Source organism: Lonchura striata, chromosome Z, assembly GCF_050655825.1.
Source record: "Lonchura striata isolate lonStrDom1 chromosome Z, ASM5065582v1, whole genome shotgun sequence".
Taxonomy (NCBI): domain Eukaryota; kingdom Metazoa; phylum Chordata; class Aves; order Passeriformes; family Estrildidae; genus Lonchura; species Lonchura striata.
In genome coordinates this window covers 3,986,478-4,057,165 of record NC_140740.1, presented here as the reverse complement: position 1 = coordinate 4,057,165, position 70,688 = coordinate 3,986,478, and the positions used below count along the sequence as shown (strand labels likewise).

Here is a 70,688-nt window from a genome sequence, read left to right as displayed (position 1 = left end):
ATGTCCTGGAAGTGCACTGCCTACCTGCCCCTGTCGCCGAGCACCTTTTTGGCAATCCAGGGGTTGGTATTATTTGCTACTGCAACTAATGGAATAAATTTGCTTTGGAAGTCCAGTTGTATTTTAGATTATTTTGTGCATGGGTCTCCTCTTGAACCTGTGGCAACGACCACCAGGGACCTACAGGATACTCCTACTCCTACTCTGATGTCAATAAATTCTGAGCAATTATTTACATATGTCAAATACTTTGGAGTAATGTTTAGCCTGTGAATTTCAGCAAAGTATTGAATATGTCTTAGTTCCATGGATACAAACTAGTAAGTGAAATTGCTGGGTGTGCAGGTGTTAGTGGAGTGATTCCCTATGCACCGAGTACTGAAATAAATGAATGCCTCCTTTCCAAGCCTGAGCTGGCAGCAGGGATCAGACCCTGCTCTGTAACTTTCATTTTGGCAACTTCTGTGAGCAGGTTTCCCAGCTATTTCCCTCTGCTTTATCTTTTTATGCGCCAGAACTCTGTGCCACAGATGGCCTGGGTGTGTGCCGAGCAATGCAGCCCCCACAAAGCCCTTGGTGTCCCCACAAGTTGCCATGCCTTGTTCCCAGGTGTGCCCAGCTCTGGCAGGAGAAAGAGCCTGCAGCGCCGTGCCCTGCCCAGCCGGGGCTCTCTGGCACAGAGCAGCAGCAGCGCCAGCACCTTTCAATCTGCTCCTTCCTTATCTTCTCCTGGGACACAGAAGCCTCTGGAAATCAGCACCACCAGGCGTGTTCCCAGCTTGGAGCAGCTGCTGCTGGTGGGCAGACACTGCCAGTTTGACTGCTTCCAAAGGGGAATAAAGTCAGAGATGTACGTCCTCAGGAGCCCTGGGCATATCCAATAAACATGCAAATATGTGGGAGATTTGTTAGGAATTGTTTCAGCTGTTATGCCAACAGTGCCTTCTCTCCTGGTTGTGTATGTTATAGATGAGTCATGTAATAGTTGGCTCTCACAATTAGGAGGTAGATATTATGTGGATGTAAAAATTTATAGTGATGTTATTGTAATATATCCTCCCATAGTCCTATTTCCCCTCTCCCTTGCAATGGTCTTGGTAGTCAGGGCTTTTGGGGAGGGCCGGCTTGTGACCAGGAGGTGTGGCATAACAACACCTGACCTCCAGTCAAGATGTGTGGAGTTGTGTGATTTATATGTTTTAATATTTCTGTATCATCCATTGGTTTGTCCCTGTACACCCCTATTACCACTTGGTTTGTTCCCTGTTTTCCATCCTGGTCCTCCCTTCCCGCCTTTCCAGTATCTGTCCATCATCCTGGAAAGTGTAAAGTCATTCCCCTGTCTCCTCCCAGGTGCCTTGTCTGTCACTCGGTGTTCCTTCCCCTCCATCTAGAAGCTTCTGCTCAGGGCACCGAGTGATTGGACGAGGGCCTGGGGCCCCTCCCATATCCTTCCCCCATTGGACCAGGTCAGATCACCCCATCCCGGAGCCACTCTCTTCCCCTCTCCTCATTGGCTCACCAATATCCCTCCCTAAAGGTTTACCCCTCCCCAAAGGCTTATAACCCAGTGTCAGACCCCTCTCGGGGTTCCAGTTGGCTGGCACTGTTCCTGCACGTTTGGCCCGTTGGCCTGAATAAAGTGGACTTAGCCCCCAGCTGGATCCGCCTTTCTTTTACTGCGACGAGGCTTGCCTGCGCCACCCAGGGACCCACGAAGGCACCCTCTAAACCCCATCTGGGAGCAGCGGGGGGTGCCTCCACTGCCCACTCTCGCCCCAGGAAGAGCTAGCCGGGGCTAGAGAGACAAGGGATCTGGGGCAGGAGCACGGCAAAGATGTAAGAAAGGAATCTCCAGCAGTGGATGGCAAAACTTTGACAAAACTTTGGCGGGATCAAGGGTATAAAAGGCAGAGCATCCATTTTATAGCTGAGCTGTTCTATGTAATGGTCACAGACAGTCCCAGTGCTGCAAGTTTTCCTTATTCAGTCCTTTGTTAAGATTTAATAAACCTTTAAATTTTTAAAAGTGAGGGTTGTTTCTCAGAAGTGCAATGATTTGGGCCATTTTCTTGGTCTGGTTTCCTTAGCTTGGTTCCCATCTGAGTGCTCAGTTGGGGCACAGGCTGTAGATGCTTGGTGCACTCCTGGAGTTACTCTTGGATCCCTTGAACGACAGGGTTTGGCCCACAAGGGGAATTTGTGCTGCTTTCTGACAGAGGAGACCTTCCCCAGCTATTTTGCATTTGCTGTACGGAAGGTTGGTTATTGCTCTGCCTGAATTCACAGACCAATATAGAGTGCTTGCATTGTGATGTCAGGGCATGGTTGCCATGTGGTCATGGTGACAGCAGAAGGTTGTCTTGGTGCACGGAAGGCCTCAGTGTCAGAGCAGCCCTAGGGCTCGCTCAGGGCAGGCGCATCCTCCTGTTTGAGGCTTTTGTCAGTGGGAGCTGCCCACTGGCAAGAGCCTTGATTTTACAATGATTGAGAAAGTTGCTGCTGCAGCTATTGCAGTTTATGGCGTTTGTTATTCTGGCTATTACCTCACTAACCTGGCACGTAAGTAGAGGTTTTCCCTGGGTGTACCCGAACCTGGCTTTTGTATGTCTTCCTGCTCTTTCTTAGTGCCTGAGTTGTTTTGAAACAGAAAGAGCACTAGGGTGCCACTGGTTTGGTAAAGCTCCTGTCAAGGAGTTCAGCTACAAGGGGATTTCTGCAGCCACAGGGGCAGCATTTGCAAGGGGACCTGCAGGGTTCTGTTTCCTCCACGGGAGAGTCTGAGGCAGCGGAGTCTGTCATTTCCTCAGTTTGCTGTGACAAGCAAGACAGCTTTGAAAATGTAAACTGGAGACCTTCTTGGAAGGCCTTCTAACAACTCTGCAGTTGTTCCCAGAATTCAGGGAAAGCTTCTTTCTTTCTACAATTTGTCATGAAAGGATTTGACTGTCTAACTTGACCCTTGACTGAGTGTTAAATAGTGATTTCCTTTGCAAGGAAGAGCAAATTCCAAAGCAGGGAGTGTCTGCTCCTGGACCCTGGAGCTGCTGCTGTGTTGTGTCATAATAGAGCTGCCACATCATAGTGGAATTTTGGGGAAGCTTTTCTGGGCAACTGTTTCCAGCAAGCTAATGGGAAGTTGTGCATGCATCTGATTTAAAAAAAAAGGTACCGGAAGGATTTTAAAAAGAGGTGTTATGTGTTTGGTAGAACAGGAGCACTGAGTGTTAGAGAACAATTTGCATTTTCTTCATCATGTTTGTATTCATTTAATGGCTGAACAGGCCAAAGGGTAGGCACACCCAAGAATATTATCCGGATCTCTTGCTGGTTGCGTGAATGAAATGTGTCTGCTGGAGGGATGTTGTGAAAGGGAAAACTCTCAGTTCGTGGTGCTTGTTCTGTGGGTTTCACCAGCCCAGGCAATTTTCTCACAGAGTCTGGTTCATTTTCCCTTGCCCACTACAGGTCACCTGAAGCATGCATTCAGCGGTGCTGTTCCTAAGGTGAGTGAGAAAGGAACATTTCATGTTTGTGCTGTTTAGCAATTGTAGAGTAAGCTGTGTGCTTAGCCGGAACCAGTAGGCTGTAGAGGGCCAGCCACGCAGGCTGAAAGAAAATCCATTTTCAGGCATTCCACAACAAATACAAAGGCATAGCTGGATATTTCCTAATTTCCAACTCAGAGCCTTGAAGACCTACAAACTCAGTTTTGCAGAGAGAACATTGCTTGATGACACCAGACAGGGATGAATACTTAAGAGAGATCAACTTCCTGCAGAGTTGAATAAGCCCATTTTAATGAAGTCACAGCAACTTAGATTCTATCCCTATCAAACTTCATGATACTTCCTTAGAAGATGTGGTTGTAGAATTAGAAGGACAATTTAATGCGGTATTTGCAGTCAAATGGGCAATTTTGTGGCTGGGCAGCTGTGTGGGCCGAAGGACCCCGGGGTGCCGGTCAAGAGCAGCTGAAGGTGGGCCAGCGCCTGGCCAGGTAGCCAAGAAGGCCGAGGGCATGGTGGCCTGTGTCAGCAGCAGTGGGGCAGCAGGAGCAGGGCAGTGACGGTCCCCCTGGGCTGGGCAGCGCTGCGGCCAGAGCTGGGAGTGCTGTGTCCACTTTCTGCCCGGTCGCTCTGCGTCTCACAAAACAGGATGGGACCCGGACTGGTTGCAGACTTGGCATTTATTATGTCTGTATCATACAAGCAAAAGGCCAGAGACACAGAGAAATGAACATCCATGCAAATCTAGATCAAAGGCAAGATGGCATTTTCTGCAAAGCCTTTTTCTACATATTCTTTGAACCAATAGCATAAAAGAAAAGGTGCAGAGTCATTATACCCTAACAAATAAGAACAGGACCCATGTGGGTTTAACATTAACAGAAGGACTTCTATGAACCTCAAACGATATACAGTAATTCATTATATAAGATTGAAACTTTTTCTATTTTTGCAAAGCATATATCTAGGACTTTTGACATCTCAAACTATCACTAAGTTCTTGTTCTTTCTTGCTCCTTATGATAAATATAAATGTATTTTCCTAGCTTCCCATGAGAAGGTTTTGAAATTTCCCAGCCTTTTTCAGCTTTATGTCTACTTTCTGGGGCCTTTTTGAACTTCCTAAAGTTTTTTTACCTTTTATATATTCCTACAATTCCCCCTCTCTTTTAAAATAAACTATTTTTGACTCATCACTTATTTATTACTTTGTGTTACATAGCTTTACTTCTGCATGTATTTATTCATGTAGGAAAAAAGTTATAAACTTTTTATATGAAGGTACTTTTGTTTTTGTTTGTTTTAAGCTCTATAATTCTAAGTTAAACCATTCTTAATGATGGGTAAAGTTAGGTTTAGTATCTGCATTAGGTTCTGATAAATTGTGACTTTTTTAAGGTCTCAATTTAAAGGTTAAATATGTGACTGATTTTAATTGTTTTTGGTGAGGTTTTGTGAATTATTTGTAATATTTTTCCTCTGTATTTTTCTTTTGGACAATAAAAATTTTTTTTATGAGTTTGTAATTTGTTGTGAATATTGAAGTGTATACGGTATTAATATGAATATTAATATTCTAATTACAAGATTTTACTTAACTTGTAAAGTTGTTTTGATTAAGGAGTTAAGCTCTACTTACTGAATAAATTGTTTAACTATGTTTCTTTATTTTTAATTGTAGATTGTAAAGTTTTTCAGTTTTTGTATGTTTTTGTGAATGGATTTCGAATGATTAGACAAATTTATGTAGCACATTCTTTTGAAATCTTTACAACTCTGTTTATCTCTTACAAAAGAAAATCAATCGTTTGATTTTGGAGTTTGTTGGACACTGCTGACATCAGTCTGCATGTTACTGAGCGCACTGGATGTGGTATTTGTTTGTTTAGTTAATATTTAATCTTGTCTATTTGTCTTAATGTTGTTTCTGAAGCAATTGTAGGTAAAAAGCTTGTTGAAATATTTTGTGTTTTTTTTTAACAGACTGAAATTACTGTTGTAATTTTTTGGGTACATATGAATAGATCTTTTGTCTTTTGTCTTTTTTGAAACTGTTTTAGTACTAGGTGTTATTACAGTGAGTGTGCTAATGTTACATGGTTTGTCTTTAGGGTATGATGGAATGTTTTGCTATGTTTTATTTCTACAAATGAACTAATAACATTTTGGTAATTTCTGTGGATATTTGTTCACTTTAGATTTTTATCTACAGTGTATGAGTAATTGCACTAAAACCTTAAATTTTTATATTCATAGTAAGAGTGAATAACATTGTATTTTGGAGAATTATTTTATTTCTAATTGTTTCTTGAAAATGTGACACAGAAATGTATAGTTAATGAACTAAGGATCTATAATTCTTGGGGTTCTGAACTTGTTTTGAGGAGTTGTTTGGTCTAGAGGCTTTAATCCCCTGTGTGATTGTTTCTATTAGTAATTTCACTTAGTTTTTTGTTAAATCACTTTTTTGTTAAAGGATCATGTTATATAGGTATTGCCTAATTTTTAGTGGTACACTAAACAGGTTTAAAAAGGCTTTTTTGGATTTGAGTGAGACATACATATATGGTATCTGATCTTGTAGCTTTGGTTAATGTGACTTAGACATTTGGTTTTGGTGTTGTATAGGAAAATTTGCATGATAAAAAGTAAGCAAAGTTAGAAAACATAAAGTGAACTGATTTTCTTTCATATCTTTTTTGCTGAGTTACTCTTTGTTAAAAGAATTGTAGACTTTATAAATTTTGTGGATGAACAGTTCTTGTAGAAACAGGGGTTTGCACAAGCTGACAATCAGGGTAACTGTTAATGACAGCTTTAGCTTGGGATTTAGAGATACGAAACGTCTGTACAAGTGCTTGTGTATATTGATGGAAAAGGTATGACTCAATTTTGCGTGCTCAAAAATGTTTGCTAATGTGTTTGAGATAACTATGGTCAGTTTTTTGTTCTTGTATTTCTTTTTGCTAAACATCTTGGTAAAGATGAATGAGTTTTAATATGAGAAATAAAATATAGATTAGTTCTGTGTTGTAAATTTTTATGAAGATATGAAAGCTAGCAATATAAATTATTATTACTAGTATCTTTTAAAACTATATTTTTACCTACATTAGTAACAGAGGTAGAATGTGTAATTAAATTGAAAGGCTTTGAAAATAGCTGAAAAGCTTTAACAACAGCAGCTAGTTTAACTACTTGAGGAGAACTTTTGACTATTTGAATATTTGATTTCTAATTTTTTGTTGTTTGATTTAAATTACTGATTTGTGTTTTTCTTGACGAAGAGCGTTGTATTACTTAAAGGTCCTTCCTTAGCAAGGGCTTTTTTTTGAAACTCAATTTTGTTGTAATAATTTGTGACTTGGATAATGAATAGCACAAACACTTGAAAAATTTAAGAATGCATTTTGTAAATCATCTGAATTTTGTCATGCCTAATCGAAATAATCTTTATTTAAAGGTACGTATAGAACTGTAAAACCTTTGCCTGTTAAGGTTAATATTCTTGCTTTGGCCTTAATTACAATTTGTGCTATTATCTCTAGGGTTGTAGAAATTGTTTTTGGAGACTTGTAGGGAAGAAAAACTTATTCTACTATTAGTAATGGATCTTTCTCAGATGGAGCTCATTGAAAAATGAGGCTATAAAGTTGTAGCTTCTGTCTCAAAGCAGTCAAGAAGAAAGGTTTCTTGGGAGCATAATGATGGGCTTGTCTTCTTTGGAAAGTTTTTGTGACTGTTTATGGTGAGTTGAGCTTCAGGTGTTAAAACCTTGGGAGATTTAATGTCACAGTTTTCTCTCAGTAGATCAAAAAGTGGAGCAAGTTTGTTGTTGGTAATTTTCAAAATAGGTTTGATCTAGTTAATTTCTCTTAAAAGTTGCTGTAAATCTTGCAAAGTGTTGATGTTGACTTGAGGTCTATCTTTGTGGTGAAATTGTTTTGTTATCTTTTATCTTAGATATTTTTAGAGTGGGATTTCTTGTATCTTAGATGTAGAAATTCTAGTTCAGTCTTTTGGATTTCAGTGACAGCACTGTCACGAGTTTGTTTCATCTTTGTCTGTGTCAGTGCTGCAATGAGTAGATCATCTATGTAGTGTAGAATCGTGGATTGTGGATGCTTCTGTCAAGTTGGGCACAGTACTTGTGTGACAAAATATTGTTAAATTGTTAGAGAAGTCTTCATCCCTTGTGGTAAAGATTTCTAGTGATGTCTTTGCATTGGCTTTCTTTGATTGATGACTGGAACTGAGCAGGCAAATCTTGGGGCATCTTCAGGATGAAGTGGCATGTTGAAGAAACAGTCTTTTATAGCGATGATGACGAGAGGCCAGTTTCTAGGAATTCTTGATAGAAAGGCACGTACAGCAGCTGTCTTCCTTTCAGGACTTGTAATAGTAATCATGGATTCACTTTGTAAACAAACAGTAGTTCTTCTGACCCTTGTGAGTGTTCTCATAGGTGATATTAAGTGTTAGCTACTGGGCTAAAACACGAGAGAAATTACAGAGTCATTTGCATGGTATCTGGTATGCCTGTAACATAAATTGGTCTACCACGATGAGTTAGGCCACAAGTCAGTTCTGGTTGGTTTAGAACATACTTCTAAGTATGTTCTACTTAGAAGACATCTAGCATTGGAGTAGAAATCACATCTGGAACACCTTGGTACACCGTTTGATTGGTTAACAAAGCCTTTTGTTGAGATACATTTTGTTTGAGTATGTGTATAGGTAAAGCAATTGTAAAAGCAAGAGGTGTCTTAGGTTGAATTACTGTTGGGGCTTTGAGGGGAAGAGCTAAAACTAATAGCTCTTCATTGTAGTTCACTGAAATGATAACTGGAAAAATTAATAGTCTAAGACTTGTATTGTTGTCTTAACTTATAATAATTAAAAATTTTTGTCTTTGTTGTGATTTCTTAATCAGACCTGTAGGTATACATTCATAACAGAAATTTTTTAAAAACCATGTTAATTTTGAGTTTGCTAACTCCAGTTTTGTCCTTGGAGGTAATAAGAAGGAACATCTTGTGGTACTGGTGGTAAAGGTAGATCTTGTGTTTGGCTTTGAGGTCTCCTAGTTAAGGCTAAGGGGGCAAAATTCCCTGGATTCTGGGTTGCTATTGCTTGTTTCACCGCATGGTGGGTCGCGCTTTGCTTGGAGTTTAACGGTAGGGGATTACTATCTATATCAAATTTAGAATGACAATTTCTTGCATAATGTTTCCCTTTTTGATATTGAGGCCTAGCAGAATGTATTATTCAGATTTTATTATTGGATCAGGGTAAGTCTTTATCACATGACTAGGCTTCTCACATCTGAAGCACGACTTTTTAGTAGAATTTCATTGAACAGCAGCAAGAGTTTTTTAAAAAAAGGTCTTATTTGTTCTTCAACTGCTTTTTAAACTTTGTTCTTTAGTGAATCATGAGATTCAGTAATTTGCTCTCTAAAGGCATTAGCTTATACTGTAGCAAGATACTGTGGAGTGCTAATTTTACTGTAAGTTGAAAGCATTTGAGTAACAGTTGGAGGCTGTTTGGGTAATGTAGAAATAATTTTTTTGCAATCATCATTTGCATTTACAAATGCTAGGTTTTGGAGAATATAAGAATATAAGAGCTGCTTTATCAGGGCGTTGTCTTTCAACAGCTTGTGTTAACTTCTCTAAAAATGTACCATATGATTCATTTGTTCTTTGTGTCATGGTCGAATATGCTTTAAGAGGAGTACCTGTTGATTTGACAGAAATGAAAGTTTTTCTTGCAGCTTGTTTAATATCTGTCAGCACTGACCTAGGAAAAAAGTTTCTGTGTCTGGTTTATCATATGGCAGTTTGCTAGACAATTTAGCTTCTGAAAATTTTTCATATGTACTACTGACATATTTTTCCCTTAAAACCTTAATAAGTATCTTCTGCTGGAGGTCTCATAACAGAAGTTGTGAATTAGTTAAAATCAGTCTTGCCACAATGCGACAATCAGTTGGCATGAGTTCATAAGAGTAACAAAATAATTTTTAACACATAATTTAAAATAAAGGGAGTTAATTCTGCTTTCTTTCAAAGTTTGATTTCACTCTTTAATGTTATTGTCATGGTTTGACACTGGCACAATGCCAGTGCCCCCATGAAAATACAATCTCTCAATTGAATACTGTAATGCAATTGAGAACAGAGCAAAGCAGGCCAAAGCTTAATAACAAGGAAAAAAACTTTATTAAGCTACTACTATAAAAGGGAAAAAAAAGAGAAAAAAAACCAAAATTAAAACCTTGCAAAGTATTCTTCCTCCCACCACCCAACTCCAACAAAACACAGTGAGACACAATCTGGACCCCAATCAGGTTTCCACCCTGCAGATAATCGATACTCAGTCCATCAAGGGGGACAGGAGTCTCCTCTGTGCCACAGACCCCCCAATAAACACACTGCCACATCCTGTGTTTCCATGTCACACATGGCACCGCCCGCAGAAGAAGTTTGCCATGGTGACCCTTCTCCTTTCCATGCACAGTGCTCTCACCACCAATGCATAGATGGACAGAGTGCTTTTAGGATTTTTCCTTTCAAGGATGCCTGCCAGGAGGGGGAAAAACAACAGTTCAGTTTTTCATTTTTTGGGACCACAGTCCCCCCCCATTTTCCCCTGGGGCCGAGGGTCCAAGAACAGAGATCTTCTTCTCTTCTCCTTCTTTGAGGACAGGGGACACCACCACAAACCCCCTAACTCTTCTCTGTTCGCTCCACTTCTGTCTTTTCCCAGCTGAAGCCGGTCTCTTGGCTCACTGGCATCCTCCTAAAATACAGTCTCTCTTGGAAGAGAAAAATCGGTTCAGTCTATGGCCAATAAGGAAAAGTCCAGACAAAAAAAACACTCCTCATCTCCTCCCACCTAGAATTTCTCCTTCTAACATCCCAGGGTCCAAGCTGTCTCACTTCCTCTCTTTCAAATTGAGGAGGAGTGAAATTTCACGCAGCTTTCATTTCTCAAGGAAGGGTTAAAAGTCCCGACTCCCAGGGCTGGCTCGATGCCCAGGCTCCGGCTCCCACAGGCAGCTGGGCACCTTGCGGCCCCCTCGCTCTTCTCCTTCCCTGCGGCGTACTGCTGATGCTGATAAAACCACCGCTGTCTCTTTCTCTCTCTCTCTCTCTCAAACTCGACTCTGGGGGGAATGGAGACATCCCAGATTTCTCCACCCTTCCATCTGCAGGGGCCAGCCCAGTTCCAGTCCCTCCACCCTTGAGCCCACCTCAGCCAGGCCATGGACCTTCCCCTCCCCACCCAGCCACGGCCGGGCAGGGCAGAGTCCTGCACTGCACGCTGACCGGAACCAAAGAGAGCCAGTTCTTCTGGGAATTCTGCTTTTAACCCCTCTGTGTTCTCAGAGGTGTGTCCACCTTCAATTGGTCAATATCCAAATTGACCTCTTCCTGCTGAGAAAATTCTTTTTCTGTGTGAAACAACAACAGTTATAATGTGAGAGTGATTAATACAAAGGCCTACTATTATCCCTCCCATAAGAGACTGGCATGGCTAAAATCTGTTCATTTAAAAACTTAAAATCTCTTTTTTTCCAAAAGATATAACCCTATTTTTTTTCTAATCAGATGTTGCGACATCATGTTCTGAACTAGGCAGGTTATTGTTGTAGCAACTGAGCTCTGAGAGAAATCTGTCTTGGTTTCTAGACACAGTTCTGATCTTTCTGCTCAAAGAAGTCTCAGCTTGGTTCCTTAGTAGTTTGTTACTATAGCAACTCCCAGTCTCAGCTTTATAAATTTTTAAGTTTTCTTTAATGATTTAGATCCTGATTTTATGATCCTGATTTTGCTTATTATTTTAAAATTTTCCAACATTTCTCAAAATTATGTGTACATTCTAAAGCCATCTTACACTTTAGAAAGATTTTTACCTTTTTATATGCGTAAACACTTGTGGGCCCCTGTGAAGCAGAAAGTCCTTGAGGGGCTGGAGCGTGTGCAGAGAAGGACATGGGAGCTGGGGAAGGCTGTGGAGCACAAGGCCAAGGAGGAGGTGCTGAGGGAGTTTCAGACTGGACAACGGGAACCTCCTGAGGGACCTTCAGGCACACTTCCATGGTTCCATACATGACAGTGCTCACCACCAGGGCTGTTCCCCTGCCAAACATGCTTTCACTGCATCCCAGTGCTTTAGACGCTGGTGTCAGTAACACTCCCTGCTTGTTGTTGGTTGCATTTTTGTTTTGCTGGTTTAGTAGAGGAAAATTCCTGTTGATTTTCTCATTTCCAAAAAGCAAAGATGCTTCTGCAGAACGTTTCCTGCCCTTTTCCAGCACTGGATGAGATTCAGATCCAGTTGTAGTTTTCCATGTCTGCAGCAGCAATAGCAAAGGCGTAGCTGTCTCTTTCTTTCTTTTCCATTTCAGAGCTTTCAAAAGCTAAAACTCTACATTGCAGAGACAACGTTGCTTGCTGATGGCAGCCAGGGAGGAATATCAGCTACATATCCATATGCAATTCTGTTGAATTGGCCTGTTTTAATTGGATCTGTGTGGCTTAGAATCCTTTTACTATCCTTTTACTCTGGAATTTTATGATTTGTCCTTGGACGATATGGAGGTAGGTTTGAGAAGGAAGGAGGTTATACGTGATAGGTAATGGCTTGTCCCACATGCTTCTCTCTTGTCGCAGAGCACAAAACCAGCATCGGTGTCTGCCCCAGCTCCCTCTGCTCCTGGAGAAGATGAAGAAGAGCAAATTGAGCAGTATGACCACGAGGCTCCATCAGTGGTTACACCAGAGCCTGAATCTTCTGAGCCAGTAAGTGCCAGTCATGTGTGGTGCTGTCTTTAGTGCAAGGCAGAACTGCAAGTTTTGCTTTTGCATTTCAGAGCTTTCAAGATTAAAAGATCAGTTACACAAGTAGATCATTTCTACCTGATAGTAGGCAGTGTGGAATATTTACATCAGAGCAATTTGCATTACAGATGGATCCGCCAATTTTAATACAATGAATCCCATTTGCAATCAAAGTTTCTGAATATTCCTTGGAAGATTTAGTGTTATATGTGAGAAGAAATGTTCTTATAAATGATAGGTAACGGTTCATTCCTCATGGTTCTCTCTTGCTACAGCTGACAGAGGCAACAGCAGTGTCTGCCCCATCTCCCTCTGCTCCTGGAGAAGAAGCCAAAGAGAAGCAAATTGAGCAGCATGACCGCGAGGCTTCAGCAGTGGTCACAGCAGAGCCTGACACTTCTGTAAGTTCTGGGTGGTGCTGTCTATAGTGCAACACAGAGCAGCAAGTTTTCCTCTTGCTTTTCAGAGCTTTCAAGAATTAAAAAGTCAGTTACAAAGAGATCATTGCTACCTGATAGTAGGGAGGGTGGAATATTTATTTCAGAGCAACTTGCATTACAGGTGGATTAGCCAATCTTAAAACCATGGTAGTACATTGGAATCCAATTGCAATTAAAGTTTCCCAATTTTCCTTGGAAGAAATGGTGGTAGATGTGAGAATATAGAAGGTTATAAATGATAGCTAATGGCCTGTCCCTAATAATTCTTTCTTGCCACAGATGACAGCGGGAAGAGCAGTGTCTGCCCCAGCTCCCTCTCCTCCTGGTGAAGAAGCCAAAGAGGAGCAAATTGAGGAGTATGAGCGTGAGGCTGCATCAGTGGTTACACCAGAGCCTGACACTTCTGAGCCAGTAAGTGCCAGTTGTGAGTGGTGCTGGCTTTAGAGCAAGGAAGAGATTCAAATTTCGCATTTGCATTTCAGAGATTTCAAGATTTAAAAAGTCAGTTACACAAATAGATTCATTCCTACCTGATACTAGGCAGGGTAGAATATTTAAATCCGATAATTTGATTTACAGTCGGATTAAACAATTTCAATACCTTGAGAGTGCCTTAGAATCTCATTGTAATCAAAGTTTCACAATTTTCCTTGGCTGATATGGTGGTAGATGTGAGGAGAAACACAGTTATAAATGATAGGTAATGGCCTGTCCCTCATGCTTCTCTCTTGCCACAGATGACAGAGACAGCAGCAGTGTCTGCCCCGGCTTCATCTCCTCCTGGAGAAGAAGCCAAAGAGGAGGAAATGGAGGAGTATGACCACGAGGTTCCATCAGGGGTAGCAGCAGAGCCTGAATTTTCAGAGCCAGTAAGTGCCAGTTGTGGGTGGTGCTGTGTTGTCTTTAGTGCAAGGCAGAGCTGCAAGTTTCTGACCAGCCAGCTCTTGCTGTTGCTGCCTGAGGATGCTGAGTGCTGGAGTCCTGCCAGGACCCAGCAAGTTCCTGCAGGTGGGGACCTCCAGCTACAAATTGGCCTTTGATCTGTTACATTGAGGCACCAAAGAGCTGGGGGTTCTGGCTGCTCAGATCAGGGAAGTTCTGTCTCTAGGCATCTGTACTTCTGTGGCCAACGGCACAGGATGTAGTGCTGCAGGTGGCAGGGATTGGTTTGTTTGTTTTCCCTTTGTGTAAAGGTGTGTTTGGCTTGTGGAAGTGTTCTTCAGATTTCTGGAGTAATTCTTCACTTTCACAGTCTCTTTTGACTTTTTCTAAGCTGCATGGAGATGATTGTGTTTGCCAGGAATCTGTGGGGTGCCATTCTTGTCAGGTGTGGCCCAAGAAACCAGGTGCCTCTTTGGGAAGGCTTCTTTGCGGCAAAAAGCAGAAGAAGCAAGTTCCTGTGGATGCCTTTTGCAATGAAGCCTGCAGCTTTAGAACTGGCATTAGGGCCTAGGGTGGGGGTGAAGCTGCAAGTCCTTGACTGCTGTCTTGTTTTGCTGAGAAGAGGCAGCACGTCTCTGAACCGGAGATGCTGTATTTGAAATCAAATGGGCAACTTTGTGGCTGGGCAGCTGTGTGGACCAAAAGGACCCAGGGGTACCAGTCAAGAGCAGCTGAAGGTGGGCCAGCGTCTGGCCAGGTAGCCAAGAAGGCCGAGGGCATCCTGGCCTGTGTCAGCAGCAGTGGGGCAGCAGGAGCAGGGCAGTGACCGTCCCCCTGGGCTGGGCAGCGCTGCGGCCAGAGCTGGGAGTGCTGTGTCCACTTGTGGGCCCCTGTGAAGCAGAAAGTCCTTGAGAGGGCTGGAGTGTGTGCAGAGAAGGACACGGGAGCTGGGGAAGGGTGTGGAGCACAAGGCCAAGGAGGAGGTGCTGAGGGAGTTTCAGACTGGACAACGGGAACCACCTGAGGGACCTTCAGGCACACTTCCATGGTTCCATACATGACCGTGCTCACCACCAGGGCTGTTTCCCCTGCCAAACATGTGCTCACTGCATCCCAGTTCTTTAGACGCTGGTGTCAGTAACACTCCCTGCTTGTTGTTGGTTGCATTTTTATTTTGCTTGCTTAGTACAGGAACAGCCCTGTTGATTTTCTCATTTTCCAACAAGCAAAGATGCTTCTGCACAACGTTTCCTGGCCTTTTCCAGCACTGGATGATATTCTGATCCAGTTGCAGGTTTCCATGTCTGCTGCAGTTATAGCAAAGGCATAGCTGTCTCTTTCTTACTTTTCCATTTTAGATCTTTCAGGAGATAAAAGCTCGGTCTTATAGAGACAACATTGCTTGCAGATGGCAGCCATGGAGGAATATCAGCATCATATCCATATACAGTTCTGTTGAATTGGCCCATTTTAATTTGATTGGTGTGGCTTAGAATCCTTTTACTCTGAAATTTTATTATTTGTCCTTGTACAATATGGAGGTATATGTGAGAAGAAAGGAGGTTATACATGATAGGCAACGGCTTGTCCCACATGCTTCTTCTCCAGGAGGAGATGAAGCCGGGGCAGACACTGCTGCTGTCTCTGTTATCTGTGGCAAGAGAGAAGCATGAGGGACAGGCCATTACCTATCATTTATAGGAGGAAATTGAACAGTATGACCACAAGGCTCCATCAATGGTCACACCAGAGCCTGAATCTTCTGAGCCAGTAAATGCCAGTTGTGGGTGGTGCTGTCTTTAGTGCAAGGCAGAGCTGCAAGTTTCTGACCAGCCAGCTCTTTCTGTTGCTGCCTGAGGATGCTGAGTGCTGCAGTCCTGCCAGGTCCCAGCAAGTTCTTGCAGGTAGTGACCTCCAGCTACAAACTGGCCATCGACCTGTCACCTTGAGGCACCAAAGAGCTGGGGGTTCTGGCTGAGCTTCTGGCTGCTCAGCTCATGAAAGTTCTGTCTCTGGGTTTCTGCAGTGCTGTGGCCAAAGGCACAGGAGGTAGTGCTGTAGGTGAAAGGGCTTGGTGTGTTTGTTTTCCCTTTTTTGGAAAGGTGTGTTTGGCTTTTGGAAGTGATCTGCAGTGTTCTGGAGTAGTTCTTCACTTGTACGGTCTCTTTTGACTTTTGCTAAGTTGCATGGAGATGATTGTGTTGTCCAGGAATCTTTGGTACAGATTGGACAGGTGCCATTCCTGTCGGGTGTGGTCAAATAAACCAGGTGCCTTGTTGGGAAGGCTTCTTGTGCGTTAAAAAGCAGAAGCAGCAAGTTCCTGTGGATGCCTTTCACAACGAAGCCTGCAGATTTAGAAATGGCATTTGGGCCTAGGGTGGGGGTGAAGCTGCAAGTCCTTGACTGCTGTCTTGTCTTGCTGAGAAGAGGCAGGACGTCTCTGAACTGGGGTTGCTGTACTTGAAGTCAAACAGGCAACTTTGTGACTGGGCAGCTGTGTGGGCAAAACGGACCCAGGGGTGCCGGTCAAGAGCAGCTGAAGGTGGGCCAGCGCCTGGCCAGGTAGCCAAGAAGGCCGAGGGCATCGTGGCCTGTGTCAGCAGCAGTGGGGCAGCAGGAGCAGGGCAGTGACCGTCCCCCTGGGCTGGGCAGCGCTGCGGCCAGAGCTGGGAGTGCTGTGTCCACTTGTGGGCCCCTGTGAAGCAGAAAGTCCTTGAGGGGCTGGAGCGTGTGCAGAGAAGGACAAGGGAGCTGGGGAAGGCTGTGGAGCGCAAGGCCAAGGAGGAGGTGCTGAGGAAGCTTCAACCTGGTCAATGGGATGCTCATGAGGGACCTTCAGGCACACTTCCATAGATTCATACGTGACAGTGCTCACCACCAGGGCTGTTTCCCTGCCAAAAATGTCCTCACTTCCTCCAAGTGTTTTAGCCACCAGAAGAGGGGACACTTTTGACTTGTGGCTTGTTGCTTTGCTAGGTGGTGAAGCCCTTCTTGTGTTCTCTCTTTCCAACAAGCGCAGATGCTTCTGCACAAATTTTCCTGCCCTTTTTACGCACTGGATGGGATTTTGAGTTTTCCATGTCTGCTGCAGCATTAGCAAAGGCCTTGCTGGCTATTTCCTACTTTTCCATTTCAGGGCTTTAAAGAGCCAAATGATCCTTTGTGCAGAGGAACAGTTGCTTGCTATAGCAGCCAGAAAGGACTATCAAATACATAGAGTGCATCAAATAGAGTTCTGTTGGGTTAGTCCATTTTAATCTGGTCAGAGTGCCTTAGAATCCCTTTGCTAACAAAGCTGATAATTTCTCCTTCAAAGAGGTTGTTGTGGATCCGAGGAGAAAGGAGGCTATAAATGATAGGTAATGGCTGTCCGTCATGCTTCTCTCTTGCTACAGATGGACGAAGGAACAGTGGTCTCTGCCTTGGCTCCCTCTCCTCCTGGTGAAGAAGCCAAAGAGCAGCAGCAAATTGAGGAGTATGACCACGAGGCTCCATCAGTGGTCACACCAAAGCGTGAATCTTCTGAGCCAGTAAGTGCCAGTTGTGGGTGGTGCTGTCTTTAGTGCAAGGCAGAGCTGCAACTTGCGCTTTTGTATTCCAAAGATTTCAAGATTTAAATGGTCAGTTAAAGAAATAGATCATTGTAACATGATAGTAGGCAGGGTGGAATACTTAATTCAGAGCAATTTGCTTTACAGTTGGATGAGCCAAATTCAATACCATGAGAGTGCCTTAGAATCCCATTAGAATCAAAGTTTCTCAATTTTCCTTGGAAGATATGGTGGTAGATGTGAGAAGATAGGAGGTTATAAATCATAGATAACGGCCTGACCCTCATGCTTCTCTCTTGCCACAGATGGCGGACTCTGTCCCGGCTCCCTCTGCTCCTGGAGAAGAAGTGAAAGAGGAGGAAATTGAAGAGAATGACCATGAGGCTCCATCAGTGGTCAGTCCAAAGCGTGAATCTTTAGAGCCAGTTGTGGGAACCCCAGCCTTGTTTTGGGGCCACATGTGGTGGTGAAATTCCTCCTCCAACCCGTGCTTCCAAAGAAAAACTCCGCAGGCTTAGCTGTTCGGTCTCAAGGCAGTTTATTGCTAGTTATCTAACAGATTATGTTCTTGGACTGCAGCTATTTGATCAGTGGCCTGGGTAGAGGCACACACACACCCTGACATCCTCTCTATCTGCTGTCTTCTTCGTCTCTCTCTCCGCCCAGGGTTGCTGCTATCTTTTATAAGATATATTACGTATAACATGTTTACAATTATTCCCCAATACCTATTACCTACGTTGCCAAGTGTTTTTCTACCCTAAACCAATCTGTGAGTGCCAACATCACCAAGAACATGGAGGCAAGGAAGAAGAAGGAAGAAGGATGGGATCAGCCCACTTTCCTCCATCTTAGAACTTCTGACCCCCATGTACAAAGTGAAAACCCCCCTGTACATGTGCTAAAACCCCCCTGTACAATACTAAAAAAATTTCCCCTCTACTTTGTGACTACTTATACTATACTATCTAACCTTTTGTGATTGCTTGTTCCACCTCCAAAGTTGGTAATTCATTCCATGGCTCAAACTCAAAATCACAGTTGTTTTTCAGCTGTCTGCCAGGGTCTAGAATGCTTCTGACCAAGGCCTGGAACCTCTAAAAATGTCTGAGAGACATTTTGAGTTCCCACATCTCCCCTCCCTGTTTGAACCAGAAACACCTGCTTTGCCATGTTGTTCAAGGCTCTTTGAATGCACATGAAAATGCATGGCAGAACAAGTAGAACTACAAACCCTATAAGAATATATAACACTATTTTAAAAAGTTTTTCCAGAATGGTGAAAGATTAAAAAAGCCAATGAAATCATTTCACCAGAATCCTGTAAGTTTCTTTTTTCTCAATTTGCTGATACTACTTTGCATGTTTCATATTTTCATGAATAGATTTTGAATGATCAAGCAAGTTCATGCAGCATGTCCCCTCAAATTTTTCACATCCGTGCCCATGTGACAGCAGCAAATAACCAACTGCTGCCTTGTTCTGAAGCACCGCTTGTCTTGCACTGCTGATATCTGTTAACATGTCACTCAGTGCAGATGAAATGGCACGATTATGTTTACTCAATCCAGCATGCTATGTGGTCCAATTGTGTCAAGGTCACCCCCAACGCTGTTTTTGGGGTGAGAAAATTGCAACTGCAATTCTCCGAGCCTTGTCCCAAATACAGACATCATTATCACAATTTGGCTATATTGTTCAAAGGACCTTTTCTTTTTCCTGTGTGTCTGCTCTTTTAAAGTTTCCAAATCAGGTGTTATCAATGAGAGCTCCTCAATGCTGCATGGACTGCTTTTGACTTTTGCAGGGATAGCAGGCCAAATTCTGTCCCCGCAAATGAAAAAACATTCCCTTCGGTAAAGTGGCTGGGAGTTGAAGGGATAGTTTGCTCATCACTTTGGTGTGATTGCACCAGGCATTTCTATGAAAGAACTGATTTGGAATGATATCTACTATCTGATTATCTATCTTTGCCACTCTCAATGGATTGAATTCGGTACCAAATCTCATTTTTGTCGATCCAAAAATTTCCAACTTTGGAGGTTCAAAGTGAGCCACAGGAAGGTATGGTGTCCAAACATGCCATCCCTCCATAGGATCCGAAAAGGACTTCAGAACCTTTTTGGAAGGGTGTCCCCTGGAATTGGACATTCCTTCACTGGCACACCTACCAAACATGTCAAAAATTGTTTCCCCAGTTCTGAATGGGTCAGGCAAATGCTGTCCAGACCCGCTGCCTTTGCCAAAGTCTCCCACACCTTTTCCCTTGGTTGTCTCATGGGAAAGCCTGTCCCATTGCCCAAGGCAACAAGCAAAGGAATGAAGTACATGAACACTATCTGTCTGAACCCCATGTCCATGTCCCCAACCTCTGTGAGAAACCCCGCAGTGCAGCAACATCCAAACAACACTTGATTCCCCAGAAAAACCCCAAGTCTCTGAGTTCCCAATCGTTGTCTGACGAGACGTCTGCAGCGTTGCTGTCCATCTTTGTCTGCGTGCTTGCTTCTCTGCTTCTCTGGTCCATGTTCACTGGCATCTGTACCCGATGAGGTTTCACGTGCCTTGCCGACACCCACTTCGATCCTCGTTCTATAGAAACACAAACAAAACCCTTGCCCCAAGTTATTAATGTAAATGAACTTTCAATTTGTCCTGACTCTGGGTTTTTGACCAAAACTGAAGAATTTTCCCTTAGCACTGCTCGTGCACTGTTTGTAAAATGTCTAACAATTCCCATACAAAACTTTGTTCAACTGCATGTGAGATGTTGCTCCTGTCTCCTCCTTTTCTGTTTATCCAAATGGATTTCAAGGTATGATATATTCTGTGGTTTCTCCTGTATGTCATGATCCAAAAATTGCTCCTGAAAATGTGTGAACTGAAACATAAATGTGAAAACATATCAACTGAAACACAAATGTTTTCAAGCTTCTCAAAAAATGCATATTTTGTGACATCAGTTTGCCACAGCTGAAGACTTTTTTCAAACCTCTCAAATTGGTCACTCCTGTAAATACAGGACGCTGTACAAACTGACACTCTGACAAGCGTTGATGATTTCCTTTGCCTGACCTTTAGAAAGCGAAAGGATTCCATCAATGTTTGTATACTTTTGTGAAAAAATGCATGGCTCAATTTTTCTTGCTCAAAAATGTCTGGCAGTGTTTGTGAGATGGACACTGTGAATCTGTCTACATGAACATTTACTTTTACTAAAAACCTCAGAAATGAAGAATGTATTCTGATGTGCGTAACAAAATATTTATGTTCTCTGTCTATCAGGATTATTTTCATACATAATAGATACGAATATAAAACTTCATTGTCCATATGTTTTAAAAGTGATTCCTCTAATTGTTTGGTCACATTTGCAATATACACTGAATCTGTGATCAGATTAATGGCTTCTGAAATAACTGAAAAACCCTGACTATTACTACTAATTTTACAATTTGTGGTGAGTCTTTTACCATTTTTTACATCTGATTCCCATTTTTCTATTTTTGGAATTTTCCATGTGATTTGTGAGTTTTCCTTGAACTATCAGTAAACACTGTCATTTTTTCTATTAATTCTTAACTTATTTTTGATTTTTCTCTAAAACTTATTTTTGCATTTAACGTATTGTGAGCTAAAAAATGAACTGTGCAAACTTCTGGGTATTCTAACAATGTGATTGAAAAATCTTGTGACTTTGGATTGTCCACTCAAAATATTTTTTCTTTCTTTAAATGTAAATGAATGATTAGGAAATCTCTGCCTGACATTATCAGCAATCCAGTGTTTGCCTTAACAATGATCTGAGCCATTATCTCTAAATCTATAAGAACACCTTTTGAGGGCCTGTAAGATAAAAACAAAGATCTATTTTAAACTTCATGAAAACATTACCACGATCCTTGCTCAAAGTTGTTAACTTGACTGATTTTTTTTTCAATTTGATCCGTCCAGTGTCTGGCACTCTCCTCATATTTTCCTCGACAATCAGTGAAATCAAATCTACAAAAGAACAATCTCAAAAGATTAAAATATACAAAATTTTCATTACTTATTCCAGCCTTATTTCAGGCACTTCTTCACTTCTCTTCTCTTCTCTCTTTACACCTTTTTTCTTTTTTCTCTCTTTCTCTTCTTCTCTTTTGAAACAAGAAGGTTAAAATATAAAACATAATATAGAACAAGACAAAATATCGTAATAATAAAATGCAGAAAACCTATCAAAATCAATAACAATTCAAAAGAGTTCAAAAGAAAGATTCTAAATAACATATATAAAATTGAACAAAGCATAATTATCAGAAACATTGTGCCAGTGGTTCAGAGTCTGCAAACAGCTGAAACACTTGTTTCCAGTGAGAATTGGCATTCCCTTCCCGGGCAGGGCTGACAAGTCTCACCCCAAAGCTGTGTCAGCTGTCAAATTTGTAGGATCGAATTGATGGATCAAAATGATCTATACAACATTCATTTTTGTGCAAAAACCTCTGAATTTTGCTGGCAAACTCATCCGTCCAAGTTAAAATCAGGGCCTGGCCAAAACCCAAACTTTAAATTGGAGTGATGCTCTTTATCATACTATCTTGAACAAAGCTTATACTAACATTACATATATGATACCTAAAACATAACAACTTATTATAACATTTTCATATAAAATAAACACTCAAAGTTCAAACTGATAAATTGATCAAATGACACGAGGATTCATTCTTCTTGAAACTCCTTTGAAGGAAACAGATGTGTTTTTTCAATTGAAAGAAACCATAAGATAAACATTGATAAAACATTGTCAGAATGCTTCAGGCATTTGTCTCTGAGACTTTCTGAAAAACATTCAAGAATGTTAAAAAATAGAAATGCAATGATTCCACTCACAAGAAATATAAAAACAAACCAGAGAGTTCACCTAGAAAAATGCACAACATAGTTAAAATCCAAAATGAAACTTCGGAATGACATGTAACCTGGATGAGATTACAAAAACAACAATAAAACATACGAAAATTCGCTATGAAAGAACAAAGCACAGAGCTTCACCTGATAACATGATAAAATTTCTTAACAATAACATTTATAAAACACTTAAATAGTTAAACGCAAAAGAAAGAATTTGGAAACAAACACTCTTTGTATCATTACACGAAGAAATAACAAAATAAACAAGTGATCATTAAACAATGAAATCGAGCTCAGAAAAACTCAGAATAAATTTCTTCAAGACTCTTATACACTGATAAACTTACAATAAAACAGAAAATACTAAAATAAAACCAAAAATCCGATAGACTGTTTTCCCTTTAACTTAATATTCATTATCATCTCATAAACTCTTTCAGTCAAAACCTTCTTATTCTTAAAGAAGAATAACTAAACTTTGTTAATTGAACAAACTTAACCTTTGAAAAACTTAAAATAATTTTTTTGAATTAAACACTACTTAAACTTAACATATAAAATATTGGTAAAAAATCCCTAGATTATATTAACTTTATGAAACCTATATATATATCAAATTAACAATATATAAATTCATTATCAATTAAACACTTATAAACTTAACTTTTTCAGGGCCCAAACTAAGATAAACTTAAAGTGATATACTCTAATTAAACAATACTTAAACTTAAACTTAAATTAAACTATATATAAAATTCAATTCTATTATTAATAAAATGCTAAAATACAACTTAACTTAAACCTTAACATAATAAATTACTAAAGTTTCATGCTATTCAATTCTCTATCTCAATTCTCATTATACTATCTCTTTTTCACATTATGTTCTATAAACAATATCACTTCACCACACCGGATGGGTGCATGTGCTGATCAATTCTGTCACCTAACTAAAAAATCTGGGGTTAGCATTTAGAAACATTGGAGAAGTTTGAAGAAGGAGACCCTTGATTTCAAGTGGCGACTTAGCTGTATCTTATTTTTTGGGTGAATGTTGGAATTTCATCTCATCATTGCTGTGGGACATTTGGTGTAATAGATGTGATTGCAAAAAGTTATTTACTTTGGCTGCTGTGGTTTCTGGGCTGTGCCATGTATTTGTTGTTAATGTTTTGATGTGCACTGCAGTGGAAAAAGCCTCAGCATCTGTCACACCGCAACTCTGCTGTGGAGAGGCAGTGACCAAAGAAATCCCTGCCTTGGCTCTGCCCAGTCCCCGCTTGCACGAGCCTGAGCGGTTTGGAGGGGAGCAGTTCTGGCACAGTCACACCCCGCTTCTGCCCGCATTGGGGTGACTGTGTCTCTCTCCTGCTCTCAGCCCTCGCTCACACCCAGTGTCGGCTGCGCTGGACCCATTCCTGCAATCTGTCCCTCTCTGACACTTCTGCGTTCGCTTTAACTTCTGCAAACACAGAGTGCATCCTGGATTCACCCGTCTCTGTCTGTGTCGCCATGGGAACGAGAGAAGGAACACCAGCCCCGACTGCGCCCCGCCGCGCCGGCCCCGGCCACGGCCGTGGGCTCGGGAATGTCCCCTCTCACGCCCGACTGGACCTGGCACCATTCCAGTCCCGCCCGGGTCGTCCCGCCCGGCCCCGGTGTCTGTTCCTGCTCAGCGTGGTTCGGCGCTCTGATGACGTCATCAGCGCGCGACCGCCGCTCCCCGCCGCCGCCGCGCCCCGCGCCGCGTCCCGCGCTCGGGATTCCCCCCCCGCGCGGTCACCGCGCAGCCTGTGGGCACTTGGCTGGCTGGCGGCCGCCGCCGCCGCTGACGCTGTCAGTGCCTGTGCCACGCTCGAGATACGAAAGACCCCGCGCCACGGTTCCATGCACTTCGCTCTCCAATATGTACTTCCGACAATTGATTTACATTCGCAAACCCCGTACTAATTCCTGATAAACTTTCAGTCTAACATTTCTTCTAACAACCGATCTATGTGTAACTCATTTTTGTTGCAATAACTGTTCTGTTCTGGCCGTCTGAAACTCACAGGGGTTGCTGTGGGTTTGTGCTGGCTGTTGCCATGGGAACCGCGACGGACCATGCCCTGAATCATCCTGGCCACGCTCCGTCCCTGCCTGTGTCACCCCGGGGGTGAGGACGCTCCTGCTCTGGTCCCGGCCGTGCTTTCGCCTAACTCCAGCTCGCAGCGCCCGGTTCAGAGCCACTGCCATCCCCCCCAGGCTGACGCAATCACACTCTCTGTTCCCATTCCGGCACCGATGTTTCCCATTTCGCTTTGCCCCTCTCCTGACTCTGTTCCAGCACCCACAGCCCGCGCGCACCGGCCCCGCCCCGCCTGCGCCCGTCCCACGCGTTCCAGATGCGAGAATTCCTTGCACCCGTGGCTCTCGGGCTTTGCTCGACCTTCACGCGCGTGCCCGCCGCCTGAGCTGCAGCAAGGGACGCCTCTCGCTGTCCCTCTGCTATTTCCTCAGCGGGTCTGGCTGCCGCGGTCCGGGAGCTGCCCCCCGCCTCTTGGGTGGCCGCTCTTGCGGCTTCACGGATTCTCGACACCGAACGCGCCACGGGACGCTCGGGACGCCTGGCCACTGCACCCGCGCCCCCGCTGCCCCGTGTCTGCGCTGTTCCCGCTGCCCCCTCTCGCCTGCACCGCGGGCTGTTTTGAACTCCCAGCCCGAGCAGCCACGAGAGATTTCTCCTCTCCCCTCCTCTTCCCTCTCTGCTCTGCACTCCCTCTGCACCCTCCCCCACCGGAGACGCCGCCGCCGCCGCTGCCCCTCCCGCCGCGGGTTTGGACTCGAGCAGTGCTGGTCCCTTCCCCCGCTGGGGGCTGCGGCTGTCCTTGGCTTATCTCTCTGTCTGGGGGACTTGCATTGGAGGAGCTCAGGGATTGAGGTTCGAGGGAAACTGAGGAACAGTGGGAACCCGGACACACAGGGCATGATGACAGACCATCCCCTGATTGTCCATGGAAGGCAGTCCTGCTTTCCCTGGATCTGTGGTGAGGAAAACTGCCCCGAGCTGCTGGCTGGGCGATCTTTCCCCTTTGTGCTCCCATAGAAACCCCAGCTGTCCGGCTGGACGTGCCGTGCTGTAGAGCTGGCTATAATATTGTCCTTGTTAAAAACAAAAGTTTTGCAGCAGTCTTATCTTTTTGTCCTTTTGTGGCTCAGTAATAAAGTTACTTATTGATCTTTTGCCAAAAATTCAATCCCAAGAAAAAATATAAATCTGTGTGCGAGTGACTACACCGCACCTATGATAAGAAAGCTTTCATTTCATTTGAGCTGTCTCTACCTGATGGGTAGAAGTTTCGCCCTATAGGGCTAAAAAATATCTTTGGTGTGTCCTTGGGAAAAATTCCTTCCCTCCCCATGTTCTTAATTTCAACCATTCTCACCAAAAGCTGAGTCAGCATGAAGTCAGTCCGGAGATGGCACTGTCCATTGTCCAGCAGGTCACAGGCGAGGAATCCCAGGCGCGCTTCTGGTTTCTCTCCTCCTGGCTGTCCTCCAGACGAAATGCCTTGGTGAAGGTCAAGTTCTTATCTTGAGCTTTCCGCTCCCTCTCTTCTTGAAAATGCGGAGAGTGTGTACTGCTCTTCTTTTTTTTTTTCTTCTTTCTTTTTCTGCCGATGAAGGTTGGAGGTTGTTTGATGTTTCTTTTTCTTCTTTTTGTTGATGCCCACCCAGGGACGCCAGATGTGGGAACCCCAGCCTTGTTTTGGGGCCACATGTGGTGGTGAAATTCCTCCTCCAACCCGTGCTTCCAAAGAAAAACTCCGCAGGCTTAGCTGTTCGGTCTCAAGGCAGTTTATTGCTAGTTATCTAACAGATTATGTTCTTGGACTGCAGCTATTTGATCAGTGGCCTGGGTAGAGGCACACACACACCCTGACATCCTCTCTATCTGCTGTCTTCTTCGTCTCTCTCTCCGCCCAGGGTTGCTGCTATCTTTTATAAGATATATTACGTATAACATGTTTACAATTATTCCCCAATACCTATTACCTACGTTGCCAAGTGTTTTTCTACCCTAAACCAATCTGTGAGTGCCAACATCACCAAGAACATGGAGGCAAGGAAGAAGAAGGAAGAAGGATGGGATCAGCCCACTTTCCTCCATCTTAGAACTTCTGACCCCCATGTACAAAGTGAAAACCCCCCTGTACATGTGCTAAAACCCCCCTGTACAATACTAAAAAAATTTCCCCTCTACTTTGTGACTACTTATACTATACTATCTAACCTTTTGTGATTGATTGTTCCACCTCCAAAGTTGGTAATTCATTCCATGGCTCAAACTCAAAATCACAGTTGTTTTTCAGCTGTCTGCCAGGGTCTAGAATGCTTCTGACCAAGGCCTGGAACCTCTAAAAATGTCTGAGAGACATTTTGAGTTCCCACAGCCAGTAAGTGCCAGTTGTGGGTGGTGCTGTCTTTAGTGTAAGGCAGAGCTGCAATTTTCTGAGCAGCCAGCTCTTGCTGTTGCTAGCGGAGGATGCTGAGTGCTGGAGTCCTGCAGGACGTAGCCATTTCCTTTAGGCAGTGACAGCTAGAAATTGGCCCTCAGCTCACTACAAGGGCTTTTCTCCAACCAAACAATCCCTCACTGCATCCCAGTGCTTTAGACACTGATATCAGTGACACTCCCTGCTGGTTGTTGGTTGCTTTTTTGTTTTGCTGGTTTAGTAGAAGAAATGTCCTGTTGATTTTCTTGTTTTCCAACAAGCAAAGATGCTTCTGCACAATGTTTCCTGCTCTTTTCCAGCCCTGGATGAGATTCAGATCCAGTTGTAGTTGTCCATGTCTGCAGCAGCAATAGCAAAGGCGTAGCTGTCTGTTTCCTACTTTTCCATTTCAGACCTTTCAAAAGACAAAAGCTCTGCATTGCAGAGACATCGCTGCTTGCTGATGGCAGTCAGGGTGGAATATCATCTACATATCCATATGCAGTTCTGTTGAATTGGCCTGTTTTAATTGGATCTGTGTGGCTTAGAATCTTTTACTCTGGAATTTTATGATTTTTCCTTGGAAGATATGGTTGTAGATGTGAGAAGGAAGGAGGTTATACGTGACAGGTAATGGCTTGTCCCACATGCTTCTCTCTTGCCCCAGACCACAAAACCAGCATCAGTGTCTGCCCCAGCTCCCTCTGCTCCTGGAGAAGATAAAGAGGGGCAAATTGAACAGTATGACCCTGAGTCTTCCTCAGGGGTCAGAGCAGAGCCAGAAAGTGCCAGTTGTGGCTGGTGCTGTCTTTAGTGCAACATAGAGCAGCAAGTTTTGCTTTTGCATTTCAGAGCTTTCAAGAATTAAAAAATCACTTACAAAGAGATCATTGCTACATGATAGTAAGGAGAGTGGAATATTTATTTCAGAGCAATTTGCATTACTGATGTATTAGCCAATGTAAATACCATGAGAGTGCGTTAGAATCCCATTGCAATTAGAGTTACCCAGTTTTCCTTGGGAGAAATGGTGGTATATGTGAGGAGCAACGAAGTTACAAATGAGGGATAATGACCTGTCCTTCATGCTTCTGTCTTGCCACAGATGACAGAGACAGCAGCAGTGTTTCCCCTGGCTCCCTCTCCTCCTGGTGAAGAAGCCAAAGAGGAGCAAATTGAGCAGTATGACCGTGAGGCTCCATCAGGGGTCACATCAGAGCCTGAATCTTCAGAGCCAGTAAGTGCCAGTTATGGGTGGTGCTGTCTTTAGTGCAAGACAGACCAACAAGTTTCGCTTTTGCATGCCAGAGCTTTCAAGACTGAAATGGGCAGTTAAAGAAATAGATCATTGCTACCTGATAGTAGGCAGGGTGGAATACTTTATTCAGAGCAATTTGTATTAGAGGCAGATTAGCCAGTTTCAATACCATGAGAGTGCCTTAGAATCCCATTGCAATCAAAGTTTCTCAGTTTTCCTTGGAAGATATGGTAGTAGATGTGAGAAGATAGGAGGTTATAAATCATAGATAACGGGCTGTCCCTCATGCTTCTCTCTTGCCACAGATGACAGAGGCAACAGCAGTGTCTGCCCTGGCTCCCTCTCCTCCTGGTGAAGAAGCCAAAGAGGAGCAAATTGAGGAGTATGACCACGAGTCTCCATCAGGGGTCACAGCAGAGCATGATATTTCTGAGCCAGTAAGTGCCAGATGTGGGTGGTGCTGTCTTTAGTGCAAGGCAGAGCTGCAAGTTTCTGACCAGCCAGCTCTTGCTGTGGCTGCCTGAGGATGCTGAGTGCTGGAGTCCTGCCAGGACCCAGCGAGTTCCTGCAGGCAGTGACCTCCAGCTACAAATTGGCTTTGAAACTGTCATTTTGAGGCACCAAAGAGCTGGGGGTTCTGGCTGAGCTTCTGGCTGCTCAGCTCAGGGAAGTTCTGTCTCTGGGCTTCTGCAGTGCTGTGGCCAAAGGCACAGGACATAGTGCTGCGGGTGGCAGGGCTTGGTTTGTTTGTTTTCCCTTTGTGGAAATGCGTGTTTGGCTTGTGGAAGTGATCTGAGTGTTTTGGAGTAGTTCATCACTTCTACATTCTCTATTCTAAACTGCAAGGAGATGATTGTATTGTCCAGGAATCTGTGGGGTGCCATTCTTGTAGGGTGTGGCCAAAGAAACCAAGTGCCTCATTGGGAAGGCTTCTTTGCGGCAAAAAGCAGAAGTAGGAAGCTTTAGTGGATGCCTTTTGCAATGAACCCACAGCTTTGGAACTGGCATTAGGGCCTAGGGTGGGGGTGAAGCTGCAAGTCCTTGACTGCTGTCTTGTTTTGCTGAGAAGAGGCAGGACGTCTCTGAACTGGGGTTGCTGTACTTGAAGTCAAACAGGCAACTTTGTGACTGGGCAGCTGTGTGGGCAAAAAGGACCCAGGGGTGCCGGTCAAGAGCAGATGAAGGTGGGCCAGCGCCTGGCCAGGTAGCCAAGAAGGCCGAGGGCATCGTGGCCTGTGTCAGCAGCAGTGGGGCAGCAGGAGCAGGGCAGTGACGGTCCCCCTGGGCTGGGCAGCGCTGCGGCCAGAGCTGGGAGTGCTGTGTCCACTTGTGGGCCCATGTGAAGCAGAAAGTCCTTGAGGGGCTGGAGCGTGTGCAGAGAAGGACACGGGAGCTGGGGAAGGCTGTGGAGCGCAATCCAAGGAGGAGGTGCTGAGGGAGTTTCAGCCTGGACAACGGGAACCACCTGATGGACCTTCAGGCACACTTCCATAGATCCATACGTGACAGTGCTCACCACCAGGGCTGTTTCCCTGCCAAACATGCCCTCACTGCCTTCCTGTTTTTTAGCCACCTGAGGAGGGGACACTTTTGATTTCTGGAACTGGTTTGTTGCTTTGCTAGGAGGAGAAGCCCTGCCCATTTTCTCTCTTTCCAGCAAGCAAAGCTGCTTCTGCACAAACTTTTCCTGCCCTTCTCATTCACTGGATGGGATTCTGATCCATTTTAAGTTTTCTATGTCTGCTGCAGCAATAGCAAAGGCCATGGTGTCTCTTTCCTACTTCTCCAGAGCTCTCAAGAGCCAAAAGCTCCGTTGTGCTGAGGCAATGTTGCTTGCTATAGCAGCCAGAAAGGACTATCAATTTCATAGAGATTATCAAATAGAGTTCTGTTGAGTTAGCCCATTTTAATCTTGTTGGAGTGATTAAGAATCTCAATCATAACAAAGTCGATGATTTCATCTTTGAAGAGGTGGTTGCGGATCCGAGGAGAAATTTGATTATAAATGAGAGGTAACGGCCTGTCCCTCATGCTTCTCTCTTACCATAGATGGCAGAAGAATCAGCGGTCTCTGCCCCGGCTCCATCTGCTTCTGGTGAAGAAGCCAAAGAGGAGCAGCAAATTGAGGAGTATGACCACGAGGCTCCATCAGTGGTTACACCAGAACCTGAATCTTCTGAGCCAGTATGTGCTAGTTATGGGTGGTGCTGTCTTTAGTGCAAGGCAGAGCTGCAAGTTTCACTTTTGCATTTCTGAGCTTTGAAGATTTAAATGGTCAGTTACACAAATAGATCATTGGTACCAGACACTAAGCAGAGTGGAATATTTAAGTCTACGTAATTTGATTTACAGTCGGATTATCCAATTTCAATGCCAGGAGAGTGCCTTAGAATCCCATTACAATCAAGGTTTCTCAGTTTTCCTTGGAAGATATGGTGGTAGATGTGAGAAGAAAGCAGGTTAAAAAAGATTGGTAATGGCCTGTCCCTCATGCTTCTCTCTTGCCTCAGATGATAGAGACGGCAGCAGTGTCTGCCCTGGCTCCGTCTGCTCCTGGAGGAGAAGCCAACGAGGAGGAAATCGAGGGGAATCCATGCTGCTTTCTGACAGAGGAGACCTTTCCTGGCTATTTGACACTTGCAGTACTGGAGGTTGGCTATAGCTCGGCATAAATTCACAGGCCAATAGAGAGTGCTTGCATGGTGCTGTCAGAGCATGGCTGCCATGTGGTCATGGTGACAGCAAAAGGTTGTCTTGGTGCATGGAAGTCCTCAGTGTCAGAGCAACTCGAGGGCTTGCTCAGGAAAATAGCATCCTCCTGCTTGAGGCATTTGTCAGTGGGAGCTGCCCAATGACAAAAGCCTTGTTTTTTCTAGTGTTGCAGCATAGCCTTTCAGGCTTTCAGCAGTGCTACAGTGATTGAAGGACTCACTGTTTCAGCTTTCACAGCTTACGGAGTTTGTTATTCCAGCTACTACCTGACCAACCTTGCATGTAAGTAGAGGTTTTCCCTGGGTGTACCCGAACCTGGCTTTTGTATGTCTTCCTGCTCTTTCTTAGTGCCTGAGTTGTTTTGAAACAGAAAGAGCACTAGGGTGCCACTGGTTTGGTAAAGCTCCTGTCAAGGAGTTCAGCTACAAGGGGATTTCTGCAGCCACAGGGGCAGCATTTGCAAGGGGACCTGCAGGGTTCTGTTTCCTCCACGGGAGAGTCTGAGGCAGCGGAGTCTGTCATTTCCTCAGTTTGCTGGGACAAGCAAGACAGCTTTGAAAATGTAAATTGGAGACCTCCTTGGAAGACCTTCTAACAACTCTGCAGTTGTTCCCAGAATTCAGGGAAAGCTTCTTCTGTCTTTCTACATTTTGTCATGAAAGGATTTGACTGTCTAACTTGACCCTTGACTGAGTGTTAAATAGTGATTCCCTTTGCAAGGAAGTGCAAACTCCAAAGCAGGGAGTGTCTGCTCCTGGACCCTGGAGCTGCTGCTGTGCTGTGTCACGATAGAACTGCCACAGGTCAAGGGGTGTTTGGGGAAGTTTTTCTGGGTATCTTCCAGAAAGTTAATGAGACTTAGTGCCAGCCACTGAGTTAAAGAAAGAAAAAGGATCTGAAAGAGAGGATAAAAGAAGCTGCTTTATATGTTTGGCAGAACAGGAGCACCTAATGTTAAAGAACAATTTGCATTTTCTTCATCATATTTCTATTCATTTCCTGGCAAAACAGGCCAAAGTGTAGGCACAATCAACAATATTGTCCTGATCTCTTGCTGGTTGTGTGAATTAAATGTGTTACCTGGAGGGATGCTGTGAAAGGAAAATAATCTCTGTTTGGCTTGACATGTTCTGGGGGATTCACCAGCCCACGTAGTTGTCTGACAGCATCTGGTTATTTTTCCTTGTCCACTACAGGCCAAGTGATCCATTTATTCAGAAGTACAGATCATGAGGTGAGTGAAAAAGGAACATTTCAAGATTCTGGTGTTTAAAAATTATAGAGTAAGCTGAGAGCATGGCCAGTAGCAGTAAAATGAAGAGAGCCAGCTGGTTAGGCCAAAAAGAAAATGCATGTTAATGCTTGCAGCAGCAATAACAAAAGCATCACTGGCTAATTCATAAACTTTTCCATTTCAGAGCTTTCAAGAATTAAAAAGTCAATTACACAAATAGAACATTGGTACCTGATAGTAGGCAGGGTGGAATATTAAATTGAGAGCAATTTGGAGTTTAGTTATATTAGTCAATTTTAATACCATGAGAATGCCTTAGAATCCCATTGGAATCAAAGTTTCCCAAATTTCCTTGGAAGTATGGTGGTAGATGTGAGGAGAAATGAAGTTATAAATGACAGGTAACGGCCTGTCCCTCATGCTTCTGTCCTGCCACAGATGACAGAGGCAACAGCAGTGTCTGCCCTGGCTCCCTCTCCTCCTGGTGAAGAAGCCAAAGAGGAGGAAATTGAGGAGTTTGACCACGAGGCTCCATCAGGGGTCACAGCAGAGCCTGACAGTTCGGAGTCAGTAAGTGCCAGTTGTGGGTGGTGCTGTCTTTAGTGCAAGGCAGAGCTGCAATTTTCTGAGCAGCCAGCTCTTGCTGTTGCTAGCGGAGGATGCTGAGTGCTGGAGTCCTGCCAGGAGCCAGCGATTTCCTGCAGGCAGTGAGCTCCGGCTAGAAATTGGCCTTGGAGCTGTCACGTTGAGGCAGCAAAGCCTGTTGCCTCAGGGTGAGCGCCTGTCTGCTCGGCTCAGTGAAGCTCTGTCTCTTGGTTTCTGCAGGGCCATGGCCAATGGCACACAAGGTAGTGCTGGAGGTCTCAGGGCATGGTTTGTTTGCTTTCTCTTTGGGGAAACGTGTGTTTGGCTGGTGAAATTGCTCTGCAGCTTTCTTCAGTAATTCATCACTTGAGTAATTCTTCACAGTTCCTTTAGCCCTCCTTTCTTTTCGCTTTTTCATATGCTGCAAGGAAATGATTTGGTTGTCCATGAATCTGTGGGGGACAATATTCTTTCCTCTCTGGCCAAAGAAATGAAGTATGTAGTTGTGAAGCCCTCTTGTGCGGCAAAAAGCACAAGGAGAAAAGTTCTGTGGATGCATTTTTCGGTGTAGACTGCAGCTTTGGAAAGCGCATTGGAGCCTGGAGGCAGGCTGAAGCTGCAAGTCTTTGACTTCAGTCCAGTGTGGCTCAGAAGAGGAAGGACATCTTGAAATGGCGGATGCCGTGTTTTTAGTGCAATGCGCAACTTTGTGGCTCAGGCAGTCAAGAGCAGCTGAAGGTGGGCCAGCGCCTGGCCAGGTAGCCAAGAAGGCCGAGGGCATCGTGGCCTGTGTCAGCAGCAGTGGGGCAGCAGGAGCAGGGCAGTGACGGTCCCCCTGGGCTGGGCAGCGCTGCGGCCAGAGCTGGGAGTGCTGTGTCCACTTGTGGGCCCCTGTGAAGCAGAAAGTCCTTGAGGGGTTGGAGCGTGTGCAGAGAAGGACACGGGAGCTGGGGAAGGCTGTGGAGCGCAAGGCCAAGGAGGAGGTGCTGAGGAAGCTTCAGCCTGGACAATGGGAGCCTCGTGAGGGACCTTCAGGCACATTTCCATGGTTCCATACGTGACAGTGCTCACCACCAGGGCTGTTTCCCTGCCAAACATGCTTTCACCACCTCCAAGTGCTTTGGACACCTGAGAAGGGGACACTTTTGACTTGTGGCTTGTTGCTTTGCTAGGAGGTGTAGCCCTGCCCATTTTCCAACAAGCACGGATGCTTCCGCACAAATTTTCCTGCCCTTTTTACGCACTCGCTGGCATTCTGATCCAGTGTGACTTTTCCATGTCTGCTGCAGCAATAGCAAAGGCCTTGCTGGCTATTTTTACTTTTCCATTTCAGGGCTTTAAAGAGCCAAATGATCCTTTGTGCAGAGGCACTGTTGCTTGCTGATAGCAGCCAGAAAGGACTATCGAATACATAGAGTGCATCAAATAGTTATGTTGAGTTAGCACATTTTAATCTTGTTGGAGTGATTTAGAACCCCAATGCTAACAAAGTAGATAATTCCTCCTTCGACGAGGTAGTTGTGGATACAAGGAGAAAGGAGGCTATTAATGACAGGTAATGGCCTGTCCCTCATGCTTCTCTCTTGCCACAGATGGAGGAAGGAACAGCGGTCTCTGTCCTGGCTCCCTCTGCTCCTGGAGAAGAAGTGAAAGAGGAGGAAATTGAAGAGAATGACCATGAGGCTCCATCAGTGGTCAGTCCAAAGCGTGAATCTTTAGAGCCAGTAAGTGCCAGTTGTGGGTGGTGCTGTCTTTAGTGTAAGGCAGAGCTGCAATATCCAGAGCAGCCAGCTCTTGCTGTTGCTTGCAGTCCTGCAGGACGTAGCCATTTCCTTTAGGCAGTGACAGCTAGAAATTGGCCCTCAGCTCACTACAAGGGCTTTTCCCCTACCAAATATTCCCTCACTGCATTCCAGTGCTTTAGACGCTGATATCAGTGACACTCCCTGCCGGTTGTTGGTTGCTTTTTTGTTTTGCTGGTTTAGTAGAAGAAATGTCCTGTTGATTTTCTCGTTTTCCAACAAGCAAAGATGCTTCTGCACAAGGTATCCTACTCTTTTCCAGCCCTGGATGAGATTCAGATCCAGTTGTAGTTGTCCATGTCTGCAGCAGCAATAGCAAAGGCGTAGCTGTCTGTTTCCTACTTTTCCATTTCAGACCTTTCAAAAGACAAAAGCTCTGCATTGCAGAGACATCGCTGCTTGCTGATGGCAGCCAGGGAGGAATATCAGCTACATATCCATATGCAGTTCTGTTGAATTGGCCTGTTTTAATTGGATCTGTGTGGCTTAGAATCTTTTACTCTGGAATTTTATGATTTTTCCTTGGAAGATATGGTTGTAGATGTGAGAAGGAAGGAGGTTATACGTGACAGGTAATGGCTTGTCCCACAAGCTTCTCTCTTGCCCCAGACCACAAAACCAGCATTAGTGTCTGCCCCAGCTCCCTCTGCTCCTGGAGAAGATAAAGAGGGGCAAATTGAACAGTATGACCCTGAGTCTTCCTCAGGGGTCAGAGCAGAGCCTGAATCTTCGGAGCCAGAAAGTGCCAGTTGTGGCTGGTGCTGACTTTAGTGCAACATAGAGGAGCAAGTTTTGCTTTTGCATTTCAGAGCTTTCAAGAATTAAAAAATCACTTACAAAGAGATCATTGCTACATGATAGTAAGGAGAGTGGAATATTTATTTCAGAGCAATTTGCATTACTGATGTATTAGCCAATGTAAATACCATGAGAGTGCATTAGAATCCCATTGCAATTAGAATTACCCAGTTTTCCTTGGGAGAAATGGTGGTATATGTGAGGAGCAACGAAGTTATAAATGAGGGGTAATGACCTGTCCTTCATGCTTCTCTCTTGCCACAGATGACAGAGGCAACAGCAGTGTCTGCCCTGGCTCCCTCTCCTCCTGGTGAAGAAGCCAAAGAGGAGCAAATTGAGGACTATGACAGCGAGTCTCCATCAGGGGTCACAGCAGAGCCTGACACTTCTGAGCCAGTAAGTGCCAGTTGTGGGTGGTGCTGTCTTTAGTGCAAGGCACAGCTGCAAGTTTCTGACCAGCCAGCTCTTGCTGTGGCTGCCTGAGGATGCTGAGTATTGCAGTCCTGCCAGTAGCCAGCGATTTCCTGCAGGCAGTGACCTCCAGCTACAAATTGGCTTTGAAACTATCATTTTGAGGCACCAAAGAGCTGGGGGTTCTGGCTGAGCTTCTGGCTGCTCAGCTCAGGGAAGTTCTGTCTCTGGGCTTCTGCAGTGCTGTGGCCAAAGGCACAGGACATAGTGCTGCGGGTGGCAGGGCTTGGTTTGTTTGTTTTCCCTTTGTGGAAATGTGTGTTTGGCTTGTGGAAGTGATCTGAGTGTTTTGGAGTAGTTCATCACTTCTACATTCTCTATTCTAAACTGCAAGGAGATGATTGTATTGTCCAGGAATCTGTGGGGTGCCATTCTTGTAGGGTGTGGCCAAAGAAACCAAGTGCCTCATTGGGAAGGCTTCTTTGCGGCAAAAAGCAGAAGTAGGAAGCTTTAGTGGATGCCTTTTGCAATGAACCCACAGCTTTGGAACTGGCATTAGGGCCTAGGGTGGGGGTGAAGCTGCAAGTCCTTGACTGCTGTCTTGTTTTGCTGAGAAGAGGCAGGACGTCTCTGAACCGGAGATGATGTATTTGAAATCAAATGGGCAACTTTGTGGCTGGGCAGCTGTGTGGGCAAAAAGGACCCAGGGGTGCCGGTCAAGAGCAGCTGAAGGTGGGCCAGCGCCTGGCCAGGTAGCCAAGAAGGCCGAGGGCATCGTGGCCTGTGTCAGCAGCAGTGGGGCAGCAGGAGCAGGGCAGTGACCGTCCCCCTGGGCTGGGCAGCGCTGCGGCCAGAGCTGGGAGTGCTGTGTCCACTTGTGGGCCCCTGTGAAGCAGAAAGTCCTTGAGGGGCTGGAGCGTGTGCAGAGAAGGACACGGGAGCTGGGGAAGGCTGTGGAGCACAAGGCCAAGGAGGGGATGCTGAGGGAGTTTCAGCCTTAACAACGAGAGCCTCATGAGAGACTTTCAGGCACACTTCCATGGATCTATACGTGACAGTGCTCACCACCAGGGCTGTTTCCCTGCCAAAAATGTCCTCACTGCCTCCAAGTGTTTTAGCCACCTGAGGAGGGGACACTTTTGATTTCTGGTTTGTTTCTTTGCTAGGAGGAGAAGACCTGCCCATTATCTTGCTTTCCAACCAGCACAGATTCTTCTGCACAAACTTTTCCTGCCCTTTCCACACACCGGATGTGATTCTGATCCAGTTTGAGTTTTCTATGTCTGCCGCAGCAATAGCAAAGGCCTTGCTGGCTCTTATCTACTTTTCCATTTCAGGGCTTTAAAGAGACAAAAGCTCTTTTGTGCACAGGAACAGTTGCTTGCTATAGCAGCCAGAAAGGACTATCAAATACATAGAGTGCATCAAATAGAGTTCTGTTGGGTTAGTCCATTTTAATCTGGTCAGAGTGCCTTAGAATCCCTTTGCTAACAAAGTTGATAATTTCTCCTTCAAAGAGGTGTTTGTGGATCCGAGGAGAAAGGAGGCTATAAATGATAGGTAATGGCTGTCCGTCATGCTTCTCTCTTGGCACAGATGGACGAAGGAACAGTGGTCTCTGCCCCAGCTCCCTCTCCTCCTGGTGAAGAAGCCAAAGAGCAGCAGCAAATTGAGGAGTATGAGCACGAGGCTCCATCAGTAGTCACACCAGAGCCTGAGACTTCTGAGCCAGTAAGTGCCGGTTGTGGGTAGTGCTGTCTTTAGTGCAAGGCAGTGCTGCAACTTGCGCTTTTGTATTCCAAAGCTTTCAGATTTAAATGGTCAGTTACAGAAACAGATCATTTTAACATGATAGCAGACAGGGTGGAATACTAATTCAGAGCAATTTGCATTTCAGTTGCATTAGCCAAATTCAATACCATGAGAGTGTCTTAGAATCCCATGGCAATCAAAGTTTCTCAATTTTCCTTGGAAGATATGGTGGTAGATGTGAGAAGATAGGAGGTTATCATAGATAACGGCCTGTCCCTCATGCTTCTCTATTGCCACAGATGACAGAGGCAACAGTAGTGTCTGCCCTGGCTCCCACTGCTCCTGAAGAAGAAGCCAACGAGGAGCAAATTGAGGACTTTGACCGCGAGGCTCCATCAATGGTCATACCGGAGCCTGACAGCTCGGAGCCAGTAAGTGCCAGTTGTGGGTGGTGCTGTCTTTAGTGCAGGGTAGAGCTGCAAGTTTCTGAGCAGCCAGCTCTTGCTGTTGCTGCCTGAGGATGCTGAGTGCTGGAGTCCTGCCAGGACCCAGCAAGTTCCTGCAGGCAGTGACCGCCAGCTACAAATTGGCTTTGGACCGGTCACCTTGAGGCACCAAAGAGCTGGGGGCTCTGGCTGAGCTTCTGGCTGCTCAGATCAGGGAAGTTCTGTCTCTGGGCTTCTGCAGTGCTTGGCCAAAGGCACAGGATGTAGTGCTGCAAGTGGCAGGGCTTGGTTTGTTTGTTTTCCCTTTGTGTAAAGGTGTGTTTGGCTTGTGGAAGTGATCTGCAGTTCTCTGCAGTAGTTCTTCTCTTGTACATTGTCTTTTGACTTTTGCTAAGCTGCATGATTATGATTATGCTGTCCAGGAATCTGTGGGGTGCCATTCTTGTCAAGTGTGGCTCAAGAAACCAAGTGCCTCATTGGAAGGCTTCTTGTGCGGCAAAAAGCAGAAGCAGCAATTTCCTGTGGATGCCTTTTGCAATGAAACCTGCAGCTTTAGAAATGGCATTTCAGCCTAGGTTCGGGTTGAAGATGCAAGTGCTTGACTGCTGTCTTGTTTTGCTGAGAAGAGGCAGGACGTCTCTGAACTGGGGTTGCTGTACTTGAAGTCAAACAGGCAACTTTGTGACTGGGCACCTGTGTGGGCCAAAGGACGCAGGGGTGCCGGTCAAGAGCAGCTGAAGGTGGGCCAGCGCCTGGCCATGTAGCCAAGAAGGCCGAGGGCATCGTGGCCTGTGTCAGCAGCAGTGGGGCAGCAGGAGCAGGGCCGTGACCATCCCCCTGGGCTGGGCAGCTGGAGAAGGCTGTGGAGTGCAAGGCCAAGTAGGAGGTGGTGAGGAAGCTTCAGCCTGGACAACAGGAGCCTCCTGAGGGTCCTTCAGGAACACTTGCATGGTTCCATACGTGACAGTGCTCACCACCAGGGCTGTTTCCCTGCCAAACATGCCCTCACTGCCTCCAAGTGTTTTAGCCACCAGAGGAGGGGACACTTTTGATTTCTGGTTTGTTGCTTTGCTAGGAGGTGTAGCCCTGCCCATTATCTTGCTTTCCAACAAGCGCAGATTCTTCTGCACAAACCTTTCCTGGCCTTTTCACACACTGGAAGCAATTCTGATCCAGTTTGATATTTCTATGTCTGCTGCAGCATTAGCAAAGGCCTTGCTGACTATTTCCTACTCTTCCATTTCAGGGCTTTAAAGAGAAAAATGCTTCTTTGTGCAGAGGCACAGTTGCTTGCTTTTGCAGCCAGAAAGGACTATCGAATACCTAGAATGCATCAAATAGAGTTGTGTTGGGTCACCCCATTTTATTCTGGTTGGAGTGCCTTAGAATCCCATTGCTAACAAAGTTGATAATTTCTCCTTCAAAGGGGTGTTTGTGGATCCGAGGAGAAAGGAGGCTATAAATGATAGGTAATGGCTGTCCGTCATGCTTCTCTCTTGGCACAGATAGATGAAGTAACAGTGGCCTCTGCCCCGGCTCTCTCTCCTCCTGGTGAAGAAGCCAAAGAGCAGCAGCAAATTGAGGAGTATGACCACGAGGCTCCATCAGTGGTCACACCAGAGCCTGACACTTCTGAGCCAGTAAGTGCCAGTTGAGGGTGGTGATGTCTTTAGTGCAAGGCAGTGCTGCAACTTGCGCTTTTGTATTCCAAAGCTTTCAGATTTAAATGGTCAGTAACAGAAATAGATCATTTTAACATGATAGCAGACAGGGTGGAATACTAATTCAGAGCAATTTGCATTTCAGTTGGATTAGCCAAATTCAATACCATGAGAGTGCCTTAGACTCCAATTAGAATCAAAGTTTCTCAATTTCCTTGGAAGATATGGTGGTAGATGTGAGAAGATAGGAGGTTATAAATCATAGATAACGGGCTGTCCCTCATGCTTCTTTCTTGCCACAGATGACAGAGGCAACAGTAGTGTCTGCCCTGGCTCCCACTGCTCCAGGAGAAGAAGCCAAAGAGGAGGAAATTGAGGACTTTGACCGCGAGGCTCCATCAATGGTCATACCGGAGCCTGACAGCTCGGAGCCAGTAAGTGCCAGTTGTGGGTGCTGCTGTGTTGTCTTTAGTGCAGGGCAGAGCTGCAAGTTTCTGACCAGCCAGCTCTTGCTGTGGCTGCCTGAGGATGCTGAGTGCTGCAGTCCTGCCAGGACCCAGCTATTTTGTGCAGGCAATGACCTCCAGCTATAAATTGACTTTGAACCTGTCATTTTGAGGCACTGAAGAGCTGGGGTTCTGGCTGAGCTTCTGGCTGCTCAGATCAGGGAAGTTCTGTCTCTGGGCTTCTGCAGTGCTGTGGCCACGGGCACCGGATGTAGTGCTGCAAGTGGCAGGGTTTGGTTTGTTTGTTTTCCCTTTGTGTAAAGGTGTGTTTGGCTTGTGGAAGTGATCTGCAATTCTCTGCAATAGTTCTTCACTTGTACAGTCTCTTTTGACTTTTGCTAAACAGCATGGAGATGATTGTGCTGTCAAGGAACCTGTAGGGTGCCATTCTTGTCAGGTGTGGCCAAAGAAACCAAGTGCCTCATTGGAAGGCTTCTTGTGCGGCCAAAAGCAGAAGCAGCATGTTCCTGTGGACGCCTTTCACAACGAAGCCTGCAGATTTTGGAACTGGCATTAGAGCCTAGGCTGGGGGTGAATTTGCAAGTCCTTGACTGCTGTCTTGTGTTGCTGAGAAGAGGCAGGACATCTTGGAACCGGAGATGCTGTATTTGAAATCAAATGGGCAACTTTGTGGCTGGGCAGCTGTGTGGGCAAAAAGGACCCAGGGGTACCAGTCAAGAGCAGCTGAAGGTGGGCCAGCGCCTGGCCAGGTAGCCAAGAAGGCCGAGGGCATCGTGGCCTGTGTCAGCAGCAGTGGGGCAGCAGGAGCAGGGCAGTGACCGTCCCCCTGGGCTGGGCAGCGCTGCGGCCAGAGCTGGGAGTGCTGTGTCCACTTGTGGGCCCCTGTGAAGCAGAAAGTCCTTGAGGGGCTGGAGTGTGTGCAGAGAAGGACACGGGAGCTGGGGAAGGCTGTGGAGCGCAATCCAAGAAGGAGGTGCTGAGGGAGTTTCAGCCTGGACAATGGGAGCCTCGTGAGGGACCTTCAGGCACGCTTCCAGAGATCCGTACGTGACAGTGCTCACCACCAGGGCTGTTTCCCTGCCAAACATGCCCTCACTGTCTCCAAGTGTTTTAGCCACCTGAGGAGGGGACACTTTTGATTTCTGGTTTGTTGCTTTGCTAGCGGGAGAAGCCCTGCCCATTTTCTCTCTTTCCAGCAAGCACAGCTGCTTCTGCAAAAACTTTTCCTGCCCTTTTCATTCGCTGGATGGGATTTTGATCCAGTTTGAATTTTCTGTATCTGCTGAAGCAATAGCAAAGGCCATGGTGTCTCTTTCCTATTTCTCCATTTCAGACCTCTCAAGAGCCAAATGCTCCTTTGTGTGAAGGCACTGTTGCTTGCTGATATCAGCCAGGGAGGACTATCAAATTCATAGAGTTCATCAAATAGAGTTATGTTGAGATAGCCCATTTTAATTGGGTTGAGTGATTAAGAATCCCAATTATAACAAAGTGGATGATTTCATCTTTGAAGAGGTTGTTTTGGATCTGAGGAGAAACTCGATTATAAATGAGAGGTAACGGCCTGTCCCTCATGCTTCTATCTTGCCACAGATGGCAGAAGGAACAGCGGTCTCTGCCCCAGCTCCATCTGCTTCTGGTGAAGAAGCCAAAGAGGAGCAGCAAATTGAGGAGTATGACCACGAGGGTCCATCAGTGGTTACACTGGAACCTGAATCTTCTGAGCCAGTATGTGCCAGTTGTGGGTGGTGCTGTTATTACTGCAAGGCAGAGGTGCACGTTTTGCTTTTGCATCTCAGAGATTTCAAGATTTAAAAGTTCAGTTACACAAATAGATCATTGTAACCTGTTAGTAGGCAGTGTGGAATATTTAATTCAGAACTATTTGCAGTACAGTTGGATTAGCCAATTTTAAGACATGAGAGCACCTTGGAATCCCATTGTAATCCAGGGTTCTCAATTTTCCTTGGAAGATGTGGTGGTAAATGTGAGAAGAAAGGAGGCTATAAATTGGAGGAAACAGCCTGTCCCTCATATTCTCTCTTGCCACAGATGGCAGAGACACCAGCAGTGTCTGTTCTGGCTCCCTCTACTCCTGGTGACGAAGCCAAAGAGGAGCAAATTGAGGAGTATGACCACGAGGCTCCATCAGTGGTCACAGCAGAACCTGAATCTTCAGAGCCAGTAAGTGCCAGTTATGGGTGGTGCTGTCTTTAGAGCAAGGCAGAGCTGCAAGTTTCTGACCAGCCAGCTCTTGCTGTTGCTGCCTGAGGGTGCTGAGTGCTGGAGTCCTGCCAGGACCCATCGACTTCCTGCAAGCAGTGACAGTAGAAGGAGCCAGGTTCTGTGGATGCATTTTTTGGTGTAGTCTGTAGCTTTGTAAAGTGCTTTGGAACCTGGAGGCAGGGTGAAACTGCAAGTCCTTGACTGCAGTCTAGTGTGGCTCAGAAGAGGAAGGACAACTTGAAATGGCGGATGCTGTGTTTTTAGTCCAATGGGCAAATCTGTGGATCATGCAGTCAAGAGCAGCTGAAGGTGGGCCAGCACCTGGCTAGGTAGCCAAGAAGGCCGAGGGCATCGTGGCCTCTGTCAGCAGCAGTGGGGCAGCAGGAGCAGGGCAGTGACGGTCCCCCTGGGCTGGGCAGCGCTGCGGCCAGAGCTCGGAGTGCTGTGTCCAATTGTGGGCCCCTGTGAAGCAGAAAGTCCTTGAGGGGCTGGAGCGTGTGCAGAGAAGGACACGGGAGCTGGGGAAGGCTGTGGAGTGCAAGGCCAAGGAGGAGGTGCTGAGGAAGCTTCAGCCTGGACAATGGGATGCTCATGAGGGACCTTCAGGCACACTTCCATGGTTCCATACGTGACAGTGCTCACCACCAGGGCTGTTTCCTCAGCAAATATCCCCTCACTTTATCCAAGTGTATTTTCCTATGGCATCTGTGGCTCTCCTGTCTTTGTTCCTTTGGTAGGAAGAGAAGTCTTCTTCATTTTCTTGTCTTTTAGCTATGCAAGTCAATTTTCCTCCATCTTTTCTGTCCTTTTCCTGCACTTGTAAAGATTCTCCTTGCTTTTTCTTGTGTAAGGGGGCCTTTCTGGAGGATGCAGTATTTTTGCATGAGAACACATTGTTTGGGACAGGGAGCTGTTCTGTTGCCAGGCCAGTCAACTGGCCCTTGCTCTTTGCTCTCTTATTAACTGTTCCTGTGTCTTTTTGCAACCTAGGGAACCAGTAGGTGTGGTGTTTGGGAATTGAGCAGGAAATCAATGCCCTTGCATTCCAGCTGGTCCCCAGAGATCAGAGGAGCTGGGAGGGGCGGGGCTTTATTTCTGCTTACAGCCCCTTTAGCACTGTCAGTGTGGTCAAGTCCATGAGAAGCACTTGGCCAAGCACAGATGCTGCAAGAGTGCAGTTCCCAGTGCAATGCTCTGGATCTGATTGTATTCCATAAGGATCTAAATGCTCTAAATTCCCTGAGAGTGTGGTTTATTGAAGGAACAGGAGAGCAGTCTCGGGATTGCTGCTGGCTGGGGCAATGGCTACCAAGTGTTGATGTGTATAGGAATGGAAATTATAGTAACAAGAGATTATAAGAGTGAGATCTGTCTGTCTGTCTGTCTGTCTGTCTGTCTCTCTCTCTCTATCTATCTATCTATCTATCTATGTAACATTTACATAATTGAATCTTCTTGGCTCTGGTCCAAAGCAGTTGGAGGTGCAAAGTTCACCTAAAGCATCCCTTTCAGGAGAGGATTAAAGACATATTCCATTGACTAATTCAGGCAGAGCTGTTTCCTCCTCCAGATGTGGTGTTTTTTTCCCCTCAGACATGGTTTCCTCCTCCAGCCTCTTCTTCTTGAAGTCCCCAGTTAATGCTTTAATGTTCTGCCTGTCCCAGAGAGGTGGAAGAATTCCATATTTTAGGTGGTGAAGAGAACATGAACTCCAGAAGTGTCTCTCACAAGGGCTGAGCTCACCCAGGAAGCCACCTGCAGAGCCAGGATGGGGCTGTGGGACAGGGTGGGGTGTCAGTCACTACTGAAAGACAAACAGAGCATGGAAGAAGCAGAGGGAGGTCCTCAGCAGACCCTTGAGAAATGCCACAGCTTCTCTATCAGCTGCCTCAGCGGCTGTTGGAGCTTCAGCCCCTGATTGCAGTGCCAGGGTCACTTTGGCATCTGTGCCTCCCCACGGGCAGAGAATGACCCAGGAGAGCTGCAGCACTGCAGTGCTTTGGGAACGTGTGAGCCCATCAGTCCTTGAGTCTTGGCCCACAAATGTCATATGGAAAGTTGAAACCCATCTTCTCTTGCTTTCTGTGCAGGTCCTTCCAGAGAAAGAGCAGGAGCAGCCTGCTTTGCCAGAGATGCCATGGCAGACTCGGGGAGAGCTGCTCCCAGCCCGAGAGCAGGAAGAGCAGCTCAGGCAGCAGGTGAAAGAGCCACAGGAGAAAGGCCAGGTAAGCCTGACTCGCCAGGTGTCAGAGGGAAGGGCAGGAAGAGGGGCATAAAACGGAGGCACTGAAAGCACAGAGCCTTGGAATCTGCCAAAGTCAGCACTGGGACAGGAGGGTTACACTGGAAGCAGAGGTGGGTAGGGCAGCAGAAAGAAGTGGCTGAATAAATGTGATTTTGAGGCTGCAAGAGGAAAAAGCTGAGCCTGATGGCAGCTCCCAGTCACTTGCTCTGCATTTGTGTGTACAGAACATCAAGGCAGAGTCACAAGCAGAGCTGCCCGGAGCTCAGAGTGCCATCGTGGACGTGAAGAAGGAGAACAAGGAAGACACGAGAAGAATTGAAGAGGACATGAATCTCCATCAGCAGAGGGGCGATCAACAAAACCAGGTGAGTGAAAGAGTGGCAGCCACTCCACTCGTGAAAGATCCTCTCTCTTGTATTTTACAGAACTTGAAGGAACAGCTGGACACGGAGTTTCAGAAAGTTCACAGTAAGATGAAAGCAAAGGAGAAGAGGCAGGAGGAAGAAATTAAAATCATCAGAGAAAAGCTTAATCCTCTCCCTCAGGCTCTACAAGAGCAAGTGAGTGAAAGAGGGATAGCCACTGCAGTCACCAAACTGGTGGTTTCTGCCCTTCTTGCCTTTCCAGTGCAGAGCTGCAGGGAGTGAGGTGATGCCTCTGAGTGCCATCCTGCTGTAGTGTGTATCACACTCACTCTGAAGGATTTCCTGGTGTGCTGAATCTCAACTGCTCCCCTGGACAGTGTGACTTGTCCTTTGGCCTTTTGGCCAGCAGTCATCCAAATTGATTCCTGGTGGCCTGTTCCTGCTCTCCTTGTTTCTTGAGGTGTTTTTACAGGGGAGCATGGTGACCCAGAGGGAGGATTGAAAGAAGCTGTCTGTACCCCTTGTAAATCTGTTCTCTCCCTTTCCTCACAGTCAATGACTCTTGACTGACAGAGATAAGCCGTAGTCTCTGACTGCTTTCTTCTGTTTAACTTGAGGTGAAAGTGTTGACATCTCACCGGGCAGCCTACAAAGACTTCCAGCAAATGGGTGGCAATGAAGAGCCCCAGGCTTGGCATGAGGTACAGGAACTATCCCCACCAAAGCTGCTACAGGTTGAGCATGACCTGAAGATGGTGCAGGAAAAGAGGACACAGTGGGAGGAGGCAGAACAATTTGAACAAGGAGCTGCAAGTGTGTCTGAAGCCTTTGGAGGGGAAAAGGAATCCTTGAGAGGAAGTAGAATGGTCATTGTGGCAGTGATCCTTCAGAAAATCCATGAAAATGGAACATGAATCTGGCCATGAACTTGAGTAGAGCTAGCCTTTGGTTTTGACCCATCCAGTTTGAGAAGTGGACATCAGAAAAAACCCATTTAAGATCCCTGCATGTGGCTGAGAGCACCTTCCTAGGGGCTTGCATTTGAAGTGGGATCTCAGGCTAATCTCTGCCAGGCACCTTTCTGACATGAACTCACTTCTTGTCCCAGATCTACAAGGGCTTTGTCAAACCTGCTGCAGGAGCAGCATTGTCTAAAGGAGCCTTTGCTCCCCAACCTGAGAAGTGGAACCGGGGCCATTTGCTCATCTCCAGCGCTGCTCAGCCACAGGAGAACAAGGATGACTCCCTGGAGCAACTGAGTACGTCGGCTGTATTTCTTCTCTGAGGGACAGTGTATTGTGTGCATGTTTCAGCATAGCTGTACCAAATGGTTTTCCTGAGTTTGGTGTCCCAGGGACATTTAGAGACATTTCCCCATGGGAACTGCTGTAGAAAATCAGTCTCTGTGCTGGCCACTTGTGCTGCAGAGCCGTCTGCCTGGTTGATGTTGTTACCCAGGAAACCACAAGAAGTTCAAAGCTCCAAGCTCTGGGGCTGCCTTTTGCATTTCCTGGAAGCTGGGTCCTTGCTTTAAAGTGAGCATCTTGCATTTTTTTTTCCCTCAGGGAAAATAGTGAACATGGAAAATCCTGTGGGGAAATATTCTGAACTGGAATATATTGGCAGCGGGTGAGTCCAACCACAGTTACTTCTCCATAACCATGGGCCAGGTGTTTTTCTGGTGGAATATCTATGCAGTGTGAAGTCAGGCCAGCTGCAAACAGACATCTATGGCCATGTTCACACACTGGGGATACATTGTCCCATCTCTCAGTGCTGCTCAGAATTTGTGAGTGTGCCCTGAAGGTGTTGTCAGAGACACATCCGTGCTGCCAAGATCTCTTGCCTTCAGCAAGGAACAGGACCTGGAAGATCTCCTTGTCTCTCAAGTGTGGGAGAGTTCTCTGTTAATTTCCTTAGCATTTCTGTATCTCTCCAAATCATACAGCCACACTAATAAAAGGGCAAGAAACTTGCTTGCCTGAAAGAGCAACCTACTGCCCGATAGCTGTCAGATAACAGTTCTCAGGAACATTTCTTTCCAAGAGTTTGCTGAAGGAAATTCTCCATGGTCAGGATGAAAACTATGAAAACTGCACAGTTTAGAACCTGAAACCTGAGATGAAAGAAGGAGCTCTCTTTAGGAGCTGAGGCAGTAAACCCCAACACTTCAGGGACAGGCCCAGTGCCCATGCACTTGAGAGGAAAATGCATCATCTGCCTTCTGGCAGAGCCCTCCTTCATCCTGCAGGTCTTGGGCATTTACAGCAGAGATCTCCTGTGTGGACTGGCTTTCACTGCACGATCTAAATGGCTTCTCCTTTCTTTGCTGCTTTTTTGTTTCTAGGACTTTTGGATTTGTGGTTAGAGCACTCAACAAAGCCACAGGAGTAGAGGTAAATGTCAACATCCCCCACAGACTCTGCTGCACTCAAGGGCTTTCCCCTCTGGTGTGGGCAGCTGTGGCCAGAGCTTTGGGTAGAGCTGTGCTGAGGAGGCACAAGAAACACAGACTGGTACCAGGCTGCAAAATACATTGGGGACAGTCTTTGTCCTTCTCAGCTGCCAGAAGGAAGTCATGCAGGGCAGCAGTTCATTTCAGAGAAGGATGTGCTCACTCGCTCTCAATTGCTAAAACAAAGGTGGTGCCTTAGAGCATCTCACTGCTCTTTGGGGCTACAGCTTCAGAGTCCTGAATTCTCACTTCTGGTTGCCAGCAAATACATCTGAAAGTTACTGGTAGCTCTTTAGCCACCTGCAGTGCTGCACTTGGGAACTGCACAAAGGGAGAGATCTGCAAGGCGTCCCTAGAAGCCCCAAGCCCTGCCCATAGCCCAGGATGTAGCCACAGAGTATTCAGGCATGGATTACTTCTTCTGAATCCCATACAAAGCAGCAGGGAGTGGGCTCAGAGGTTTGTGGGTGATAGTTGAGACACCACTGTCACCAAGTGTTCACGGCAAAACCTCAGCGGCCACGTGTCCTGTTACTGGCCCCCAAAGGAGCGGAGCAATGGGCTATTGCAATGTCAGTTCCTAATTACTGCAATGCCTAATCACAAGGCAGTTTGGCACAGATCGCTGTGTCATTGCAAAATTACTCGCTCCAGGTGGTCTTGTGCCACCAACTTCTCAAGTTACTGGTTTTCAATGTCATTTTAGGTGGCCATAAAGAAAATAAATCTCCAAGGACCGAGGAAGAAGGAACTAAAAGTCAATGAACTCATGGTCATGAAGATAAATAAGAATCCCAACATCGTCAACTATTTAGACAGGTGAGTTGTTGTAAATGTTTGTTTACATTCTGCAAACATGCAAGGATATTCAGTGGCAGAAAATAGAGCTGTAATTATTGGTGAATTATTACTGCTCTGCTCATGTCCAATGGATGGGAAGAGAGTGCATCTTGTCTGCAGGATTATTCCCTGGCACACATAGTTTGAAAATTATTCAAAAACTTGCATCAGTCATATCTAACTAAATCAATAGGCTGTAAGTTCACAGCCACCACATTATTTTGGGGCTTGATTTTTTTCAACAGTCCTCTTACATCTGGGTAAACTAACATGGATTTTCCTTGGATTGTGTCCCCTCTTTTCCATTGCTTTGCATGCCAGGAAGACTAGGTGGTTATTTCCAGAAACATGCAGTGGGACAGGCTTTTTTATCTGTTCCTAAACTGCAGCTTTTACTTGCTGGCTATTTAAGGCCTCTCCTTTTTTAAAGCTGTGCCTTTCTTCTTGAGACAGGTTGCAAAAAATGCAATTCCCTAGAGGGAAAAAAAAATGCATTCCCTAGAGGGAATGTCTATTCCCTTTATTCTGTCCTTGTGACAAAGGGACTTGGAAATAAGAATCAAGAAAACAAACTAACCATTCATGTTTACCTCCATGCTCTTGTTTCCTTCTTTCAGCTACCTTGTGGATAATCAATTCTGGCTGGTTATGGAGTTCATGGATGGAGGCACTCTGAGCGATGTCATCAGCAAGACCTACCTGTCTGAAGAGGAGATAGCAGCCATCAGTCGGGAGGTCAGGGATCCCACCTGTGCTTCAGAGGGCTTGGGCAGGATTGTCTGGGAAACAGGGGCTCGGAACAGAGAGGTTTCATGTATAAAGCTTTGTTTCCCTAGTGCCAGTATGCTATGGACAAGTAAAAGCATCTCAAGGGAACTGCCTGCCAGTGCCCCTGCACTCACTGTACTCAGTTCTTGTACTCTTATCTCCTGCTGTTGTATTCTCACTCTGCCTACTGTATTTGTATTTGCTCTTCCCCACCTTGCCTCCTTCTTCAACCTGTCTGCACTGCATTCCTTGCCTGTAAAAGCAAAGGTGCTGGTGGCAGGATTTGAAATGATCAGCTGAGAAAAAAATAGAGACTCATTTCTCACAGTCCTCAACTGAAAAGGACAGTAGTGCAGCCAAAATGCTCTTTGCTTCAGGAAGGTGACTGATGTTATACTCTAAGTCTGTGCTGAGGCCAGCAACAAAACCTTTGTCATGCAGCCTCCCACCCAAAAGTGATCCACTTCACACCAAAGAGAGGGACTTTTTTCTTTCTTGGCCAAACCCCTCCTTTGCCCTCTGCATGGAGAAAGCACATCCACTGCAGCAGCAGTCATCCTGGCAGGTTTGCAGGGGACAGTCTACAACAGCAGGTGCTGTTGCTCTTTCAAAAGCTGACATGCCTTTCCCTAGAAAGGTCCTCCTCTGCAAGTGTTGCAACACAACTCTTCCTCTCAATGGCATTGTGTTCTGCCATTACTCGCCATTCCCATGCAGAGGGAATCTTTTAGAGCTGTTTCCTTTCTGGTGTGATGAAATCACATCACTAATTTTTGCCCTCCTGTTTCTGTTTTCCCTCTCAGTGCCTGCTAGGATTGGATTTTCTTCACTGGAACCACGTGATCTACCGAGATGTGAAGAGTGACAACATTCTTCTCAGAACCAATGGCTCTGTCAAGCTGGGTCAGTATATTCCTGGTCAGGTGTAGCGTTCAGGGATGTGGGGTGAGGGGCTGCTTTGAGTGGCTGCCAGCTCCCCAGAAATGGTGCTGGTGGCAGTGCAGGGCCCCACCGCTGTGAGCTGAGGGCACAGTTGTAATGTGCACAGAGGTATAAGGAACCACGAGAAGTCAAGAGTGGTGTTGGTTGGTGTGTGTCCCTTCCAGAGGGAGGGAGCCACAAACTAAAGCTTCAGGGGAATAAAGGCCACTGCTGTGAGCAGCGTTAAAAAAACTGGGATTTTTTGGAAGTGGCCAATTTCATACTTACTTGGCTAAAACCCCAAGGAAACTGAGCATGGACAGTTCTCCAGGAGATTCAACAACACATAGACTGAGAGTGGGGAATTCTTTTGCTTGGTTTCCTAACTTGAGCTGGCTTTCATGGTATGTTTGTTACTCCACAGCTGACTTTGGCCTCTTTGCTCAGCTCACCCCTGAGCAGCGTAGACGGAGCTCAGTGGCCGGCACTTCTGGCTGGATGGCGCCTGAAGTGATGACAGGTCAACCGTATGGCCCCAAAGTGGACATATGGTCTTTTGGAATCGTGGGCATCGAAATGGTGGAACGAGAAGTTCCTCACAGGAATGAAACTCCTGTTTCGGTAAGGTGCAAATACTCCCTGATCCCACCTGTCTTTCTCACCTGTCCCATGTCCTGTGTGCCATTGGACAAATCCCATTGCCATCTGCTGGCACCACTTCCACCAAGGTCCCCTTCTAAACATGTCCCTGCAGCACATCAGCATCTGCTGTACATTTGGTTGCATCAGAAGTGAAGTGGCAGTTCAGAGACCTGCCATTTTGGCCTCCAGCCTGCCTGACATTTCTCATTTGCTTTTTGAACTCCGTTGGTGCTCTGTCTCTGAAGGGCAAGAATTTTTCAGTGGAGAGGTTAGACATGTGATAAATATCCTGAGAAACTGAGGTCAGACCTTCCCAGATTCAATTTTATCGGAGAAGAAAAAAAAATGAAAAAGAAAAAAGAAACAAAAGCAATGCCCAAGTAGTTTTGTGTAGGAGTTACAGTGGGTAGGATGGTCGGGATGGAGGGAGACGAGACATCTTTGAAGCCAGGTCTTGGAACTTTCAGTTTATTGCAAAGGGCGTGGGTGCAGGGCCCTGCTTGGAGCTGCCAGGCACAGCTCAGAGCAAGCCCGAAAGAGGAGCCCAAAAGAGAGACCTGAAAGAGTGAGGAAGTTCCTGTTACAGTACAATAAATCTTCTTCTGGGCTGAATATTCAAATTTTCACTAACCAATCTAGTACAAGATAAAAACACTAGAGCATTTAGCTACAGCCTATAAGAATCATTACATTACCATATTCTGTTACATTTTAAACCCTAAAAACTAGTCCTTGGACCCCTTCTGCCAAGTTAGTAGGGTCTGCTCTAACCCTTGGACCTGTCTGCCAGCAGAAGGTATAGTTTAATCAAAAGGGGATTACCTTCAGCTGGCCATACCATTGTTTTCCAGTTGTTCATTAACTAAGGCTAGTAACTATCTCAAAGCTTACTTTCATTTCAATCTCGCTTACAGTTTCCATATTCTCAAAATCTTTTGCCAGGCACACATATTTGTAAGGTTTTCCCATTTCATCTTCACCAATAGTTTTGCTTTCTTTTTCTTTTTTTCAACCACAGCACATCAAGTTTCCTCCATACTGTAGCATCTTTTCCAAGACCTGTGGGTGTTCAAAACTTCCAGGCTTTCAAATCATCTGTACATTGTTCAGTCATGTGTGTGGGTGGATAAGTTGAGGATGTGTTTTTCTCTGACTGCAGTAACACTAAACCCTTGGCTGTTTCTGGGTACTTTAACAAGTTGATGAGCTTGCAGCCCAGTGCCTGGGGCTGGGACCCAAGGTGGGCGGTTGATGCCGGTGCTGTGTTCCTTTACCACAGGAGCAGGGCCATCCCTGGCTTGCACAGTTCTGAGGACAGTGAGGACTCCAGCTCCCCACCATGTCCAGTGGCTGAGCTCAGTTGCAGATTAAAGGGATAAAACCCCCTTTGTGACCTCTGGGTGTGCAGGAAAAAGAAAGATAGCTGCCATAATTATTTATACTCCAGGGGAGTGTGCTTGCTGTTTTAGGCTTGGAAATTTTCCTCTGAGTTGAAGAGGATAATAACAAAGTCTTTTTGGTCACCGTGTATTTCAGTGCCACCAGCAGAGAGTTGTTACTATTGTGATGGGCATTTTTATGGAGACCAGGGTGCAGTCTGGTGTCATGGAGAGCCTGTCAAAACCTCCCACTTCTTACCTACACTGTTTGCGATGGGGACGCCATTAATGCATTGACTTCTTCAGATTTGACCTTGAAAAGCTTTCTTTTTGCCACATAAAGAGGCTGAAACTTGCAGCTGAGAGACAGAGCTGCAGGTGGCTCCTGTGTGCTCAAGCAAGCATTTTCATCCCAATACATTTGTGCAGGCATCTTAAAGGGTCTGTGTTGAATATGAGATTCCAAATGTTTGTTTCCTTACTTTGAGGAATACCTGGTGGATTTCTTCTCTTGCCTCCCATGTACCACTGTTTTCTAGAAGAGGACAAGAAGTTCAATGAGTTTTAGTTTATGACCACTGTGCTTAAGGGACCAACAAGCACTGCAGAGATGCCTTTCCTGTACTAATCCTTGGAAATAGTAGAGTTAGTTAGTGTAGCAGAGCCCATATTCCGGAAAGCCTGTCAGGGTGGTGTGAATCCTGCAAGAAGGAAACATGCTTTGCTGATGTAGCTCCCACTAACTGGGTCAGTCAATGAAATTGACTGCCAAGGCACAATCAGCGGGATGTTGGAAAAGCCGTGGCTTTTTGTTGGTAAAGGAGAGTCATCTTTCCTTTACCATCTGCATCTTACCAGAACCTGCTCTGCAGAGTGGAGCTTAAACACTGGGCTCAGGGAGAGCAGTTACAGATGGGAAAGAAGCAGGTGGAGCCTTGTGTTTCCTTTTCCTGCAGGCTGAACTCCTGATAGCCAGAGGAGAGAGACCACAGCTGCGGCAGCCCAACCGATCCTCACCTCACCTGTGTGACTTCCTGAGCTGCTGCCTGCAGACAGACCAAGAGCAGCGCTGGTCTGCCAAGAGGCTCCTGCAGGTAAAATGCCAAGGGGCTGAGGTGAAACAGTGTCCGAGAAATGGGCTCCTCCTCCACTCCTCCTCACCTCCAATCTTGGTGATGTTCAAATGAAAACAGTGAGGAGTGCTAGACTGGGCTGGGCTGGCAGGGCTCTGCAAAGTCCTTTGGTCCAACTGTCCTGAAATGAGCAGGGACATCTCTAAAGAGATCAGGTTGCTCAGAGCACTCTACCACCTGACCTGGAATGATTCCAGGGATGGAGGCACCTACAAGCTCTTGGGACAACATGTGCCAGGGAGACACCATGCTCCGAGGAAACAAGTTCTTCCTTAGACCTACTCTGATTAGATCCCCATGTGTTTAAAACTATTCACCCATACTCTCTTGTAACTGTCCCTGTTAAAAAAGGTGTTCCCCACTTTCTTCAAAGCTACTCTGAAATCTTGGAATGCAGCAATAAAGTCTCCCTGGGGCCTGTTCTTCACAAAACTGAATAACTCCACCTCTCTGAGCATTTCCTGAGAGGACAAGTGCTCTGTTTTCTGGCTGTTTGTCTTGCCCTGATTTGGTGGGGTGTTCAGTTTTATCTAATGGCAAAAGAACTGAAGTACAGTAATGCAGGCTAGAGAGACGTGAAATGGTGTTGGAGGAAGCCAAGGCTGCCAGTCCTGGCAGAGCACTCTGGAGAGATTTGGCTGTGGGCAGGAGGGGCTGTGAGGGACTCACTGTGAGCCTCTGAGGGGCCCCCACCCCACCCTTAGAGGTTTCTGGCACACAAACAGGGACAGCTGAGAGGGACTTGTCCCAGCCCCATCTGCTGCCTGGCACACTCAGGCAGAGGGGAACTGGCCCAGGCTGACTGCCAGGTTGTGTGGCAGAGAGGGAACTGCAGGACCCAGCACCACTCGGCTGGCCCTGCTGGGAAGGAAGGTGCCATCCAGCACAGGAGGGGCAGGGCATGGAAAGGCAGACACTGCTCTGTGTGCCTGTGGAAATTAGCACGGTGCCTGTCTTTCCACCTATGAGAGTCATTGGAGCTTCTTGAAAGGAAGAAACCCCGGGGACAGAAAGCACCATTTCTAGGGCACTGGCAGGGCAAAAATCCCGGCAAGATGGAGAAACCAGAGTAAATGGATGAGTGGGATTCTGGGCCAGGTTTGCCTGTGATGGCAAGGTCGTGCACATGACGACTAGGGAGCACATGGTCCCATTGTTTTACTTTCTGGGTCTTTCTAGGAGTTAGAGGAATCCTGATTGAGTCTGTGACGCACTGAGCTTGGAAACTCATGGTTCACTGTTCTTTGTTGTTTTTTTTCCTGTGGATTAGCATCCATTTGTAACAGCAGCCAAGCCAGCATCTACCCTGGCACCACTCATCAGCTCAGTGAAGAAGAAGAAGACAAAGAAGACAAGAATCTAACAATCAAGATATTACCACCAAGTTAGAGTAGGATTGTAGAGTAGGACTCTGGAGTAGGATTGTTAAGTAGTTTTGTAGTATAGGTTTATAGATAGGATTATAATTAAATAAAGTTTCCAAAACATCAAGTCATTTGGAAGATTCCCCTCCTTCTGGCCTCTTCACAAAACATTTCCTTCTGAATTGCCAGTTGTCTTTTATTGGTGTTAAGACATGCTTATGGCTCCTTTGGTATGGTTTGTAAGTGGAGAAGGCTCTTCTTCATTCATCCTCTCCAGACCACACTGCCTTTGGCATACGGCCCACGGGCCCTGTTTGGCACATCTATGGCACTTCCAGTTGAGGCAGAAAGGGCAATGGCATTTGCACGAAATAGCAAAGGGCGAGTGGGGCAGCCAAAACATCCTGTGCAGATGCAGGCCTTCAGCTGTGACTCGAGAGCATTTGGGTGCCTGCCACTTGGATTTGTATCACAAAGGGCAAAGTCTTTGGCTGGAGGAGTGAAGAGAGCCTGACAGAGGAATGGTTGAACAACAAGGGACATGATACTGTAAAATTAATCCAAATAGGGAGGGCTACGTGACTGCTGCAAAGTTCGCATGGCCCTGAAGAGTAGATGATGTGCCGAAAGCAGGATATTGAAACTGCTTGGTATGTAGAAGTAGATAGAGAAGAACAAAGGGGTACTAAGCTGTTCTAACTGCAAGGCCAGCTGGACAGGCATGTATCGATCATAAAGATACTTTTAAGATAATAGTACAAGTCACATAGCAACCAATCATGAGCTTGGCTTTTGCAATATGTATGAGCTAATTAACGAACATATATAAACTGTGTAATCTGTTACAATAAACTGAGACTTGATGATGATGATATCATGAGTCTTGTCTCCCGCGGCATTCCCTCTAACAACTGGCGCTCGAAAGCAGGGACCTGATCCGAGCCTAAGGCGAGAGAGGTGCTGCGTTGGGGTTCGGGTCCTGCAGCTGGAAGGACGGCGAAAATAAAGAGAAGAGGCGAAACGCTCTGCTCCGCGCCCTGAGTGACCGTAGAAGCGGGCTCAGCCGATACGTGCTGCCGAAGCCTGAAGGAGCCAGCAACGGTACCGACGTAATCATGGAAAGGCAAGCGGCATATGATTTATTTAGTGCTTCTCTTATAAAAAGGCAGATTAGGGGGATTGACTTAGATAAGGATCTCCCTTCGCTATTGCATCATGCTGAGTCTTACGGCTTTTTCGTTAACCCCCATAGTGTTCATAAACTTTCAGAATGGAGAAGATATAGGGATAAGTTGTGGGAATTAGTGTTAGATGAGGATAAACCGGGCAAGAAAATGAGTAAACTTTGGAGAGTGGTTGATAACGAATTGTTAATGTGTCAGGCAGAAAAGAGGGCGGTGGAAGTGATACGGACAGCTCTGGAGAAAAATAAGGAATGTAAACCCTCGCTTCTCTCCAGTGAGCCAAACCCTCCAGTTCTCACAAATTTTCCCATTCCCATCTCTGCTTCTGAAATGCCTGTACCTCCCATAGACACTAGTAGCATTGAGGTGCTGGAAATTGAGATCCAAATTGCTTTATGCAACGGGACTGGGATCCCAAATTCACTTTTTGTGAACGGGGATCAGGTAGAACGGAGCAGGCGCGGGGCCAGACAGAGCGGGGCCGGCCAGCACCGAGCCGGAGGCGAGCCCGGGGCGGAGCGGACATCAGCCGAGAGACGGAAGGCTCCTTGCTGCCGAGCAGCAGCGCAAGGGGGGAGAGGGGCGTTCCTGGGGCTCAGCCGCGCTGGAGCCGGAGCAGGCGGGGCGCGGCCGTGGCGGGGGTGTCTCTTCTCCCATCCACAAGGTGACACAACAAGGACGGGAGCGAGGCGGCGCCGCCCCTCATCTCCCCGCAGCGCCCAGCAATGGCGGCGGAGATGGCGGCACAGTCCTGGTTGCCATGGCAGCGACAACGCCGAGAGCAGCAGCGCCACCGGTGGCGGGATCGCAACACTACAGCAAAAATTTCAACAGCATCTTCCCAATTTCTTACAAGAGTCAGAAGACGTAATGAAAAAGTACAGCAGGACCGAGTGTTTTCCAAGATACCAAGAAGGATGAACATTATGTGAATCAATGTTATTTCAAATATGATATGGATAAAAATCACTGTATAAAGATAGAAATGTTAGTAATGATTTAATTACCAAAAATGTCTCTGAAAACAAAGAGTTGAGAAAATGTCATCTGATGGAATTTTAGTATTGAGTTTGTAATCTCCGTCTTTGGGTTTTTATAGATAATAATATAAGTAATAGTGATTTTTAAGTTTTATAGATAATACGATAAATAGTGATTGTTAAGTTTTTGTAAGTAATGATAAGTAGTGATTGTTACTAATGTTATATGAGTGCTTTAAAAGGATTTGCTTAAACTATTTTAAACATTTCTTGTTAATAAGTTAATCATAAAATGTGAGTTGTCTGATTTTTGTGATAAGAATTATTATTAAGGTATTAAGGTATTAAGGTATTAAGGTGTTGTTATAGTATTTACAGTCAGTTTTCATATGTTTTATTGTCTCTTTAGGTGATTGATTACAAGATATTTTTTCAGGATCCTGTGTTTTTGATTTTTTAACTACTCATGTGTTTTCTTTATCCAATCTTTTATGCAGCTGCAATTAATCTTCCTTTAAAAATTCATTGTCCAAATTTTAGTTCAAGATTTCAGACTTCAAATTTTCAGATTTCTGAAGAAAGAGTTTGTTGTATTTAGAGAATTTTTGTCTTGAAAGAGATTTTAGACAGGTTCAATTATTTGATAGTTTGATAAAGTTTTAATAATAAGGTTTTTTACTTATAACTGTTATTTCTAGGACTTTTGTTTTATAATGTGTTCAAACATATCCTCCAATTAGAGTTTGAGCTCTGGCCAAGCTCTGGCTCTACATGGATGATGTGATTGACCCAGGTGTTTTCTGCATCAAAAAGTATTCAAGTCCTTTTGGCTTGACAATTTGACCTTGTAGGGCAGCTGAGCCTCAAAGAGAGTTTTGGAGAGACATGATCCGGACATGTTTTATCCAAATCTCTGATGTTTTAAAGTTTATCAGCTGCTGCAGACTCTGGGATGACAATTTGATAGTGTAGCACTTGGTAACTGTGATTTTATATGTAATATTAATTGTGTATTATCTGATTGATTTTTATTTGTTGTTAGTTTCTTTACTATATGCATTGTTTTATTCTTGATGTTTTTTCATGTTTATTATAAAGATGTTGATATTTCCATTTCTTCATGCAAATTTTAAGAAACAGAATTGAGAGAGGACCCTCCAGTCCCTGTGGGGAGTGTTGAGTTTGTTTGTGTTTTAAGAAGTACAGAATCTGGATAAATTTCAGTGAAGAATGTTAAACTTATCAATTTCAAAAAAACACTAATCTCTCCACAAGTAAATCAGAGGATGCACAGCAAAAGTGGATTGTGCAAAGATTTGTGTTTCACCCACAAAAGATTGTATATTTTTAATTATGTTACAGACTTTTTTACTAAGTTTTAATAAGTTTTAGTAATGCCTGTGATTTTTCTGTTTATTTTGCCATTGCTTTTCAATGGCAAAAGAAAAAGAGGGACAATCAATTAAATAATCAAAAGCATAACATTAAGTTTATCATAAATATAGTTTGTATTTAGAATTAAATTTGTTCCTTTCATGTTAAACAGAACAATCAAGAACATGAGAAATATGAAGTGGGGTGCACTTCTGTAATACTAACCTCATTTTCACCCCACGAGTTACTTCAGTGCAAGCTCTCACACAATTAAAAATCCTAGCCTACTGGACAGAAAAATAAATTAATATTTCATCTAAAATATTAAGTGAGCTTGCCACAAATATAGGTAGTATCTGTCATGCAGTTCTGCAAAACAGAGCAGCTGCCACTAATTTACTTCTTCTAGCCCAAGGTCATAGTTGTGAAGAATTTGAAGGAATGTGCTGTATGAACTTATCTGATCACTCTACATCTATCCATAAGCAAATACGAAAATTGACCGAGCTAACTCAACAGTTAAAGGTAGAGGATAGATTAGGTTTAAAAAGATAGCTAAAAGGATTGGGGATCGGACCATAGTTAAGAGACATTATCAAATACGACATAATAATTCTAAGCATAATTGTGATACTTCTGTTTGTTTTGCCCTGTGTGTTTACTTGCTTACAAGGCTTGATGCAGCAGCTTTTGCAGAAAATGCTGAATGCACACCTTCTTGTCCAAAAGGAAAACGGGGGAGATGAAGAGAGCCTGACAGAGGAATGGTTGAACGACAAGGGACATGATACTGTAAAGTTAATCCAAATAGGGAGGGCTACGTGACTGCTGCAAAGTTCGCATGGCCCTGAAGAATAGATGATGTGCAGAAAGCAGGATATTGAAATTGCTTAGTATGTAGAAGTAGATAGAGAAGAACAAAGGGGGTACTAAGCTGTTCTAACTGCAAGGCCAGCCGGACAGGCATGTATCGATCATAACGATACTTTTAAGATAATAGTACAAGTCACATAGCAACCAATCATGAGCTTGGCTTTTGCAATATGTATGAGCTAATTAACGAACATATATAAACTATGTAATCTGTTACAATAAACTGAAACTTGATGATCATGATATCATGAGTCTTGTCTCCCGCGGCATTTTCCTCTAACAAGAATCCATTTCTTTTATTAACTATAGTTCAAGGCAACTCAAATCCTTTTCAGTCTGAAGAGAAAGAACAGTATTGAAAGATAGATGTCTTCCAAGATTTACCTTTATTCTCATATATTACACACGAAAAACTGGAACAGTTGCTTTTCCAAGTAACAATCAGAAATCCAGCATTCAGGTACTAGTTAAAGCATTTATTGCATCAGGCAAGTACTTTAAGCAATGGCATTTCAGCCATTTAAGCTGAAGAAAGGTTGTGTGCAAACCATTGTAAAGGAAAAGCACATTTTGGCTAGAGTAGTTTTTGATAATTAAAAAAAATAATCTATAAAATATGTTAATATACTAGGAGTAGCATCTTCAGAAAGCACTTTTTAAAGCAGATTTAAATCCATCTCCCAACAAAAGGAAAAACTTACTAGTTGATTAAATACTCTGTCACCATCATCACCCAACAGACTACACTCTTCAGTTGTCCTTGGATCAAATCTTGGTCTCTCAGGTTCCGGCTTACTATAATTTCCTCGAGCAGAACACCACTCAGTAAGATAAAGGGTATCCATTTTACAGTCATTCTAATTAGCCATTAATTTCAGTTTTAAAAAAATAGTTATATCTAATCACAAAGTTAAAACTATTTGGTCTCTTATTTAACCTAGAACATTATTACCAGTCCAATATAAATTCCATGATTAAGGGCACCTAAAGTGCACCACTGCAAAAATCTGCTATAAGAACAAGGTAAGAAGGTTGCTTAACCCCACTAAGCCTGCAACTTGCTGCATTCAAACGAGATTAATAAATAACTTCTACACAATTCTCAATCCAGATCTTTCTCCAGAAGCGAAATGCCAAAGAGCAGTGATATAACTCTTGCATGTAACAACTAATTTTTGTGTACCAGTGAAAGAAACAGTAGAAGCCATCAGTGTCCCAAATGAGCTTTTCTACCACAGGGATCAGAGCTGAGCACCATGATAAATGCGTAGTTTGGACTGCAAGCTACAGCTTTGGGGTTGGCCTTTTAAAAATAATTTTTAATATTCACGAGAATAATTACTTTCTGCTGTCAGGAAAACTACTCAAATATTGAGATCAATATACTCAAATATTTAATCAATTGAAAAGAACCTCCTATTTTTGGTTCAAGTTGTTAGTACTCCTTGACCTAAATATGTTAAATGCATCCATGTCTGAAGAATGCACTTAAAAATGTTAATAGCATATTGTATGCATATTGTATCTTATGTTTCTGTAGTGTTCATGTAGGCAAAGCCCATGCATGTATGTAATTCTACTTCATAACAATTAGGAAAAATAAAACATTTATCAACAGAAAGAACCAAGAATATAATTACTGAAAGTAGAAACACTTTTTTCAATCACAATTTACATCAATAATGTAAATGCAGAGTTTTAAAGATACATGCAGTCATCTAATTTAACAATTTAACTTTAGAATTTTAACAGAGAATCATTTTACTTGTTGTCCAATCAAAGAGACTCGTTGTCAAGCCATAACAATTAACAAGTCCACCAACCTTGCTGCTTCTTTTTTGTATTTTACCATCTCTTTGTTTGTATACCCAGTACTTCATAAAGTGTCCTCCAAAAACATCTCTTTAACTTCAAAAGGTCTTCCTTGGACTAGAAGTAGAAATAATTAAGGAAAAAGTAGATATTCCCAAACTTTGCTTTAAGAACATCAGTTCTTAAAAATAGTTTTTGTAGATATGGAAGTGAATTAAACATGATTAGGGCCTGATTTAATGAATGACTATATTCCTTGGAAAGTCTTGTAAGAGTATCTTCACTTGAGTTTATCTTCTTTAAGCAAATGGGCCACAAAAAAAATCAAAATGAAATGCCAGGTGCATACCTTCTTTTTCATTAACCTCTTCAATTCTATTGAGTGTTAATAGCAAGAGCTATAAGATTGACATTCATTTGCTGCAATTTTATCAAATGAGCAGAAGAAAATAGTCACTTTTGTTTAGGTGCACAAAAAAGAATTTACTGTGTGAGCCACCTGAATTACTCAATACAAGAGCAATTAACAGAGTTTTAGCACAAGATCCCATGAACAGACTGCCATGTCTGTATTCAACTACCTCCTTTCATGAGAAATGTATGAGGAGATGGACTTCTCTCAATGTCCTCAATTAGTGCAGCCAATTTTGGCTTTCTTTACTGACTACTTCCCATGCTCTTTGTCTCCTAAGCACTTACGCTCTTTTAACATTTCTCTTTTAACATCACTATTTTCTAGACCTTATTTATGGATATTAAATTATGTTTCTACACAGGAAAAATTTGTATCTATTTTTGGTTCCTTAGCACAACTTAGCACTTACCACAACTAAGTTCAGGTCACCTAGGACTTACCTTTCGTTCAGAAAGAGCAAGCTACAGTTCACATATTTTTAGAAGCTTCTAACACAAATCACAAACTCTGTGCTCAACAGAAACCCATAACTAAAAAATGTTGGTTTCTGTGGTCAGGATTGTGTTGTCTATACTGCTGGAGAATCAAACCTTTTTCATGATATTAATAGACAAAGTATGTAAACCCTCTATTTTTAGTTCTTAAATTAGCAAAACTGGAAAAAGCATCTTTTCACTTGTGAAGTCCAGTATGCGGTAACAGCATAAGCCCTGTGGTAAACTGAAGAAAGAGACTATAGCCAGAACTTCCAAAATAAATCTATTGATCTAAAAGGATGAAAAGCTGCAAAAAAAAAATAAACTGGAAAGCCACACAAAAATTACAATGAGGTTTTTTCTCCTCCAAATAAGCATTGCCAAATATTAAACAAGCCACAAGCCTTATTTTCCTAGGCAACAATTTAAAACTGAAAACCAGAAATGAACACTTTTATGTGTAAATAAGAAAAAATAACTCTTTCTCATTAACATCCACTAAAATCAACCAATGACTTGTGTGGAAAATTCTAAAAGTGAAGAATCATATGATTGAAACATAAACCCCAATTTGCCTAGGACTGCATTTCTGAAATGAACAGAGTTATCTGAGTTTTATCCTCTAACTATTAGCAATCTCTGAAGCCAGAACTAGAATATACTGGAATATACTAATAGGTATCACACTCCTGTAAATCCTAGGGTCTGTATCGCTATGCAGACCAGCATTTCAAGGACCTTTTCCTCCTTGAATTGAACATGGAGGGGGCCTGGGCATCCCTGCATTTACAGAATATCCACTGATAAAAACAATTCCCTCTGAGGTAGATGCAAATAGTTAAGAAATAAAAAACATAACTGAACAAGGAACAACTACTGCTGGTAACTGTAAGTGTATTTATCACGTGCCTTTACTCAGAATGGTTTGGTACAGTTCACTTAAGATCTATGAGTCTCTGGACAGCTATACTGAGATTAAAGAGTTTACTTAACTATTTACTGTGTATTACTGGGCAACATCTAAAATACCTAATAGAGAGAGCCGCATCTAGAGCAGCACTACAAATAATTTGTTTTCAATTAGCTTGGCTTTGCAACACATCTCTCACTTTTATTAGCTAAAAGTCACTGAACCTATCCCTCTCATGTGCTTCATCCTGCATGAATGGAAAGAAAAACAGCAACAAAAAAGAACATGTAAACATCACAGGTCCAAGATCATAACTTCTCACAAATACGATTTTTTTAAAGCTAAAACAAATAATTTGGTAGTGCATTGCAGAGGTATTAAAATGTTTAAGCCTACGTTAAGAACAATTATTTAAAAAACTATCAAAAAGTAAAAAAAAAAATACTTCAAAAAGTCTTTTAATGGTATCTGAGTAGACTGCACTGTAATGCACAACCCACCACAGACCTTAATTTCAGAGATCAAAATGTGCATCTAAAACTTCACTAATTCTTGACCTTGAACCTCATATTCAAGATAAAGCCACAAACTGCAAATCCAACAAATTTTTTTTCCACTAAAATTACCTTTTACAACTGGTAAGAATTAAAAAAACTCTTACGATACCACATAATGAGAAAAAAAAGAGATATATTTATTAGATCCATTAAATCATGAGCAAAGCTTAACATTAAGGCACATTTCTGATTAATCATCTTTGCCTATCTTCTGTTTAGTTTTATATTCTGAATGTATGAATCAAGAACAAGATTTCCAGGCTGAAGTCAAGAATGCACAAACCATTCTTCTGCTTTTTTCCTCCTTGGTAAACAGACAGGCAGCTAAAATGACCTTGTTTTTTTCTTTTCCAGCAGTGGAGAACTTGCAGTAAACATTCTGGTTCCGCTGACTTATCAAATTCCACAATATGAAGTTCACATGATCATACGTGAACACAAATAATTTGCTAGAAATTAGACTACATTTTATGTTGAAAACATTGGGCAAACAAAGGGACTGCAAACTTGGTACTGCAAAATCAAGTACATGGTAACAGAAATTCTGACAAACTTGCATTGAACCATATGTACAGTAGCCTTCCTAAGGCTTTTCTGCTGACAGAGGAAATTCAGAAAAATTTTGACTCCTGCCCTCCACAAGCACATCACAGTTCCAAAATTAACTGTTGACAAAAACCTAATATAAGATGCTTTTACAAGAAAAGAAATAAAACAACGAACTCCAGAAAAATATGCATATTACAATAAAGAAATCAGCAACTATTTAAAGTTAATTCAGATTCTAACTCAACAAAAATACCTTAAATGTCCACCAAATTAATACAGAAAACCAGGGTCTCAATTTCCACTTAAGGAGCAATACATATGCTGCATCTCACACAAAATACAAGATCCTTACCACAATAACATGTGTCACGGTTGATAGGATGCTGTCTCCTGCCATCAGTGTGCAAAGCAGTATGCCATTAGTGCAAAAGGTTACCGGTGTCTTTGGAGAAACCCTAGTCAATAGTGAACAAAGATGCTTCAGCTTTTTTCACCATTTAAATGCTGCTCTTCCCACTATTTACTGAAAATTAAAGACTGAATGGCTCCTCACCAGAAGTGGAATCACAGTTCTGTCACCAAAGAACTCACACATACTACTTGTTATAAGCGATGCCTGTTCCCTAAGAGTTCCTAAGGATTCTTAGTGCTAATGCTCAAAAACTTCAGACAAGTAAATCCGATAAATTTTATTTCAATAAATTTTATTTCAGATTAATTAACAAGGAGAGATTCATTTCTTTCTAAATTAACAAGCAAGATCTTAAGAACCTTGCCATGCTATGTTAATTTACCAGAAAATTCAGTGTGGACTGCCCTGAAAAAACAGGTTACAATTCTCCCAGATATAGTCCTTGTCTACATGTGGTAGGTTGACCTTGGCTGAATGCCAGGCACCCACCCAGGCTGCTCTATCCCTCTCCCCCTCAGCTGGACAGGGGAGAAGGAATTCAACAAAAGGCCCAAGGGTCAAGGCAAGAACAGGGTGAGATCTCTCACCAGTTACCATCACGGGTGACTTGCACAACCTGGTGGAATGTATTACCAATTAAATCCAAGTAGGATAATGAGAAATAGAATCAAATGTTAAAACACCTCCCCCCACCCTGCCCTTCTTCCCAGGTTTAACTTCCATTTTTCTCTAACTCTACCCCTCAGTGCACAGGGGACATGGAATGGAGGCTGTGGTCAAGTCACCACATCTTGTCTCTGCTGCTCCTTCCTCCTCACAGGGGATTTCTCACACTCTTCACAAATTGCTCCACTGTAGGTCCCTCCCATGTGGTGCAGTCCTTCAGGAACAGACTGCTCCAGCGTGGGACCCTCATGGGTTCACAAGTCCCACCAGCAAAACTGCCCCAGCAAAAACTGCACTCCCTTTGGGGCCACATGTCCTGTCAGGAGCCTTCTCCAGCACAGGCTTCCCACAGGGTCCCAACCTCCTTTGGGCAAGGACCTGCTCTGGTATTGGGGTCCTCCACAGGCTGCAGGTGGACTGCTCCACTGTGGACTTGCATGAGCTGCAGGAGAACATCCTCCCTCACCACAGTCTTCACCACGGGCTGCAGGGGGATCTCTGCTCTGGCACCTGGAGCACTTCCTGACACTCCTTTGGCACTGACCTCGCTGTCTGCACAACTATTCCTCTCAAATACTCGCAACCCTCTCTTTGTACTGCCGCACAGATTTTCTTCTCAAAAATGCTGCTCCAGAGTCACACTCACTGCTGCTGATGGGCTCGGCTAGAGGCCGGCCTCTCTTACAGCCAGCTGCCAGAGGCTTTATCAGGCATGTGGGAAGCTTCCTCCTCACAAAAACATCCCACTCACTACCAAAACTTTGCCATACAAACCCAATACACTATACTTGACTGAATCGCAAAGAAATAAGCTGAACTTTTTCAAATGCTTTGATTTTACAAGAATCTAAAATTCTATAAAAGTACCTACTACCTGTGGCAGTGCTAGTTGTGCAAGTAAAAACAGCAATTACTTCCTCCAACATTGACACTTTAAGTAAAACTTACACAAAAAACTGTAGAGTACTAAATGAAGGAACGCACATGCATATGTCTCTTTCAAGTTTGGAATTCTTTTTTCACTTCAAAAATACTCTTACATGTTGAATTCATGGAACACATACCAGACAGAAGTACTTTACTTTTTAAATCTCTTCTCTCTTTTTCATCAGCCTTCTAGAAATCACCTCCACTGTCTAATAGACACTAAAACTTTAAAAACCAGATTTCTGCATTACTGTGAACATTCCATCCAACATTTTTTGCCAAGACAGAAACAGTGCCATCTCTCCCTTTTGCTCTTTTTCAGGCGAACTCTTTGGCTCTTCTGCACTGCGTCCATTAATTCTCCCATCTGACCTATACATTGTTTTTCTTCATTCAACATAATTCTTCCACACAATAATCATCCACTTTACTTGCAATTCATCTTTACTTGTTCTTCTAATCTTCTGAGGCTCATCTTCTAGCCTTATGACAGAATTCTTTAACTTGGCTTTGCTGTTCAAGTGCATTCATTTTCATTAGAAATGTATTATCTTCATTCATTACCCCTTGCTCTGGGCCAAAGTCTGTGATGAGGACTGTCAGGTTGTTTGTTGTAAAAGTTGAGAGCTTGTTAGCCAACACTTCTGCAATTACATAGAAGAGCTGGAAGGGCTGGTTGCTGGATTTTAGGTGACTGTATCGTTAAAGGATAAAAGTTCCTGACATATGGACTGGTGTCTTTGTTCAAGGGAATAAAGAATTTAGAGCGAATATCACATCCCCGATCAAACGAGCTATGATATGGTCAGATAGGGAAGTTTTCTTAACAGTTTGGCAATCCAAATGGGACCCCAGGCCACCACCTTTACAGACTCCCTTCTTCAAACATCCAACTGCAGTGGAGGTCATGGGGAACTGTGTGAGTTCACCTGAGATCCTTGAAGCAGGGAGGATACAAAGGATGAATGCTAAAATTCCCCAAGTATATTCAACGTAAACTACAAGGGTCTCAAACGATTTTTAATAAATTTCTGTAATTATTGCAGACTTTTCCTTCCTGCAGCATTATACACATAGTTGATGAAATTAGGTTAGTGCGTTATGTGTGCACAGCCTGATCAGCAAAAGGCACACTTCAAGGGGTTTTTAGGGTCTCTCCCAAGTTGCACAGGGGACTGAGGTCACTTGTTAGGTGTGCAGGGGAGATTGAGGTCTCTCCTAAGGCATGTGGGGTCTGTGGGTTGTTGGAGGGTGCCGCGGGAGACAAGACTCATGCTATCATGATCATCAAGTCTCAGTTTATTGTGACAGATTACACAGTTTATATATGTTCCTTAATTAGCTCATACATATTGCAAAAGCCGAGCTCATGATTGGTTGCTATGTGACTTGTACTATTATCTTAAAACTATTTTTGTGAATGATACTTGCCTGTCCAGCTGGCCTTGCAGTTAGAACAGCTTAGTACTTCTTTGTTCTTCTCTATCTACTTCTACATACCAAGCAGTTTCAATATCCTGCTTTCTGCACACTATCTGCTCTTCAGGGTCATGCGAACTTTGCAGCAGTCACGTAGCCGTCCCTACTTGGATTAATTTTACAGTATCATGTCCCCTGTTGTACAACCATTCTTCTGCCAAACTCTCTTCAGAACTTCTTCCCTGCCTGTTTCTAGAAAAACAAGTTAGTTCCAATTGAACTCCTGAAATATTATGCAGAGATCAGGAGTGGCCACCCAAATTGGTATTCAATTCTGGGAAACACAGTTTTTGTTAGAAATCATTTTTGCTTCAATAATGCCGGCCTGTTACATCCCCAAACTGGCAAGATATGTCCTTGACCATCTGCTTTTGTGTTAGATTAATCATGAGGTTTTGTGTTAGCCATGGGCTTGAGTTTCCTGTCTTTTTATCGCTTCTTCAAATACCGGGTTTATGCACCTGCTGGCTTGTTCTTTATAGTTAAAGATGGTGTATATTAGGCACGTACCTTGATGTTATTGTGAACTGTGAAAACAACATTTCTGGTCTGTCTTCGTTTGCTGAAATGGTTCCTGTGAAAGGACTGGGGGATTTTGTGGTTGAAGATGTGAAAGAAGAAGTTCAGCAGCCTTGGCAAGTGAGTGTGCCAGTGCACAGGATGAACACTCAGAATCACCCATGCTTCAGCTGGAACGTGCACTACTGGAGCTGACTGCTGCTGCTGCTGCTGCTGGGCTGGTTGGTTTTGTTGGTCTGTGGATCCATGTTCTGCACAGTGTCATTTGTCAGAGCTCCACTGCACTTCTACAGTCCCTCTGTTTCCCACTTGTGAATTATGGTGTTCTCCGTGCCGTTTCTGTGGGGAATTCTTGGGGGTAAAAAATAATATGTGGTCATAATATACAATATTTTATGTTTCTGATTGGATTTTTTCCTCGTCTCTAAATAATTACCATTTGTTCCTATCCTGGGGCAAAGTGCATTTACAGTTTCAGTGGGTTTTTCCAATTGCTAATCCCACTCAGGCACTAAATATGAAAAAAAAAAATCCCCTGGTTTCATGGAAAACATTCTGTGTTCTTATATATTTTTAAATTAATGAAAATATGGTTATATTGCTGTTTAATTTCTTAACTTAATTTGGTAGGGTTTAGAAATCTCTAGACATGAAATAAGTGGGGAAGAGTGCCTGCCTTCCTGTGTTTAACTCCTGGGTGAGCATCCCAGGCTTAGTTCAGAGATTTGCTTTTAAACATCCCATGTTCCTTCTATAATCTCTCATTTTGCTTGTTTGTAGTTGTGTTAGAATATAAAAAGGAGGGAGATCATCCTGAAAAATTTTTCACCAGAACTGAATTTCACCCCAACAGTGACTGCTCGTTCGTTTTCTGAAGGCATGAAGGGCACTGGGAATTTCTCACAGACTCATTTTTTGGGACAGTAGTCATTTCTGTTTGGCACCATGAGAGGCTGTGCACAGTGGTGCTGGAGCTCTGAAGGGCAGGGTAGCAGGATAGCAATTATCTTCTAAATTCCTTTATATGAGCTACAGGAGGTACTTTTGCTCAGGACTGGAATCCTGGATAATCTGTATCATCAACACAGTTCTGGATTTAGCAGCTGGACCGGTCTTCCCGAACTCGTCCTTCTTCAAGACTACCTCTGGGGGTGTGGTTATCTCGGACGAGCCTCCCCCCAGTTTGTTACAAACAGGCAAAATTGGAGTCGGAGCAGTTGGAAAGTTGCACGCCTGTTTATTAAAATACAGAGAAGCGAAGACGAGGCCCCAGGATAAGCCCAGGACCTCAACAGCGAGCCAGAGTAACTGTGCAACAACACAGCGTGTTTTTCCCAGGGATAGAGAATCCACAGGAAAAAGACCTGGGTGTTCGACACCCACGGATCTTTATAGTCTCTTGAAGGGGACAGGACTGGTGTGTCCTTGATCCGGCCGAGGAGCGGTCCTTCTTCTGGTCACTGATTGTTCATAGGGTGGTGCATTCCTGGCCAATCATTCCAGAGGCTTGAGGCACCCTTGGCTGGTCGGCTCTCCCGACCACAAGCTGAGCTGGTTTCATCACTCTTGGACACAGCCCTTCCCCTTTCTCTGGATTGACAGCTACACGCACATAACTAACAATTCATATAACTTTGTAATTTATTTTGTTAATTATAACAATTCAATACAATACAACAATTATGTACACTAACAATTCATTTAAAACAATTAACCATCCTTAATGCTGCCTACTAAAACAAATTCATTTATAACAACAGGGGGACTAGAAAACTACAGGGGAAGAACCTTAACCTAAACTACTTGAACAACAGGGGGACTAGAAAACTACGGGGTACGAACCTTAACCTAAACTACATGAATTTCAAGAAAGGGAACACTGAGGGAAAGGTCAGCTTCTTCAGGGCGAGGCTTTGGGGAACGCTGGGCTGAGGCCGGGGCGCCTCCAGCTCCGGAGATGGGGATGGCGCCGGTCACACGTGCCCTGGGGCTCGGTGCCGCGCCGGGGCCGGAGCTCGGCGCTGAGCGAGGCCGGAGCCTCCTCCTCTCTCCGACGGCCCCGGCGCTGCTCCCTCGGGCCGGGGCCCTGCGGGGAGGGAGCCGCAGGCACAGCTCCAGCAGGGCGCGGTTCTGCCTCAGCAGCTGCATCAGCGTCCTGGGGCAGCCGCGGCCCCGGCAGCAGCGGCAGCGGGGCCCGGCCCGGCCCGAGCGGCCCTGGCACTGATCCTGCAAGGCAAAGCGCAGGGAGGGATGCTGCGGGAGCGGTGCGGCGGGGCCGAGGCCGCGGCGAGGGAGGCTCGGCCCGCCGGGGCTGCCCGGCCGAGGCCGCGGCGAGCGGAGCTCCGGCCCCGCTGCGGCTGCCGGCCCGGCCCGGCTCGGGCCCGATGCCTGCCCGGGGGCTCCGCTCCCCTCTGCCCCGGGGCTCGGCCGAGGGCTGCCCCGGAGCCCCGCAGCCTCGGCTCTGCCCGGCCTGCCTGCCCGAGCCCTCCCTCACCTCTCCGCGGCGTCTCCGCAGCCTTCTGCCGAGGCGGCAGCCCAGGACGAGCCCCGTGAGCAGCAGCTGCCCCAGGACGCACGTCCAAGAGAGCAGCGCCCGGTCCCCCCACGGGCCGGCCTCGTAGGCCGTGTCCGGCAGCTCCAGCCCCGAGGTGCCCCGCTCCGCACGGCTGGAGGGGTCGAGGGGATGGAGCAGGAGCACCAGCAGGTACAGCTGCAGCACCCAGGAGCAGCCCTGGCCGGCCATGGTGCTCCGCACGAGCAGCTGCCACCGCCACGCCGGCTCTGGAGGTGGCTGCGCACTGAGCTCTGCCGGGCTCTGGGCACGGAACGTTGGGGGCACTTGCCAGCCACCCTGCTGTGCCCAGAGGCTGTGATGTCACAAACCACAGGATGCTCGGAAGGGCCCTGCGAGGTCCAGTCCAACCTGCGCCCCGTGGCCACCACGGCGAGCAGGCCGGAGCCCGGAGTGCCATGGCCGGCTTTCCCCTGGACACCTCCCACGGTGGTGACTCCACCGGCTCGCCCAGGGCAGAGCGTTCCCGTGTCCAATGGCCCTTGCTGGGCCAAAGTTCTTCCTAATGTCCCATGTAAACCTCCCTCGGCACAGCTCCAGACCCTTGCTGGCATCTGCTCTCTCGTGTCAGGCCCGTCTCTGAGGAGGCTGCGCTGCCCGCTGGGCACTCGCTGGGCGTGGGAGAAGAGGCTGTGCCAGCGAGTGCTGCTCAGCTTTTAGCCACTCCCAGGAGCGCTGGGCTGTGCCTGCTGTGAAAGGAACGCTTGTGCACGTTGCCATTGCTTAGAGGTTTTACCCCAGATTTTTTCATGGATGCCTGTCCTAGTGAATGCAAGTCTGATTTCATGAGTATTTGAGGGGTATCATGGGGAGGCATTCCAGCTGCAATGTCGCTGGAAAGCAAGGCCAGAAGTGATTGATAAGTCGTGTGCAGCAGCATGCCAGCCTTATTTCTATGTATGGTTTTCTTTCTT

At 44.9% G+C, this 70,688-nt stretch overlaps 2 protein-coding genes across 2 annotated transcripts; one reads left to right on the top strand and one right to left on the bottom strand.

Moving 5' to 3' along the window:
* Nucleotides 1-44,047: 44,047 nt before the first annotated feature.
* Nucleotides 44,048-56,079, top strand: LOC146763582 (serine/threonine-protein kinase PAK 3-like). Its single transcript, XM_085567825.1, has 12 exons — nt 44,048-44,182; nt 44,427-44,762; nt 45,185-45,268; nt 45,676-45,826; nt 46,133-46,196; nt 46,915-46,963; nt 47,729-47,841; nt 48,480-48,597; nt 49,434-49,533; nt 49,976-50,172; nt 52,529-52,666; nt 53,976-56,079. Exons 1-12 carry the CDS (start codon nt 44,090-44,092, stop codon nt 54,066-54,068), a joined length of 1,536 nt encoding a protein of 511 aa, XP_085423951.1. The 5' UTR covers nt 44,048-44,089; the 3' UTR covers nt 54,069-56,079.
* Nucleotides 56,080-56,262: 183 nt separating this feature from the next.
* LOC146763581 (uncharacterized) lies at nt 56,263-69,945 on the bottom strand. Its single transcript, XM_085566246.1, has 2 exons — nt 69,697-69,945; nt 56,263-69,428 (listed from the first exon to the last, which is right to left on the bottom strand). Exons 1-2 carry the CDS (start codon nt 69,943-69,945, stop codon nt 69,051-69,053), a joined length of 627 nt encoding a protein of 208 aa, XP_085422372.1. The 3' UTR covers nt 56,263-69,050.
* Nucleotides 69,946-70,688: the final 743 nt, after the last annotated feature.

What these genes read in the sequence shown, in the direction of transcription:
- LOC146763581 (XM_085566246.1), bottom strand. Translation starts at nt 69,945, where the DNA reads ATGGCCGGCCAGGGCTGCTCCTGGGTGCTGCAGCTGTACCTGCTGGTG. An exon ending in TGCGGAGACGCCGCGGAGAG is followed by an intron (nt 69,429 to 69,696) that starts GTGAGGGAGGGC and finishes TTTGCCTTGCAG; the next exon opens with GATCAGTGCCAGGGCCGCTC.
- LOC146763582 (XM_085567825.1), top strand. Translation starts at nt 44,090, where the DNA reads ATGCCATGGCAGACTCGGGGAGAGCTGCTCCCAGCCCGAGAGCAGGAA. An exon ending in ACAAAGCCACAGGAGTAGAG is followed by an intron (nt 46,964 to 47,728) that starts GTAAATGTCAAC and finishes ATGTCATTTTAG; the next exon opens with GTGGCCATAAAGAAAATAAA. An exon ending in GGAATGAAACTCCTGTTTCG is followed by an intron (nt 50,173 to 52,528) that starts GTAAGGTGCAAA and finishes CTTTTCCTGCAG; the next exon opens with GCTGAACTCCTGATAGCCAG.